Consider the following 54,734-nt stretch of genomic DNA (forward strand, 5'->3'; position numbering starts at 1 on the left):
TGAGCTTCTCGTTCCTTCTGGCTGGGTGCTTGTCCCTGGCAGAGCACATCCCCATGGGCTCCCACTGCTCATCCCACCTGTACCCGCAGTGCCAGAGGTGCCGGGGGTCTGTGCCCCGGGGACTGACTGGCTCTCTGATGTTCAGCCCTGCTCCTGTGATGGCACTCAGCCTCACATTTTCCACACCTTGCCCACCCCACGCTGAAGGGGTCCCTGCCCTAGAGGTTACATGCTGCCAGCCCTGTTTCCTGGCTGGGGATGGCTCCTTGTCCCTCTGTGCATGACCTTCATCCTGCCCCCCCCCCCCGGCCCACAGGCACAAGGAGCGTGGAGAAGAGGTTACCCTTCAGCCTGCGAAAGAGACACAGCTTCCTGAAAGCCCCCCCACCCCCACCCCCTGCCCCCATGGCCCAGGTGGTCCATCTGAAGGACATCGTCTGCTACCTGTCCCTGCTGGAGAGGGGACAGGCAGAGGACAAGCTGGAGTGTAAGTAGGGCCCTGGGGTCCTGGGCTGCTGGTCACACTGTGTAGAGCGCGGACCAGTGGTGGGAGGCATCATCTGGGGGGTACACCCAGGAGGGGTGCTGGGCTGGGTGCTTCTGCTCACTTTTTAATACTGAAATGTTAAAACCACTTGGGAAACCTGGCTCCAGCTCCTGGGTGGGTTATTGCTAGAAAAGGACCCATTCATCATCACCCCTCTGCTCCTGCCTGCTGGCACCCGTGTCTGGCAGAGGGGCAGCCAGGGGGGTCGCGGCTTCCCTCCAATACCCTTCAGCCTAGTACAGGCTCAGGCCACATCTTGCCCGGGCTGAGCTGGCGCAGCGCTGCTCCCATCCTACAGCTGGCCGGGGTGCCCCAGGGCTGGGCTCTAACCGGCAGCCGGCTCTCTTCTCCCTCCAGTTATGTTTCGCCTCTATGATACTGATGGAAATGGCCTCCTGGACAGCTCGGTAAGCCTTCCCTTGGGAGAGAAAGCTGGGGCCGCTCGGGGGGCCAGAGACATGCAGGGCCCTATCAGGGTGCCTGCTCCCTCAGCGAGGCACTCTATAAGCTAAACAGGGATATGGGAAAGGAGGAGGAAGGCAGGAGCATTTGCTGGGAGGCTGGACCACGGGGCTGGGGGATGCACACCAGCTCTGCAGCATCCAGCAGCAGCTCTAGAATATCCACCTGCCAGTAATTGTAGCTCTACATGAGGTCATGGTGTTTCAGAAAAGTAAAAATCATGCACAATGCTCCCCCAGGATGTTTTCTCTTTGTGTATCTCCCATGAAATCCATTGCAAATAAAAATCTGTTTTATCAGAGCAGTTTTACTGAGGGAAAACCTGCAGATTTTCTGGCAGATTTTTCAGAGGAGAAAGCAGCACCCAGCACCCACTTAGAAGTGGGGTGTCACTAGCACCCTGTGCAGGTGGGGGCCCGGGGCAGCCTTGGGCATATCGGGACATAGACCTGGTATGTCCTCAGTTTGGGTGCTTGAGGCTGGACACATCACTTGTGCCCGAAGCCGTCCCTAAGTGCTGGGCGCCATCGTCTTTCTGTGCTCAGGAGCTGGATCGTATCATCAACCAGATGGTGCACGTGGCCGAGTACCTGGAGTGGGATTCCACCGAGCTGAAGCCTGTGAGTGCCAGGGCTTGGGTGGGGCACGGGGGCTGTTGGCTGGAGCTGGCAGCCAGGGTTCATGGGCGGCATTGCTCTGTCACCACATCTCCTCCCTCCTCCAGATCTTGAAGGCGATGATGGAGGAGATCGACTATGACCATGATGGAACTGTGACACTGGAGGAGTGGATCCGAGGCGGCATGACCACCATCCCCTTGCTGGTGCTCCTGGGAATGGAGACGGTGAGTGCCCATGCGGGGACCTGCGTCGGCCGTATCCAGCCACCTTGCCCGCTCCTGGAGGAAAGCCCGGGAGAGGCAGGCAGCGATGGAGGGCGCGCAGGGGCCACGGGAGGGCACCCTACTCCCGGCAACACACCGCATGCCCGTCCGGCACCGCACAGCCCTGCACCGGTCCCCGGCCCCTGCAGACACCCCTGCCCTGCCTCTGCTGACCGGCCTTCACCCCCCAAATCTTCACAAGCTCAGTTTTGAGCTGTGGTCGTTGCCAGCTGCCGTGGCCAAGCAGGCTGGGCTCACTCCCTGCTATTGTAGCACACTCCGGTTCAATGAATATTTAATCAAAACATAAGATAAGCACCTAAAATGCCAGCTCCTCTCCAGAGGTGAGCTTCAAAGAGCAGAGGTGGGGTGGGGTGGGGCCACCCTTTATTTTCCTGTGTTGTTTTTTCATGCTTTTGGACTTCATTTCATTGAGGTGCATCCCTGTCCATCAGGTAGGAGTTTGCAGGCAAAATGTGGGTTTTTGCTCCCCAGTGCCCATTCTGGTGTTTGCTTCCCACGGGGCAGGTTTTCTGGCAGGAAGATTCAAGAAAACAGGGAATTTTAAGTGGCTTTTGCAAAGTGCTTGTGCCTAGACCCGGATGTAAGCAGCTTGCTTTGGTCACCCCGTGGTGGCGGTGGCCTGGTCCCAGATGTGGAGTCACCTCCTTCCCGTCAGCCACCAGCAGAGCATCCCTGCAGCTGGGCTGTGCCGAGGGGCCACAAGGAGTCGGAGCTCAGTGCCAGGACTGCCAGGAGCTGGATGTGCCCGGGGAGCAGGGGCACATGGCAGCTGGGATGCTTGAGGGACACCGGGGAGAAGGGGAGCAGGGGGAGCCTGTGGTCCTGCTGGGAGCAAACTCCTGCAGACACACTGGAGGCTATTACAGGACAAAAAGCTGATAAAAATGGTGGGCTGGGACCCCCAGTGGGGGAGTAACCCCCCTCGCCCTCTGCTCTCCTGCCCTGCAGAACGTGAAGGATGACGGGCAGCATGCCTGGAGGCTGAAGCACTTCAAGAAACCCGCCTACTGCAACTTCTGCCGCACCATGCTGCTGGGGGTCCGCAAGCAGGGCCTCTGCTGCTCCTGTGAGTCCCGGTCCCCCATGGCCCCCCACACCCCCAGGCCGGTGGCTCCTGCCCCATCGCAGCACCCTGGGGAGGGCAGACAGGCCCCCACCAGTGCTGAGCCCTGTGGGTGGTGCAGGGTGAGCGGGGAGGGGGCAGCGCCTGTGCCAGGGGGTGATGCTCACTACCACCTTCTCTCCCACCAGTCTGCAAGTACACTGTCCATGAGAGGTGTGTGTCCAAAGACATTGCCTCCTGCATCAGCACCTACGTGAAATCCAAGAGAAACACAAGTGTGAGTAGGCAGGCAGCGTGATTCTGAGCTGGCACATCTCCCATGGAGCCCTCCTGGAGGCAGCACTGCTGGCAGCAGCTGGCCCCTCAGTCTCCTGCCCTGGTCCCCCATGGCTTTTTCCCCTGGGATTTGCCCTTCAGGTCCTGGGCAGCAGCTCATGGGCATTCCCAGCATCCAGAGCCTGGCAGGGCAGGCCCAGTCCCCAGCCCCTGGAGACCCACAGGACCCCCAGCCCCGAGGTTTGCCACAGCTCTGGGTGGGGGACAGGTGTCCCCGATGTGCTGCAGGGAGGGAAGACAGCCATGTGAGGGGCTGGTCTGGATCAGTCAGCATCCCTGCATGATGAGCCACCCTCTGAAATCATGGCACCAGCCCTTAGCGGAGAGGAGGTGCCTGTGGGTTGGTGGGTGCTGCGCCCACAGTGGCCCCCCCGCCATGCCTTGCAGGTGATGCAGCACACCTGGATCGAGGGCAATTCCCCCATCAAATGTGACAGATGCCACAAGAGCATCAAGTGCTACCAGGGCATCACCGGCCTGCACTGCGTCTGGTGCCAAGTCACTGTGAGTACACGGGCGTGGGGGGCCTGGGGTGCACCCTGCAGCACACCCCACACGGCCAGCCCTGGGCGAGGAGAGGCTCACGAATAGGAGATGGCTGGGTGTCCCCTGCCCAAGGTCCCTTCCTCCTGCCCCTTCCAGCTCCACAACAAATGTGCCTCCTACGTGAAGCCAGAGTGTGATGGGGGCCCGCTGCGGGACCATATCTTGCTGCCTTCCTACATCTGCCCCGTTGTCCTGGTAAGTGCCCCCCTCCTTGCTGCCGGGTGGCAGGGACCTGGCAGGGCATTGCCATGGCTGACCTGCCTTCCCCGGCTGCCGGCACTGCCTTCTTGGGACGGCGTGCGCATCCACGCCTCTGTTCCCCAAAGGACAGGCAATCCCACTGCCGGAGATCGGAGGGCGACTCCCCTGCCAGCACCAGCCCTGAGGACAACCAGGGCTTCAAGTTCAATTCCACCACCGTGGATGGTCAAGGACTGCAGGTAGGTTCCTGTGCCAGGCTGCCAGCAAGGTCTGCTGTGGGTGCACACCAGGCCCTGCAGTGGGCAGGCATTCGCAGCCACGCTTTCTGCCCTCCAGATCAGCCCCCGGCCTGGGACACACCCCCTCCTGGTGTTTGTGAACCCCAAGAGCGGAGGAAGGCAGGGGGAGCGGTAGGTGGGATCCTGCCCGGGGAGAGCATCACCCCTGGGGTCGGGGGCTGCTGGTCCCTTGGGCTGCCCCAGCACCTCTCCTGGAGGGGGACTTGCCTCTGTGGCATCCCTCATGCCTCTCTTTACCTAGGGTCCTTCGGAAATTTCACTACCTGCTCAATCCACGCCAAGTGTACAACCTGGACCGCGGCGGGCCCGCACCGGGGTACGGAGATGCTGTGGCCGATCCTCTGCTCCCTCTTACCAGCCCCTGCTCCCCCACGTCACCCCTTGTCTCTCCTGGCTTTCTCCAGGCTGAGCTTCTTTCGGGACACTCCAGATTTCCGTGTCCTGGCCTGTGGAGGGGATGGCACGGTGGGCTGGATCCTGGACTGCATAGGTGAGTGAGTAGCGGCCATGCTCCCATAGACCATTGTCCACCCATGTCCTTGACGATCTGCCGTGAGTTCCCAGTATTCCCCTGGCAACAACATTGTGCCTGGGCTCCCCCAACCTGAGGTGCCAGCCAAGGAGGGACATGGGAGATGAACAAGGAGTGAGCCCTTTCAGCCCCAAACCTCTCTTTCCCCTTGAACTGCAGACAAGGCGAACTTGGTGAAGCACCCGCCAGTGGCTGTCCTGCCCCTGGGAACGGGCAATGACCTGGCCCGGTGCCTGCGCTGGGGTGGAGGTGAGGCCGGGCAAGCATCGCCTTGCGGGGGCTGGCCCACGGGGACCATTCAGTATGGCTGGGTGGGTGCTGTCCTGGGGCGGGGAGGGCTCCCGGGCTCTCGGGGTGAGGCTCAGGGCTGCATCTCAGCCCTAGCACCTCCTGATGGTGCTTCTAACCCCTTCCAAAAAAAGGAGCCACTGCTTTCTGAACCCAGATCAGCCAGGTCCTGCCCAACAACTTTTTTCATCTGGGAGACCTGTACCATTAGCTGAAATCTCTGCCACTGCTGCAAGGATGAGCTAGGCATCTTGCTGGTACCATAGCAGCAGGGCCCCGGGTGCTCAGCACCCGACTACCTCCAGTCCTACATGATATGGCCACACGCCTCTTCATCCTCCTTCATTCTGCTCCGATGACTACCTTCTTTCCTTTACAGGCTATGAAGGGGGCAACCTGATGAAGGTCCTGAAAGACATCGAGCACAGCACAGAGGTGATGCTGGACCGCTGGCAGATGGACATCATTCCCAGTGACAGAGAGACCAACGGAGACCCTGTCCCATCCACCATCATCAACAACTACTTCTCCATTGGGGTGGTGAGTGCTGCAGGGCAGCACAGTGCAGGGCTAGTTGTCAGGGCCCAGACTGTGCCATGCCCACCGGAGCCACCTGGCCACAGCAAAGCAAAGGGAAGAGCTCCGGAGGCCAGTGGAGCAGGGGAACTGTCACCTGGGTCATCAGCACAGCTGCAGCCTCAAACCCAGCTGGATCAGGGGATTTCCAGGGTCATTTCCCACTCAGCTGGTGCAAAATGACTCCGCTGTTACAAAGTCACTGGAGGGATCCAGCCTGGCAGGTGCACTCAAGGGATGCTACCCCTCCATGCTTCCCTCCCTGTCTCCTAGACTCATCCCTAGCTCTTTTCCAAGCCAGCCCTGAGTTAATTCCAAGGAGCATCTGCCTCCTGACATTGTTTTTCTGGTTTTATTCTCATTTTGTAATGGCAGCACTTAAATGCATAAACAGGCATGGAATGTCTCTCTTCCCAGCTGGGAATGTTGCAAGAGCAAGTGTGCAAGGAGCTTAAATGCGGTTCAGGGAAGTTTGGGGTCTCAGGGATGGGTTGAGATCTGCTGGACACCCCACCTGAAGCTTTTGTCGAGATGACACCCATGGGCAAAGCCCTGCTTTGGTGCTTGGACCTGCAGTCCCCCATGTTTTCCTAACCCAGGGAGGGTTAGGGAGCCCTGTGCCATGGGGGCTTTCCCAGCCCCAGGGGTTGATCCTAGGAGCAGCAGGGCTTTGGGGGAACAGCAAAGTGGAAAGCGCTTCTTTTCCCAGTGACTTGGAGCATTTCTGTCCTGGGCCATGGGTGCCCGAGCAGTACCACCACAGCGTGGGTCACCCACCTGGCAGCACTGTGAGATGTTTCTAGTTTCACATCAGCTCCTGCTAACGCCAGGTGATGTCACTGCAGGTGGCATTTGGTGACAGCTTCTGAGTCTGGCTTAAATGCCTCCCAGTCCACATAGAAGAGGTTGTGATAAGTTTCAGGAAGAGCTGCCACCCTGCCAGGGGAGCTGTCAGGGTGCAGGGTCCTGGCGTGTCCCCGGAGCCCCACTGCCTCACCGGTAGCCCTTCCTCCATCCCTCGGCATCACCTCCGTGCAGGGCCCCTGGGACGGGGAAGGAGGCCAAGCACACTAATTATGTCTCGCTTAATGAGCCCATTCAACGCTTTGTAAGCAGCCTGGCTGAGGATGCCCCCATCGCCTTGGCATGGCCCCCGTGCTGTGCTCCTGTGCCACGGGGGCTGGTGGCAAGGGTGAATGGCTGAACCCCCTTATCCTGGCACGTGCTGGTGGGGTGCAGAGGGGGGTTTCTATTTCCCTGCTGCGCCACCGATGTCTCTGTGCTCCCTTTCCCCACAGGACGCCTCTATTGCCCATCGCTTCCATGTCATGCGAGAAAAGCACCCTGAGAAATTCAACAGCAGGTAAGGGCTGCCCCTGGTCCCCTCTGAAAGCTGGGTGCGGGGGGACACCCCGCTGCTGCTGTGGACTGTGCCAAAAAGACGTGCTGGAGCCTGCTCCACTCCCGCTGGGCTCCTCTTGCCCCTCTCCCCACAGGACTGGCAGCAGCCCCGAGGAGGCAGCGTGGTGTTCGGCCAACCTTAGGGGACAGGCAGGGGACACACCAGGCATGGCCAGGAGGCAGGGGCTGGGCACGGTGGGGGTCCAGGGTGCTCCTTCAGGCCCCGTGCAGTGTGGCAGGCTGCTTGAACTTGGCCGCACACCCAATTACGTTCATTCATGCTTTACAATTAGCACCGAATTCCAGGACCAGCAGGAGCAGGCCAGACAGCAAGGGCAGGGCAGGCAGCAGGTCACAGCTTGTTCCCACTGTGCTCGGGGTGCATGGAAATGGTGTGATGGCAGCAGGAGCCATGGCTTGTGACCCCCATCCCCATGTTCAGAAATACCTGCTAGAAGAAACCCAAATGGACCAAAGTGTCTGGCTCTGGTCTGAAATTCAGCTCCCCTTGGCTTACAGTTCCCCCTCAAAGCCTGGCACAGCAATTGATGCAGGGGATGAGCAGTGGTCAGGGGCTGCCTGGCAGGATGCCGGGAGGGTGCGAGACAGGGTGCTGAGGTGGGGGACATCCCCTCCGTGTGGTACCCCATCCCCAGCAGCCCTGTCGAGAGACAGCAGCCCATGCTCAGCTCTGCTGAGAACCGGTGGAGGCACCCCATCCCATGCTGAGGGACCACCCAGCACCCGCATCATTTCCCTCCGCAGGGTGTCAGAGCCAGGTCCACCTGAGCCACCCACTGTCCCTGGGGTCGTGATGCCGGTGGTCCCTCCCCACAATGGCTCGTGTCCCCGTCGCAACGCCTCCAGAAGGCCTCTGGCAGCCCATCCTGCCACTGGCTGGGCTGGGGCGAGGCACCACTCCCGAGCGGGATGCTGATGCATCTCTGTCCCCCAGGATGAAGAACAAGCTGTGGTACTTTGAATTCGGGACATCAGAGACCTTTGCAGCCACCTGCAAGAAGCTCCATGACTACATCGAGGTGGAGGTGGGTTTCCCAGGATGGTCCCTGGCTCTAGCTGTGGCACAAAGGGCTTTTGGGAGATGTCACCTGTCGGTCCCTCGAGCAGGGCTTTTGGCTGTTTGGGGAGAGGGTGCATGGCAGCTTTGACCCCTTAAGGCGGCAGGAGGATGCAGTGGCTGGCAGGACCCGCTCTTCCACCATGCGGCGCTTGCTGCAAAGCTGGCCAGCTGCAGGCAGAAGAATAGCCCTGTATTTTTCCCCTGCTTCCAGCTGTATTCGAGAGCGTGCCTGGAATATTCTCTCTGTAAACTCCACGTCTGCTCCCAGCCCTTGTTGGATGACATGGAAACAGCCTTTAATTAGAACGGGGAGGAGGGCCTGCGGTTGCTAAGAGTGCTGTCATTTCTCCGCTCATGCTGGGGGCTTTGGGCCGTGCTTTGCTGTAAACTTCCACCTCTCTTTATCTCTGGATAAACGACCCTTTTATAACTCAAGCTTGAAGGCGAGGGGAAAAAACTGTCGCTTGCTGCAAAGGGCCAACATGGGTCTGAACAGGCGGTGGGCACAGGGTCGCTGGCAGAGGGTAGCACCTGCCTGAGCAGGCAGAGAGCAGGTAGAGCCTGGGGAGCTGGTGGTGCGTCGCGTGCGGCTGTGGGCAGAGGGACTTTGAAGCCTGTTTCTACACAGGGAGTTTCAGCCCTTCCCAAAGCCCGAAGCGGGTAGCTGTGCCCTCAGCAGCTGGTGGAAAGGGGCAGGAGCAGGGGCACAGCCATCTCTTCCCCTTCACCAGCCATGCGCCAGCGTCCCAGGGCAGATAAAGTCCGTGTCCTGCACTGCACCAGCAGGAAAGCGTTAATCCCACTGTATTTGAAGTTGAAAGCGGCAGCCTGTCCTCCCTCCAGCTCCCAGGCAACTGTCAGACTTGCAGAGAAATGGCAGTTTTGTTTTGGAAATTGGCACTCATTCCCCTACAGCTCCTGGAAATGAATTTGCTTTTTCCCCAGCTGCAAATTTCTACTTCCAGCATCGCTGCCAGCGCACCGTCAGCTGCCTCTGCTCAAAGAGCCCATTGTAGCTCGCTGGCGTGCTAACAGGGGAGGGCTACACAGGGAGAGGTCGCTCCCTGCATGCATGTGTGTGGGCAGGCATGGGCAGCCATGGTCCTGCCCACCCTACATGCCCCCAGGCAGGAACAAACTCCTGCAGCACCCCTGGAAGTCCCACAGCTGACTCGCTCCTATCCCACTGCAGCGAGGTCCCTACCCGTCGCCTCGCAGGCAGGCAGGAAAGGTGCCTGCAGTCAGGAGTGGTGCTGGGCTCAGCCAGGTATGGGATGTGTTGTCCATCCCGTGAGGACTCAGAGCCCTCTTGCTTGGTATCCGCTGCTCAGAGCGTTAGGGTCTTTTCTGTTCCTACAAATCATAATATCATTAAGATGTATTGAGAACAAAAGGATTTACATCCTTTGCCAGCCTTGGAGAGACAGTTCTTCACTCCCAAACCCAGAAGATTCCTGCCTTTCGCTTTCAATGCAAGGCTAAAAATAAGATCTTGGATCCTCAGGGGAGGCAGAGCAGATCTGAACATACAGAGATGCTTGCTCGTGTCCATGCCCAGCTCCGCATATGTGTGGCTGGCGTGCTCAGCGCTTACCGACAAGGTATTAAAAATAAGCTCAGGACCTTCACTCTTTGCTAGAGGAAAACAACTGGAGTCAAAGCAGCAGCAGGGGTTCATCAGCCCATTCGCATTCCTCTCAGCAAAGCAAGAGAGGGCAGAAATGCCATTGCATCTCCAAAATGCAAGGAAATAATGTGCTGGTGTTTGCTGAAGCATAGCATGGCAGGTAGAGGACAGATGTGTAAAGGAAAATACAAATGCTCTAGCAAAAATACAGTTGAATGGGAAAGTGGCTGCTTCCTCCAGAGGTATCTAGAAAAGGGATCAAGTGTCGTCTGGGTAGCATGAGAATGAGAAGACCTGAAGTTAAGAAATGCATTTCCATGGCTACTGCTTCCAGTCCTGTGGAAAAGCCACAAGCAACAGATATTTTACCTTTTACAGGGAATTTTCAGCTGGGGCAGTCCTGCTGTATGACAGCAAAGCCCGGGATACCAGTTCTGTGCGCTGCCTTGCAGTTTTCTCTCCAAAAACGGACATTTTTTCCTCTGACACCTTTCCTATCATTTCCTTCCAGCCTCATTTCTAGTTTCCAAATTGCACTTGAAGACAAACTGGTTTGAGTTAGTTTTTGGGAAGCCAAACTTTCTGATTCTTTGGGGTCAATTTGAACAAGGGGAGGTGGGGAAGCGTGTAGTGGAGATGCTTGGATCGAGGTCACTCCAGAGCTGAGGTGGTATTGCATCCTATTTTGGGTTGCAGAACCGAGCCCAGCTGAAGTTTTATGAGCTCCCGTAGGAAATTCACTTTTCAAAACTGCTGTCTTGGACATGTAGTAAAATTCATATTGAAATAAAGGGGAAAGCAGCACAAGGAAGGGGAAGTGGTGGTTAGCCCTAGAAAAGCAAAGCCAGGGAGTATTTGTTCGCACCTCCAGCCCCAGCCACGCCGGGGGCAGGTTTGCTCTGGGCACCACCCAGTGGCATGCCACGCTTGGGGAGCCCTGCTCCTTCGGCATGCAGGCAGGGAGAGGAGGCGAGGCTCTGCAGTGCCAGGCACCAGCTTCCCCCAACCCCATGGCCTGATGCTGCCCCTGTGCCCGGCAGTGCGACGGGACCCTGCTAGACCTGAGCAACACGTCCCTGGAGGGCATCGCCGTCCTCAACATCCCCAGCATGTATGGCGGCTCCAATCTCTGGGGCGAGACCAAGAAGCAGCGCAGTTACAACCGGCTGGGCAAGAAAGCGCCAGAGAAGCTGCACGCCACGGTGGTCACTGACACCAAGGAGCTCAAGTTCTGTGTGCAGGGTGAGCGGTGGGGCCTGGTGGTGATCAGCGTTGGTGGGGTGCATGGGGTCAGCGGGGTTAGCACAGGGGAGCTGGGCAGCCACCAGTTCTGGCCACAGCTTAGTACACGTGGCGCTGGAGCAACAGCGCTGGAGGGGTTGCTATTGGCTCACTGTCTTTTGGGGTGCTGGGGTGACCCCAAGAGCGATCTGTCCAAGCTGGTGAAGGGGGGTGGCTATGCCCGCCTGGGTATGGCCCAGCACCACATTTCTCAGGGCTGGTTAGGCCATGCCATGGTGGCCAGAGGACGTGGCTCCCATGCCGTGCTCAGCCACCTCTGCTCCCACCCTCCGGGGGTCACAGCTCAGAGGGGTGCCTGGATGGGAGCCATCACCTGTGGGCATGTGGCTGCGCAGCCTCCTGTGTCCTGCGGGGCTGGCAGGCAAGCCGCTGCAGTGCCAGGCGCCGTTGCTGCAGAGGAGGAGTAGGAAGTGGAGCTGCAGATCTGGCACCAATGGCTTTTGTAAGCATCTTCCCAGGCTCTGCCACAGTGCTGCCAGCCTGGCTGGGGGGTGTTGGGAACAGCACGGTACCCGTGCTGTGCCCTGGCCAGCACCTCACACCCGCTGCTGCGGCCACCAGAGCCATCCCCATGGGCACGGGCAGGGTGCAGGCAGCCCAAAGAGCCAGCAGGGTTCCCCAGCAGAGAGCAGTGGGTTAGAAAGCAGCCAGCAAAATAGGCAAAGTACCCCTATTTTCCACCTGGCACCTCCCGCAGCCTGGGACTGGGGTGGGAAACAGCACCCCTGCCACATGGCTGCCAGGATGGCGGTGTCACCAACTTTCCCAGGCTGTAACCGGCTGTCCCTCGCCGGGCAAGCTCATGGGAACAGGCAGCAGAGAGTGGGGCAGAGCAAAGGCCTGTTCCAAAAGTGGCGAGAGGCAGTGGGGTCGGTCCCCTGGGCACATCCCCACTTGCAGGTGGGCAGGAGGGCATCAGGGGGCATGGGGGACTTCTCCTGGGGGGGGTCCACCAGGGGTGAAAGAGGACCCTGAATGGAATGAGAGACGGAGTGAGTTGGCCAGTGTCGGGCACCAGAAGAGCAGCCCAGAAGAGCCCAGAAGAGCAGGAGGAGCTGGAAAAAAGGGCAATGTCCTGGGATTTGAGTAAAACCTTCCTGGGGAGGATTTCCCCATGTATTCCAGCTCCCAAGGGGCCACAGCACCCCAGGGCACCCAGGGGAGGTGGGGTTCTTCCACGATTTCATAGAACACTGCAAACAAGCAGTCAAAGAGCTGGTGGGGATCTGGGCTGCCACCCTGCAGCCACGCAGGACCTGTTACTGTTTCAGATAAGGAGTATTTTTGCTCCAGGGATTTTGGACAGCAGCATTGCCCAATGCTGCAAACACCCAGCTCGCTGATCTCGGGGCATGGAGGACATCATGATGCATCCCCATTATGCCACCAGCCACACTGTGCTGGCCCTGATGTTTTGGATGATGGCACCAGGCAGGGGATCGCTGGGGACAGGGTGACTGACTTGGATCCCTCTCTCTTGCAGACCTCAGCGATCACCTCCTGGAGGTGGTGGGGCTGGAGGGCGCGATGGAGATGGGGCAGATCTACACGGGGCTGAAGAGCGCTGGGAAGAGACTGGCCCAGTGTTCGTCTGTTACCATCAGGTATGTGGCCCCGTCCCAGCTGAGCGCCTGTGATGGTGAAAGCTGGTGCCTCTGTCACCCTGTGTTCCCTCTTTTTGCACCTTGCAGGACGTCCAAGCTGCTGCCCATGCAGGTGGACGGGGAGCCCTGGATGCAGCCGTCCTGCACTGTGAGTCCCCGGGGAGGGAGCAGCTCTGCCACAGGCAGCCGGGGTGGGCAGGGTCTGGCAGCATGGCAAGACAGGGCAGGCAGGGGCTGGCAGCAGGGTGGGCAGCCTCGGCTCCCTGTGCAGCTTGGCAAAGCCTCTGGAGTTCGGGGGAGGCTCCTGCACTTGCTGGTGGGTGGCCGCAGAACCTGGCCACCTGCAACTTCTGTCTGTGCCCATGCCAGCCCTGAGCTCATGGAAAACCGTCGTGGGAGCTGTGGGAACAGGGACATGCTTGTCCCCTGCCAGGCAAGTGGGTGTGGCAGCATCCCTTCCTGGGGGGGCTGCAGTGGGGTCCCCCACCATCTGGCAGGCAGCTTGCCTGGAGGAGAAATCCTCTGCCATCCCAGCACTGCCTGGATGTAATTCTGGAGCTGTTATTCCCTTGGAGCAAAGCATTTAACAACCTAGCTGGGGGGTAGCAGCGGCTCCTCATCCCAGTGCTGGGTGTTGAGCTGTTCTGGCTTGCTTGGGTCACTCCCCAGGGTCCCCAGGCTGGGGGATGCCCAGGGGGGGCTCAGAGCCTGGGAGCCCCTTACTGACCTGGGTTCTTCACTTCTTTTAAGGTAAAAATTACACATAAAAGCCAAGTGCCGATGCTGCTGGGCCCCCCCCAGAAGAGCAGCTTCTTTTTCCTGAAGAGGAGAAACAAAACTCGAGATTAAGCAGCATGCAAGGAGCCATGGGCCAGAGGCTCCCGGCATCCCGGACACCCACCTGCTCTGGGGGGTCCCCGAATCCCCACTCTGCAGTGGGGAGAGAAAACAACCCCCCCAAGCCCAGTGGGGATGATTTGTCCTGGGAAGGTGTTAGAGGCTCCTTCCCAACCACCACAAGCATCTTCTCCAGCCAGGATGGAAGCAGTGGGTGAAGGCAGGCCAACACACAGGGAGTGCATTCACTGGAGCAGCGCTAGGACTGGGGTTTTTTTTTTTGCCTTTATTTAAATATCACCCCCTGCCTGCCTTGGCAGAGCTGCAGATGAACGTGCTCCCAAGAAAACGCCAGGCTTCACTTATTTATTTTTAATCCTCTTGAAGGACACTCGATGTTTTGCTGCACCGGCTTTCTGTCCACCAACCCTTGCACATTGGAAAAGTTATTTATTTTCTTAGTCTAGAGGAGACGGTCTTTGCCATGCCTTTAGCTAGCACTTCTGGGACAGGTTTTAATCCTTTGCTGCTGGCACTGGGAGCCATGAGGCATGGGACGGGTTGGGGACAGATAGTGCATGGACCGCAGGGACAAGCATGGGATGGATGGGAGACCATGTTTTGATGTGGAAATAGCAAAAAAGGGATTTTGGGAGGAGCTGCCAACCCTGGGAAACCCCCACACCCTGGCTCTGGGTTTCGTGTTCATATTTATGTATTTATTTAGCAAACTTTGGGGGGCTTTGGAAGTCACCTTCTTTTTATGAGTCTGGGTTGGACATGAACACCACCTCCCTTCTCTGCTGGCTGTCCCCGCAGCTGTGCCCATGGCACCTCCTTCCACATGGACTTTCCTCTCTCCTAAAGCCTGCCAGCCTCTGCCAGTGGCTGGGGACCCTGGGGACAGACATCCAGAAGCTCTTCTCACTTGAAATTGTCTGCCCCCACCTTTTTACACGTCTCCCCGTGTGCTTTGCCAGGCCTGTGCTCTCCCAGTGGCATCCGGTGCTGCCTCCAATGCTCCTGGACGGCTGCAGGGAGCGGGGGGAGCTGCTGCACCTCGGTTTCCACATGGCCAGGTCTCCCCCCGACCCACCCCAAAGCCAAGGAGCTTTGCAGATGCCGCTGCCAGCCCCCTGCCTGCACCGGTGCCCGCTGCTTGCTGCCCAGCCACTCCTTTTCTCCTCACCGAGCCAGCTGCCAGAGCCTGGCTGGGATGCGCTGGCAGGTTTCGGTGGCATCACCCATGTGTCCCCCACCAGGCACGTGGGGACAGACTGTAGGATGCAGCTTCTCTCCAGGATGGGACAGGGACCAGAAAATGGATGAATGCACGGAGGAGGCAGTGGTCTGGATGTGTGCCCCACTACATGGCTCTCCCAGGAGCCAGGAGTTGGCAGGACCAGCCCATGGAAAGGGCTGCTGGTTGCTTCTGCAGGCACCCGCTGCCTCCTGCGGTGGCCCTGCATGGGGGGACACCCGGCTCCCAAATCAGCCCCCACTCCCAGCTCCCTCGGGTCTGGCGGAGGCCCCTGTGCCTCTGTGAGCAAGCTGGGAGCAGTGTGTGCCCCATGGATGTTGCTGCAGGCAGGAAAACTGCTGCTTGTCCGTGCTATGCCCCTGTTGCAGGGCAGGGAGCCCTGGCTGGGACAAGCCACTCTGTCCTCCCTGGTGACCCAGCACCTGGTCCCTCCTCATGCTGCAGGTATACCATCACCCTGGCAGTGCAGAGGGTGCTGCCGTCATTATGTTTCAGAGTGACAGTGAGCTGAAAGGGAGCTGTTCATCACCCTCTCCGGCAGGGACAGTGCTACTGTGCGCTTGTTCAAGCTTTAGCTTGGGGCCATTTCTGACAGTGGCTGTAGGGCCCTGCTGATGTGGGAGGAGGCAGTGGCACCCCAGGGGAGCCCCAGCCAGCTTCCAGCCCACGAGTACACCTCAGCCAGGGCAGAAGGCTCCAGTGGGCTGCCACAGCTCACTCTCCTCCTGCCCCTGGCACTGGGCAGGGCGAGGGTGGGCTAGGGGGCAATGCAATGCCCAGGGACACACTCACAGGAGAGTGCCAGCAGCAGCCAAGAAGCCATGAGGAGGGGGCCCTGGGCCACGGAGCGAGCGGGAGTGAGCACAGGCCCAGCTGGCAGGTGCAGAGGTCACCACAGCTCGCCGGAGCTGTGACTTGCGTACATGGGCATGCTCCACCCGCAGTGCATAAATCCATCATCCTCCTCCTCGTCACCCAGGTGGCCGTTAATGAGTAGCCAGGTGAAAACATATGGAAGCTAGGCCAAGTAACCCCTGGGTCCCATGAACCAGCAGCCTTCATTTCCCCAGCCCTTCCCCAACAGCAGCTGTGCCTTGCAGCCCCTGTGCTTGGGGAGGGTGAAAGAAAAAAACTTCAGCCATCTCCAGAGCTTTGCCGGCAGGTGGGGTGATGGGTTTGATCCATGGGATGACAACACATGAGGTCAGCAGCATTTATAGGAGCAGGTTTGGCTCCATTTCCCTGCCTGCTCGGCCTCGACCTGGGGTTTTATCCTGGGGCTCCGATTAGAAAGTGCCTGTATGGAATCAGCAAGTTTTCACTGCAGACCTGCTCCTTGCACCCAGTCATGGTTTGCTGGGCTCTGGGCAAAGAGGAGCACTCGTGTCTCTCTGCTGTGGTTTGCCATCGGTGGCGGCAGAGCTGGGGAAAGCAAGTGGGCGCTGTGCCCATGCCCACACCTATGGGTCTGGCAGTGCGCCAGAGGCAAGGAGTGCTTGTTTGAGCTCAAAGCCAGGGGGAGCACTCAGACACATGTCCTGCAGGGCATGGGGAGCCCAGGGCCACCGCCCTGGGCCAGTAGGATGATGACATACCAGCACTGGTCTGCCAAGAGTGATGGGCTCTGATAGAGACATCCCCTTCTGATGATCAGTGAGACGGTCGCTGCCACCTCTCCTGGGGTATGCTGCTTTTATCTGCTCCTGCCATGCCAAAGCCATGGTTCAACGGCCCTGGCAGCTAACGACCTCCTTAGTCCAATGGTGCAAAGGTCTCCAGCCCAGGAGGGGACCCACAGGGGCTGGAACACCAGCCCAGCTGTCTCCATCTCCGGGGAGGAATACGCCATGCAGCCAAGGGGCACTTAAGGCTCTGAACCCCACCCCATCCCCCTTGGTGTCTCCCGGTTCAGCCCTTCATCCCCCAAAGGTCACAGGATGGAGTGGGAGCCCCCAAACACCACCACCCCCCCAGGCACCACTGCCAGCGTGCGAGCACCCCGCCAAGCCAACGCTGTGCTGGGGGACCCCAAGAGCTGGGGAACCCCATTCCCGTGGGAGCCCCAGTCCAGCACCAGCCCCGTCCTCCTGCTGTGTGCATAGCTGTGGTTGCCTGCATGGAAATGGTGTCTGTAGTGTAGCGCATGTTGCCATGTACACCTGGACTGCCGTGGGCTTGCCTCAAATAAAGATGGTGATGAAATACTTGGCTGATCCTGGGACGCACTGAGGTTCCCCGATTCCTGGCCAGGCACAGGGTCCCCACCTTCAGGGACTCCAGTGAGAGGTGCCTGATTTGGGGCACCAGGGCTGAAGGAGTGTTGTCAGTGGCAGCACAATGGAGCAGCACTCAGTGGGAGCTGCAACTGGCTAAATTTGGAGCCTGCAATTTTTTTAATTTTTTTTTTTCCTGAGCAGGCTCTAAATTTAGCAGGTGCTGGTTGCCATCCCCCCCTCCCAGCCCTGGCTGTCCAGGGTCTTTGGCTCTTCCCAGGACACCCCTGCAGACACCCCTGCAGCCACCCACCTGCCTGCCCCACAGCTGCACTAGGCCCCCATCGCTTCTCCCTGCACTGGGTGGCAGCAAGAGGCCCCAGGGGTGCCAAGCAGCCCCCAGCTGGTGCAGGGCCACAGCTGCCTTGGGTCACTGGTTGTGCCCAGCTCTGCAATGACCCAGCTCATCTCCAGCAGCCTGCCTTGCTCCCCAGCCCAGGTTTTGCCACCTGCCCACCCATGTGTCATCTGCTAATTTTACCAGTGGTGATTTAATCCTGGTTGCCTTTGTGCAGAGGGGAAGTGAGAGTGTCAGCACCTGCAGAGCCCCAGAGCCCCCCGGGAGTGTTCCCTGGGCGGCAAGGACACCCCGTGCCCTCTGTGTGCCCCCCCCCCAGCACACAGGTTCTCTGTGGGCAACGTATCGTGGCAGCTCCCCGTCCATTTCACCCAGGATACGATGAGAGACAAGCTACCTGATATTACCAGCGTCATTCCTGGGGGATTGTGGTAGCCCTAGAGGACTCTGGAAGCTCATCAGTACCCCAGCATCGACAGAGAAATTCCCACCAGCAGCCCAGAGACATGCTGGGCAGCTCTCCCAGGACACCTGCAAGTGCATGACCTGAGGCTGAGGATTTCAAAATGGGCAAGACAACTCCGTACCAACATGCTTCCTAATCCCTGGGCATCTTCCCAGGATCCAAGCAGAAGGCTCCTCTCCTTCCCAAGCTGAGAAGAGCAATATTTAACTGAGCGATCTCCCTTGGGTTTCCCTTCTCCAGCAATAATTTCCCAGTCTCACTCCACAACAATGTGAGGCCAGTTCATTTATCCTGTGCAACCTGTTGTGTCCTCCATGAGCAGCCACTGGCAAGTCTCCATGGTGGGTCTCACAACCTTCAGTTACAGATAGGGAAACTGAGGCACTTGGCAGAGCAATGCTGGAGTGGGGGACCTAGCAGGCCCCCAGCAGCATGGCTCTGTCCTAAAGTCATTCCCAATCCTCTGAGCCATTTGCAGTTCTGCAAGGGCTTGTGTCCATGAACCCACTCAGGGGGATCTGTGGCCAGGGCAGCCCCAAAGCCCCTGCAGTTTTCCCTATGGCCTCCTCCAAAGAGCCCTTCTCAAAGGCAAACCTGCCTCCAGGGTGCCTGCAGGGGAAAGGCTGCTAAAACCGGCCCTCAGGCGTGGGTTAGCCCCGGGCTCGAAGGGGGACCTGTGTGACACCACCCTGCTGGTGCGACACCACTTCCCGAGAAAGCAGAGGGGGCCCCATGGCGTGCAAGGCCCGAGGTCCATCCCATCTGCTGAGCTTGCTGTGTGGTAGGTTCTTGGGCATAGCGTGGTCGTCTCTCCCCCCGTATCCAGCCTCCTGGGCTGCCCCACCAACCCCCAAGGCTGCCCGTAAGTCCCCCCCGCGTCCCCTTCTGGAGCAGGCCGCGGCCCCTTTAAATCCTGAGCTGCCCCCGCCCCACCCGCCAGCCTCTTCCCCCTTCTATTTTTTTATGAATGAAAAACGTTCTCGGCGGAGCCATGCAAATCAATCTGCGCCCATTGGCTGCCGCCGCCCCCTCCCACCCAGCCGGCCTCAATGGTGCTCGGCGGGGCGGTGTGTGGGCGGGCGCTCAGCTGTGCTGCAGCCAATCAGATGGCACGGGCAGCCGAGCAGTGGCGCTCCATTGGGCGGCGCGGAGGGTAAACAAGCGGGGCGGGGCGGGGCGGAGGCCGCTGTCTCGGGGGCTGTGGGCCGGCGCAGAGCGGCAGCGCGGTGCCCGGGCGCGGAGCGGCGCCTTCCCTGGTGTCCCCCCCACGGCTCCGCTCCGCTCCGCTGCGGCCGAGCCCGAGCCCGCGGCGCCCCGGCCGGGTACGCGGGGCCTGGCGGTGCGGTGCAGCGCGGCCCAGGGCGGGGGCGGTGTTTATGAATGGCGCGGGCCGCGCGGTGTGAATGGCGGGGGGCGCGCGCGAGCGCGCGCGGGGGAGGGGGGGGGCGGAGTTTATGAATGGGGCGCGCGGGGCGGCGTGGGAACGGGCCCGGTTGCGGCGCGGCCCTGCAGCGCCGAGCACCGGCAGGGGCGGCGGGACGCGGCCGCGGGGCGAGGCGAGGCGAGGCGAGGCGGCCCTGCCCTGCCCTGCCTGCCGGTCCCCTCCTCCCGCTCCCACGGCGCATGATGTCACGGCCGTTCCTATAGAAATCGCGTGACATCACGAGCTGGGGGGCTGCGACCCACCACGGCAGGAGCGGGCCGGCTCCCCGGGGAGGCGCGGCGGCCCCGCACCGAGCCATCCCCGGGGGCGGCAGGGGCAGGGGCCGGGGCCTGATCCTGACCCCCCTTCCCCTCCAACCCCCAGCCGCGCACCTACTGGAGCCCGGGTGGGACTCCCGGGGCCGGCGTCGATGCTGAGCGGGCCGGGGGCACTGCCTGCTTCCCCCACACCATGGACGGCTTCTACGACCAGCAGGTTCCCTTCATGGGCCCTGGGGTAAGTTTGCCCTGTGCCTCCTCACTGCTCTCCGTTGGGCCATCCTATCCTTGGGGATGCCCTGTCCCTGGGGGCTGCCACCCTCCTGAACTGCTGTCGCCCTGGTCGTTGCAGAAGTCCTGCACAGAGGAGGGCAGAGGCCGGCTGGGGTCTGATAGGAAAAGGAAATTTTTGGAGACAGACCTGGCCCACGACTCGGAAGGTAGGCAGAGCCGGTCCAGGCAGCCGTGGCCTTGCTGTGGCCCTGCAAGACCGCTCTCCTCACGTTTGTCCGTTTAGAAATAATCCTGTGAATAATGGCAGTTTTATTTATTCTTCTGTGGAACGCCTAAGTCTTTCACTCTGTTCCAGAGCTCTTCCAGGATCTCAGCCAGCTCCAAGAGGCCTGGCTAGCTGAAGGCAAGTCTTCACCTCCGCCTTTTGCTGTGTAAAATCTTTCCACGAACATTTTTTTGAGAACTGAAAACACTATAAAACCACTTCTTTTTTCTTTTTTTTTTTTTTTGTTTTTTTAGCTCAGGTCCCCGATGACGAACAATTTGTCCCAGATTTCCAGTCTGACAACTGTAAGTGATTGTTCTCTGTTTTTGTTCTCCAGTGGAGGGGGAAATGTTTGGGTGCCTGTGCAAAACCTCGTGCTGGGTTTGGAGCTGCTTCCTTGGGAAAGTGGTTGTTGCTGGGGCTGAAACTGTGAAATCACAGACTTTTGGGAGAAAGCACGTGCGGTTTGGGTTCGTGGAGATGAAACTTGCAGTGTCCTGTCTCTTGTAAACAGGGAAAATTATAGCCAAACACATGGAAATATCTCTAACTGATCTGTGGACTCCCCTGAGACTCGCTGCTTGTTTGTAGTAATGTTCATTTGCTTATAAATGCTCCTTTTCCTTTTCAAGTGGATGTGAGAGCCTGTGATGGGCTTCTTGGTTAGCCACAATCTCTGCAGTTTCTGGAGCTTTTTACAGTCCTGGCCCAGCACTGTTGGCAAGAGAGGACCTGAGCGGTGAAACTTGAGCTGCTTTAAGCAGCATTAATCACTGGCAAGCAAGCGTGTTTAAAAGGAGGCCAGTGAAAACGCAGTCCCTCTTGAATTGCATAAGAGCGAGAGTTGTTTCTGAGCTGTGGTTCATTGCCGGAATGGGTTAGCGGTGAGGGCAGGGGCTGGTTAATGGCGTGTGGTGCTTACATGGCTCTCGTGGCTCGGTTGGAGGGGAAGGGGGGATCAGGATGTTTTGAGTTGTTACCTGGCAAACAGAAGTAGTAGCTTGGTGTTGGTGACTGGGTTTTGCTGCTGAGCCAGGCAGCTACAGAACTTAAAGGAAATCAAATTTAGCCTGCAGTCGAACAGATTTTTCATTCCAGCTTTGTCACAGCATGCAGCAAGGGTATCTTCTCCTACAGTAAATGCATGTTAATTATTGTTCTTTGATTACTTCTGAGTGGGAAGCTTGCCATTAAACTGTTCCAGACAGCCCAAGTTTCAGATGCGCTTTTTTCCTTGTCTCCCTTGAGATAAAAGGCGAGCCCAGAGTCAGAAATGCAACTGGCTGTTGACATCCTAGCGCAGCCCGGCAGCTCTTGCTTGGAGCGGTAGAAACTGCAGTGTGCGTGGGAGGGTGGCTCTTAGGGCTGAAGCTGTTTCCAGTGCCTTTTGGCAGTTTCTTGTTTCCTTGTAGCCTGAAGAGCTCAGAGAGAAGAGACAAACTTTTCTGGGACATGCAGGGAAAGGAGAAAAAAAAAAGGGGGGGGTGGGGGGAGAAGAAGCATTTGTTTGAGACTCTTAAAATGTTCTTCTGACCTGCTCAGCCTCTGCGGACCTGGTGTTGAAATGACTTTGTCACTTGAAAGAAGATTTCCCTGCATGATTCCCTGCTATAATAACCTTCCTTAACTTTCCTGGGGAGAGAAAGCAAAGGTTTCCCTTGCTGTCATGCAGAGGGCTGTACCAGCTGGGGGGGCTTGGACAGGGAGCCTGGCTCTTCCATACCAGCACTGGAGAGCATTTAAGGAGGAGAAACTCTCTAGCTTATAGCTTTCTGTCCCCATCTTTGCATTTTACTCCGGTTTTGAACCATGTGCGGTGTAGGAAGAAAGAGAGGAACAAATCTGGTGCAGCTTCCCCACTGCACCTGGGTTTTGCTAGCAGGTATGTGCTCCTTTCCTGGGCTTGGGGTCACATTGGGGTTCAGTGCCTATTAGCTCCTGGGGAAAGGTAAATCCTTCCCTAGCCCATATGGATGTTTATGGGTGTGCGTTGGACTCGGATCCTGCAGTTGTATAGCTCCATGCCTTTTCCCTGAGGAAGTTGCTGCTCTCTTTTACCTTGAGCAAACCGTCTCCGTCTCCTGCTCGGTGGCCCTGGCATTCCCAGGGCCAAGCTTCCTCTGCCCAGCAGTAGAAAGGGACAAACGAGGCTCAGTTTTGACCCCGTTGCCATGGGGAATGCCACCACATGTGCCATGTTGAGTCTCAGAGATGCTCCAAACTGCAGCATCGTTCTTGCATTGCTAAAAAACCCTCATTGCATGGTGGCTGTCTGCAGCTTGGCTGATGCCTGCTCGCTGTTCCCAATTCTGTAGCCAAGGTCCCTGGCAGACACGGGCTTAAAATTGGGGTTTGGCAGCAAAGTGCCGTAACACACTGGAGGGTGGCAGGTCGCTGTGCTGGGGAGGAAATCCTGCCGTAAGGATGCAGAAAGCAGGGCTCCCCCATATAAGGGATGTGTTGTTCTTGGCACCCTCGACCAAGCAGCAAGAGGCTGGATTCAGTGCTTATATGCTACCTGGAGAAGCGGCAAATCCTCCCAGAAAGGCAAGGAGGCTGTGGGTGACTCCTGCAGAGTTCACTGCACTGGCCATTGTGCCACATCCCTAGCCGGGCATAAGTGTGGGCTCACTGGTGGCATGGTCCCAGAGAGAAGGGTATACGTACAATGTTACATCTTAAATCAGTTGTTTAAATAACTGGGGAGTGATGGGGTCGTGCTGGGGAGATCAAGCACCACAAGAAGCTTTGCCTTTTGCAGGGGTTTGCTCCCAGGGGATTTGTGGTCCCCTGTACAGGTGGTGCATGGCTAAAGCCACAGGCAGGGCACAGAGTGGGGTTTCTTACACGCCAAAATGAAAGCAGGAGGTTTGTTTCTGAGGAAGGATTGTTTAAACAAAGGAAAGCAGGAGCCTGGCTTCTATTTCTGGCTCCTCTCCTGGTGTGACCTTGGGTGCGTCCTGTAACGCTGGGGGATGGACGAGCAGGCATGGAGCTCGGCTCCCAGGTGACAGCTTGAGCAGGTGCCAAGGTCCCCAGCTGGTGGCTGGGCTGGAAATGGTGGTTTGATTGCTTTTGCCGTGGTTTGGGCAGTGGGTGCCACCGGCAAAGCCAGCATCCTCCAGGCTTGGCCTCTTAGAGGTCCCATCACACTGGTGGTTGGGAACAACCTGCCCTGTCCCCCACCAAGAGGTTTCACTACCAGTTCCAGGCCCCAGATGGCTTTGGGGTGTCACCTTTCCCATGGGAGACCTCTTGACTGAAGGTTGATGTTTGGGGCATCTCCAGCTTGGCTGGTGGTACAGCACTGGGGGGGGGTACACCGCCATCTTCCCCTCCCTGCCTTACTGGCCGGGCACAGCAGCAGCATGCGTGGCCGGTCCCCTTGCCCAGCCTCCCCAGGGTCTGCCCATCCCTAGGGGCTAAAGCAGTCCTGAGAGGGGCCGTCAGGCACCCACTGGTGCTCTCACCACTCTGTGGCTCAGTCCTGGCGCAGGTGTGCCGAGGCATGTTCTCTGGCCCCGTCTGTAGTTAAGCTGCTCCCTCTGCCTATTTTTATATTTTTTTTTAGCTTTTAATTATAGTGACGAGTGCAGGACCGGAAAGGTTAAAAGCACTCGCGCACCCAACATGCCTTTAGGGCATTGGATGCTGGGGCCAGGGCATCCCTTTCCCTGGGAACCTTCCTGCTGCCTTCCCTGCTCCCTGCCTGGCCGCTTGCCACCAGGGACCCAAAGCCAGCTCCTTTCCCCCGAGAGTTGCACCGCCAGCCTTGGTACCCCACTTGGCTCCTGCCACCGGGCACTCCAGCCTTGCTGCCCCAGCTGGCCGTGAGCTTGGCGGCAAGAGCACATCTTGCTGAGCAGCGCCGGCTGGCCCCACCGTGTTTGTGTAAGGAATCCAAACGTTGCACAAAGTCTGGGCTTGGCCAGCTGGTGTCTGTTAGGATCTTAAGGCTCGTTTCCCTTTTCTTGAATGGCAGTGCTAAGCTCTGGGGAAATTTTTCTTTTTTTTTCTTTTTTTTTCTCTCCCCTGGCCACATGAATGGAGCGCTCCAAATTGTGAATGGAGGGTGGTGCCCGCTCAGAGACTTTTTTTTTTTTCAATGAATAACCAGACCCCATTGTACGGCTGGCGGAAAAACAACCCGCTCCAACAACACAGAGCCTGTTAGGGAGAAACATGCCCATGATAGGCAGCTGGAGCCCTTCCAAACCCAGTTCTCCTTTGCTTTCTCACAGGGTGCCCGGGCTTTGCTGCTGCTGTGCTGGCCCCCCATTAAGGCTAGAAATGCTGAGAGCGGCAAAACCTCACTGCGGGGGGAAGGAGGAGGGGGATAAATCCGGCTTGGGAGCGGGTGGAGGGCGTGCAGGGGGCTGTGCTGGCTCAGCACTGGGCTTCGTGTTTCAAATCCTCCTGGGGCGGGGGGGGGTTATGCCCTTGGTACCAGCTGTGCAGTCAGTTGCGGGGGGTGGGTAGAGAGGGGACTCAGCAGCTCTTTAAAGATTTTGACAAATTAGGGGAGCAGCTAATTACCTGGCAAGCTGTGAACAGTTGTCCTGGAGCTATTCGCTCCTCTCTGCTGTAGCTGGACTGTGTTTAGACTTTGCATGAAGTTAATACTCCACTTCCGATTAGTCTTGGCTCTCCTCTGCAGGCAGGCACTATTTAGGTAAAGATCTCTGAGGTGCTTTCCCTTTCCTAGAGTGCCTGCTTTTAGAAATTAATTAGGTTAAGCGTATATTACTCAGTTTAAAATTATATATAGCGAGTGGGCTCGGGGTCCTGAGAAGGATTTGGGTTTAACGGGATGTTTGCCACTTGAATTCATACAAATGTATGGACTGGGTCCCCTTGGAGCACCTTGGCTGGGGATAGGTGGATGCATTTAGCCACTTGCCAACTCTCTGGCCACCTAACTGGGACCTGGGTATGCCCCTGCATGGGTGCGTGGGCTGCTGTGTCCTGCTTACAAGCTCTTGGAGCTCCAGGCTGTCAAGCCCCCTTGTTCCTTGCCCCTGGCTCAGGAAGGCAACCGCTGCCTGCGGTGCCCAGGCTGATCTCCCCTCCTTGAGGGGCTTTTGGACTGGCCTGGGCACATGTCTCATCATGGCTGTTGTCGAGCTGCTTGTTCACCTCTCACAGGCCTTGCTCTGCCCTCTCTTGCCCTGTGCCATTTCCCTCTCAGATCACAGTAGGCAACTATTCCCCTCCTCTGTGAGTGATGTCCTGGGCTGGAGGGACTGTCCCAGCCCCTGGGAGCTCTGCCCTCCCTTGCAGAAGTCAGCTCTGCCACCCTGACTTGGTCCACTGGCACATCAGGGTCTGCTGGGGCATCATCCTGCCATAGTTTGGTTGCCTCATGCTGCCAGGGGGGTAATTCGGCACCTGATTCCTGAGCAAAGAGCACCCAAGGGTGAGCCTGTACTCTCCTCTTGTTGCAGTGGTCCTGCATGCTCCACCTCCAGCAAAGATCAAGAGGGAGCTGCACAGCCCTTCCTCAGAGCTGTCGTCCTGCAGCCACGAGCAGGCTCTCTGTGCTGGCTACGGGGACAAGTGCCTCTACAACTGCTGGTAGGTAGCGGAGGGGGGTGGCCCCTGAGATGCCTCTGGTCACGGTGCGGGGACTCGTCTCACTTGTCAGCCTCCACTGGGTGGAGGTGTCCTCATTAGCATCGCTGTCACCCCCCCCCCCCCCCGCCCCTCTCCCCTCCACAGTGCCTATGACAGGAAGCCCCCCACCGGGTTCAAGCCATTAACGCCGCCCACCACGCCGGTGTCTCCTGCACACCAGGGATCGGCCCTGCCACCGCCGGCACCGGCTGCGCAGGCAGCTGCCCATGGGGCAGCCCCAGCCCCGCACCCGCTGCAGGAGCAGAGGCAGCAGACTTTCGCCGTGCCACGGCCACCTCACCCGCCCATGCACATGCCAAAGATGATGTCTGAGAACCAATACCCCACGGAGCACAGGTAAGGCTTCCCCTGCCCAAGTGAATGCTGGTGTCTTGCAGGTGTTTATGGGGACTGTGGTCCTCATGGGATGGGTTGGTGGACTCAAAGTGTGGGCAGGGAAGGGGGATGCCCATCCCCTCATCCCCTTGCTGTGGCTGTGGACTGTGAGCCAGACATTGCTGCCTGGAGGCCCGTGGAAGCCAGTGTGGCAAAACTTGCTGCTTCCCACTGGGATCTTGCAGCTGTTTCTTCCCACAAGGCAGCTCCTTGCAAACGGGGACCTGCTCCTCCCAGCCCCGGGGACACCAGGCAAACCCTTCACCTCCCCCTCAGGAAAGGTGAAGGAGGCAGAAGCTGCTGCCTACATCCATCCCTGCGGTGGCAGGTGATGGTGCTGTGTCAGGGCTCTTGCTCTCCTCTCTCTCACCCGCTGCAGCTTTCTGCCATCCAAGCTGAGCCCTGCTGGTCTGGGGAGCTGCAGGCATCCCCATCCTGCCCCCAGGCACCCCTGGGCTGAGGGTCAGTCCTCAACTCCCCCGTGGATTGCATGGCATGTCCATGATTTTGGGGCTGTGGAGGGAGAGAGCCTGCTCCCCACTTTCTCTTTAAGCTGTGGCTTTGTCCCCCATCACCCCCGTGTCCCCAAAGGCTTTGTTGGTCCCCTCCCTCACCTCAGCTTTGCCTGTGCTATTGGTAGGTGGCATGGTGGAGGCCACAGTTGACCTCTGGCTTTGCTTGTGCCCTCCTGGATGCCCTTTGCTGGTGTAACGGCTGCTGTGTCACCAGCAGCGGGGTGTCCCCTTTGGGCATGGGGCTGGACATAGCAGCACAGCAAAGGCCATGCAGCGGGGCCATGGAAACCCTTGGGACACGCCTGCAACAGGCGATCATCCCTCCCCAGCAAAGCGGGGCTCTGCTCTGGGCAACCTTTGAGCTATGTGGGGGGTTGGCTGTGATGCCTGGGGAAGCGCTGTGCCAGAGTGAGGCTTGGGTTTCACTCAGGAAGGGCAGAGGGACGCAGCTCGGAAATGGAGTAATCCCAGCCCGGCAGCTGGGAGAGCTCCGATTACAAAGCCAAATGGCACAGGGCTGGTGAGAGGAGCCGGGTGTGGGGATCGCCTTTCAAGGTGCTGGAGGGCAAGGGGATGCGGCAGCACTCCCTCGAGATGGTCCCTAATCCACCACAGCCAGGAGAGACTGTGCTGGGGCTCGAGCTTGCGGTGGCAGCACCCCAGAGCTGAAAATAGTGCTCCCTGCCACCAAGTTCAAGGTTTAATCCCAGCCATGCAGGCAGATTAGTGGCCAGCTGGGGCTGCAGGGCAGTGAAGTGTATTTAGCTTTGCATAAACGCGTGCCTAGGTGCAGAATCCCCTGGGGCTTGGAGCTCTGCCCCCCACCCTGGGGGCAGATTTTAGTGGTTTACAGAGATTTTACTGTTGTGGGATGGGTTTTTTTTGTTTCCCAGATATCCCTGCTGCAGCTCAGGGCTGCCATCATCATGCAGTGCTTTGCAATGATGGCCCATGGGCTGTCCTGCTCCCCTGGCAGGGTGTCCCCAGCACTTGGAGAGGGACAGGGGTCACCAGCACCCTGCCAGGTCCCCATGGGACGAATCCTCATGGTGGCCGTGCTCCTGAGGAACTGTCCCAGCCCACTGCGGGTGGGACACAATGCCACCCGAACCACCCCAGCAGCACCCCAGGCTGAGGGCACCAAGCCAGCCTGGGGTCCCGGTCTGGGGCAGGAGCCGGCAGTGTGCCAGCAGGGCTGACCCTGCCACCCCTCGCTAATGTTGCATCCCTCTCCTCCCAGGTTTCAGAGGCAGCTGTCGGAGCCCTGCCACCCCTTCCTGCCACAGCCCGGGGTCCCGGGGGACAGCCGCCCCATCTACCACCGGCAGCTGTCGGAGCCCCTTGGCCCTGCTGCCCCCCGCCCCACTCAGGGATTCAAGCAGGAGTACCACGACCCACTCTATGAGCATGGTGGCCCTGGCCTGCCTGGCCCCCCTGGCCACAGCTTCCAGCCCCCTATCGGCATCAAGCAGGAGCCCCGGGACTACTGCATCGACTCAGGTGGGTGCAAGTTCGGGGGGGGCAGCTGGGTGCTGGCACCTGGGGGACTGTGGGTTACAGCAGTGGCACCCAGGGGAGTGGAGTCATCTCTGCTGTCTATGGGTCGTGGGCAACAGCATGGCGGGTGCAGGGTTGAGCCTCGGGCAGCAGGTGCCATGTCACCCTGGGATTACCGCAGAGCCAGGCTGCTGCTTTGCCTGGTAGATGATCTTTTTTGTTTTTCTCTCTTTTTCCTCCCCCCTCTTTCACCCCCCCCCCCCTTTCCTTTCCAAAGCTGGGGGGATAGAGCAGGCATTCACCAGATGCTGTGTAGCATGGTCTGTGCCATAGCTGTGTGCTGGGGCACCCTGTGGCAGCTGGTGGGTCCCCCTGCAGCTCTGGCCTGGGGCCAGCTGTGATTTCTGGCTTCTGGACCCTACCAGCATCATGGAAAAATCCTCTAATCGCCTTAGGACCTAAAAATACCCCGACCTCGGGATGGAGGGTGGCATAGCCGAGCAGATGGCAGGGGAGGTGTGACGATGCCTCCCTTCCTGTGGGGCCCAAATAACATGGTGAAAACCCAAACTGACTTAGACCTTGCTGCCGGTCCTCATTGCAGCGCCACCCCTCCCCATAAATTGTACTGGTTTTCCCCCAAAGCTGGGTGTGGGGGCTGGGGGTGGGTGCAGTGGCCCAGGGTTCATGAGGGGGAAAGACGCTTGGGCTTGGCTGCAGGATGTGCTTGGGCAGGCAGATGCTGCTGAGCACCTGTGGGACCCATGGGGCATATGTCCTTAACGCCACCTTCATCTCCCTCGCAGAAGTGCCTAACTGCCAGTCCTCGTACCTGCGGGGGGGCGTCTTCCCCAGCAGCCATGATGGTGAGTGTGCCCCTGGCCACCTCCTGTTCACAGGCATCCCTGGCATGTCCTGTCCCATTCCTCCCTTGGGGCAGGCAGACCCCTCCTCTCAGCTGCTGTGCACCCTGAAAATGCCTGCAAGAGCACTGTGGTGCCTGTAAGAGCCTGCATGCGAGCAGCACCGGCACCGCTGCTAAAAACAGGACCTGTGCCATGCAGCCACTGGCTCCTGAGAGCATGCTGCAAGGGCCCAGCAGTGCTGCACCACATAATGCAGGGTAACACGCCCAGTGTAGCTGCTAAGAGGGTTTTGGTTCCTCCAGCTCCCCAGGGTGGGGGGGACACAGAGCTGTGTGGCATTCAGCTGGTGAGCCAGTGCAACGCCACTGAAATAATTGGGGTTGCTCCTGGTGCTGGGGGACAGGGTCTTGGTGCTGGATTGGGCCAAACCACGGGTTTTTTTGGGGTCCAGCTGGGGTGGTGGAGGGGCCCTGTGCTTACCCAAGGGTCTTTTTGCCCTAGGATTTTCATATGAAAAGGACACACGACTGTATTTTGATGACACGTGCGTGGTACCAGAGAGGCTGGAGGGTAAGAATCTGGCCCCAGATTTACCCCAGGGCTGGGGGTGACCAGGGCTCATGGAGGGATCCAGGGGGCCAGGCTCCACAGGGGACAGCTTTTAAGGCCAAGCTGTGCCAGTGCAGTGCTCTTGAGAGCTGCCGAGCATTGTCCGTGGCTGCTCGGCATCGCCGCCATGCCCCATCCCCGTCCCTGCCACTCACCCCAAGCCTTGCCTGTCTGCAGCACCATCCCCAGCACCTCTCCCCTCTCCAACCCTGTGGTCTGATCCTGCACAGGGGGTCCTGGCACAGTGGAAAGCCAGTGTTGCTGTACGTGTCCCCTGCCGGGTGGTACAGCCCAGGAGAGGGGCAGAGCCGGGGTGTTTAACCAGCCATGTCTTGGTGCGGGTAGGTAAAGTGAAGCAGGAGCCCACCCTGTACCGTGAGGGCCCTCCCTACCAGCGGCGTGGATCCCTGCAGCTCTGGCAGTTTCTGGTCACTCTCCTGGATGACCCCGCCAATGCCCACTTCATTGCCTGGACCGGCCGGGGCATGGAGTTCAAGCTGATCGAACCTGAGGAGGTATGGGCAGTCCTGCCCCAGCGCGTGGCGTGCTGGAGCCAGGGCTACAGCCCAGGAATGGCCATGGGGAGAGCCTGAGGGTGTGGGGTCGGGGGCTGGATCCTTCCCATGCAACACAGCAGTTCACACTTGCATCTGAAGCGAGGCACGTATCTTACTCTACAGGCAGCTTTTGAGGGCAAGAGGGAAAAGCCAACCACCTGTCTGCACTAAGCAGCCATAGAAATTTGCCTTTCATCTCCTCCACTGCCTCTCTGCACAGCACACACTCTGCTCCTGGAGCTGCTGGTGGTCACCAGCTCATGGTAGCTTTGTCTCTGCTGTGCCTTGGGTGTCTTGCTGAGTCTCATTGCTCAGACACAGCTCCCTCCCTCCCTCCCAAACTGATCTGCTGCTTCGCCCTGAGTACCCAGCGGCATCTCTGTGCCGGCATGGTGCTGTGCTGGAGCTGTGCAGCTCTGCAGGAGGGTGACGCAGAGGAAGAAGCTGTTTGGGCAGTAATTGAAAGCAGCTGTAGTGCTGAGCTGCGCATTGTGGGTAGTTACCCATAATATCTCTTACGCCGTGCATGGAAATTGTGGGTTTTTGAAGCGGCTTTTTTGGCAGGCTCCCCTAATCAAATGTCTTTTGATTTGGCCCCGGTTTGGCGGTGGCGGCATTGTGGCAGCTGGCGCTTGGAGCTGGAGCATTTATTGCATCAGGCGGGGAAATTCTGCAGGACCACAGTGATGCTTTTGCCCCTGGCTGCTGCAGCCCCCAGAAACAAGCCCCTACCCTGCATTTTGGTTGTGATTTCCTTTTGAGGACCAATGTCCGAGCCCTGGCTGGAGCCTTGACGGCTGCTGCCTTTCTCCCTGCAGGTAGCACGGCGCTGGGGCATCCAGAAGAACCGGCCAGCCATGAACTACGACAAGCTCAGCCGCTCCCTGCGCTACTACTATGAGAAGGGCATCATGCAGAAGGCGAGTGACCCTACTGCCACGGGAGGGGTGGGTGGAAGGTGTGACCATCCCCCACTGTCACCCTGGTGTCCCGGGGCACAGCAGGAGGGGGGCTAAGTCCAATGTCGGTCATGCCATGCTTGTTACTCCATGGGGTTGAAGGTGCAGGGCACCTCTTATGCCCTCCTCCTCCTTGCAGGTGGCTGGTGAGAGGTATGTCTATAAGTTCGTCTGCGACCCCGATGCCCTCTTTTCCATGGCCTACCCTGACAACCAGCGGCCCTTCCTGAAGATGGAGCCTGACTGCCCAGTGCCCGAGGAGGAGACAGTGCCGCTGACGCACTTCGAGGACAGCCCAGCATACCTCCTGGAAATGGATCCCTGCAGCAGCCTTCCTTACGCGGAGGGCTTTGCTTACTGACTCAGCCAGCCTGCAGAACCACAAGCACTAGCACATCCACTTGGGGCAAATACGGTTTTCTAAAGAATATTTTTTGCTGTTCATAAGGAGAGGAAAAAAAAAAAAACACCAAACCAACACAGCGCATGTGCGCACACACAAATTAGAGGAATGTAAAATGCCCCCTGTGTGTCACCACTGAATTCCCACCCTTAATGTCCAAGGGCTAGTGCATAGGACTGCCCGTGGCTGGGACCTCCCACCAACCATCGGGTGATGGGAGCTAAAGATGCAGTCTCTGACCCAGGCCCTGTTCCTCTCCAGCACCGTGAGGGCTGATGGCTCCAGCAGTGTCCCAGGACTGGGCTGAGCCAGTGTGGCCGCCTGGCGAATTTTCACGACAATCTGCTTTGCATCGAGCGCGATCTGTGTAGCTGCCTTCTGTGGTGGAAAGGGCTTTGATTTGCACAGAGGAGGGATGCAGGGGGGCCCCCTGGGCCTGCACCCCAGGGCTGACATGCGCAGCATCCTACCCCAACCCTGAGGAGCCTTCTGCCTTCTTCCTGAACTGACCCTCCCCACCCTGCCCTCATGATATAACCTGATATAACAGTTTCCTGGCCCCCCAGGTCCTCTCTATGTCCCTCTCACTCCTCCTCCCCAGCTCTGGCTGTGTGCCATGGGTTGCATTTCAGAGGAGGAGACCGTGACACTATCTCCCCCCCCCCCCCCCCCCCCCGCCTTTTTTTTTTTTTAATGTTTTAGGGGGGAAAAAAAAGGTTTCTAAACTGATTTTTGTAGATTTTTTGTATTTTAAGGCAAAGCTATTTTTTGCAACCTGGCTGCTGTTCCTGCAGATGCCCTCCCTGGCTTTCCTGGTGGCATGGTTGCCAGGGGAGCCCTTGGTGCCTGCGGCTTGCTGGGATGGCTGCCGAAGTATCTGGTCCACTCCATTTCACCACTCGAGTCCTCTTTCTTGGGGGAACCAAGGCTGAACCCTGGTGCTGGCTCAGCTGTGCTCCCTGCCCTGCTCAGCATGGCCTCGGAGCTGGGCTGTAAGGCTGCAGTGGGCAGGACGGTGGGGTCCCCCATGCTGCTTCCCAGGTACCCTGCGTCCCTCTAGCTTCCCCCCTTGCCGCTGCGCCTCCTAACACTCCACCACTCGTATATCCATACCTGCCTATCCCCCCCACCCCCACCAGCTACATGGTTTTGTTGTAAATGCTGTATAGGAAATTTTTTCTCTTCCTTTGTTAGCTTTGTTTGGATTTTTTTTTTTTTGACTGATTCATTCTTTCTTGGGGAAGTATGAAGATTAACTCTGGGTAGACTCAGTTGCTCTCCCCACAGTGGCTGCAGTGCCCTGTACCTGTGGGGAGCATTCAGTTGCAGGAACCCCACCTTGGGGACAGAGTTTTAACCATTTGCTCAGTGTGGCAGGTCTACAGTGCAGAAGGGGTTAATCTGAGGACTGATTTGAAATAATCTTTACTAGAGCAGGGCTGTGTATCTCCTGCAAAGGTGCATTACATTCTGTACTGTGTACAATAAAGGATCTTGCTTTCTGTTCCTCCCTGGCTGCTTGGGCCCCTACTTTGTCTGCACTGTGGGATGCTGCCTGGGCTGGGAGGGAGCCTCTGGATGTGCTTGTGGGGATAGAATTTGTCCAGGGTACAGCCCATTGTTCAGGGCACGCAGGGCCATGTGTCCTTTGTAGAAGCTGGGTCCAGGTGGGGGTCCAGGTCACCAGGACAAGGCTGCCCTCTCCCCAGCTCCCACACCCTCTCCCCAGCCCTGGGGCTGTTGCTCCTGGGTCTGGATGCTGCTGTGGCTTTCACAAAGCCACGTCCAGCAAGAGGATCCATTTGAAACAGGGGTGTCTTCACCCCTGTGAAGTGCAACTTAATATTGCCTCTTCCCAAGGGTTTTTCAGCTAGTGGGTCCAGATGCCTCTGTCCCCTTCACTCTCCCCTGGAAACCCAGGCCCCCTGCCATCAAGCAGGGCTAAAGCTGGTGGGGACCTCTCAGCATTGGCACTCAGAGAAGAAAGGCCCTCCAGGAGCTCCTGGCAGTGGTCTTCCAGCACTTACTGGCCCTGTTTCTAGGTTGGGAAAAAGAGCAGCAGGGCCTGCAAAAGGCTGCAGGAGGTGGGTGGAGGGCAAGGGCTGCTCCACAAGGACTTGACTCAGTTGAAAGGTCTGTGTTTCCCCTGATGGGCTGGAGAAAAGCTCAAACACCCTAGAACTGCCCAGTCATGTTGGCCTCTATTTTAGTTGGTCAAAGCAGGCTGAGCTGGGATCTACTGGCTCCCAGCCCCATCCCTGTGCAGGGCGGGGGGACGATGCTGCTGGAGACACTGATGGCTCTTCTCTTGGAGGCTGTTTTCACAGCCCAGCCAAACTCCATCCCTAGACGTGGCAGTGGAGAGATACAAGGTCGTTACATGCCATGATGCTCTTATATACTGCACCTCAAGTCAGTCCACACTTGGAAGCTAATAGGTCCTTGAGCTGCTCTTCTTCCATTGTGCCTGAAGCGTGGCTGTCTCCTAGCCCAGGCAGGGTGAAGCAGTGTCCCAAACACCTAGCAAAAACAATTCACCTGCCATGAAGCCTTTCAGGAGTTATATCAGCTGCTCAGCCCCTGAAGACATCTCCTCGCACTCCCTAGGGAGCTCCATGGTACCAAGCCTTGGTGTTTTGGCAAGCAAACCTCTAACTGATGCTCAGGTAGACTCACTTGTGTGGGCAACCTGCAGCCATCTAGCAGCAGGGAGACATTTAGGTGGGAAGGAGATGTGGGGCATGTCCTTCTCACTGTGCCAAGGCTGGGGCTGTGGCAGAACTGCTGGGCACCCACAGGCAGCAGTGCTGCCCATACCCAGCACCCAAACAGGGCTTTTGGTACAGTGAACCCTGCCCCAACCTGGGTACACACCCATAGCTTGTGCCAGCCTCCCAACCGTGTTGTGTTTTTATTTTCTATGAAGCTTTGTCCTCTGCCTAGGACTGCAAAACGTTAAAGAAGAAGGGATGTGAAAAACCTTGCTGGCAATTTGAGGTCCAGATGACAGTGCCCAGTAATTCCACCTCGATAGGGATTTCAGCAGACTGAGTCCTGGTGCTCAGGATGGAGCAAGGGGAAAACAGGGCTGCTGGCAGTGTTGTCGGCAGGCAGATGGCCTGGAGCAGTGGGACCTCAACCCAGTGGCACAGCGAGTGTGTGGGACCAGTTGTGGATGCCGAGGAGGAGCAGGTAAGTCAAAGTTTTTCATTGAGCCAACCGGCCCTGCAAATCCTGCTGCAGGCAGGGCTGGGGGACCCCAAGATCATCCCATGTGCTGCTCTTGCTGAAGGGTGAAGATAGGAAAAGAGGCGGGTTTTTGGTTTTGGGTTGGTTTTTTTTTTTTTTTTTCCCTATTTCAGCCTGTCAGTGTGGGACAAAAGGGTTCAGACCCCAGAGGGTTTGATACCACACTGGCTTTTAAGCACTCAGGGCAGCAAGAATTTTCTCCTCTTGATCCTGCTACACATTGCACCTCCCTCTGCTGCACACAAGAGGCTTTTGCTCTGTGAAGATGGAATAGAGCTACCTTGGGTGCATGGTCCCATGCATTCACACACACACACACACCCCCGAGGGCAAGGGACAAGCCACAGCTGCTCAAGGTCCTGCCTGCAGCTCCTGGGGAAGGTGACAAGGGCTCCCAGGCAGCCCTGGAGGCTTGGCTAGGATTTGACAGGGAAAACGGCTGGAAAAACTCCTGCACACCTCCTGCCTCATCAACTGCCACTCCAGGGCACAGGGACAAGCCCTCCTTGGCCACACTCTGGTGTGCAGTGGGATGGGGAGCCAGGCCAGGGAGCACCGCTGTGACCACCACTGCTTCCCTCCAGGACCAGGAATGGTCGGGGCCACCACAGCTCCATCCCCAGGACCAGCCACCTTGGTTCCCTCCTCACACACCTCAGCACCGTCTGCCTCCTGCCTTCCTCCTGCTCCCCCCCCGCTGCTGGGGAGGATGAAGAGGAGTGAGCAGAGAGGATGGGGAGGACAAAGCAGCATTTTGGGAGTATTCAGGCATCCAGGCTGGGCAAAACCCTGGTGCTGGCATCAGCCTCTCCAACCCTCCACATCACTGCTTCCACCTTCCACTTAGGTTGTGGTGTAACAAGACCATCCATGATTCAGGGTGAGCAACAATTTGTGATATTGTGTGAACAGATAATAAAATGGCAGCTGATACTGAATGGGGATAAATGTGGTTTTCCTATTCTCTTCTCTTTACAATCTTATAATGCACACCAAGTTATTCCCTCTGTGGAATAAGAGCTCAGCTTTACCAGATAGTCCAAAAGCTGTTCAAATGAGAAGTGCATGTTAAAAAGTATTTGGAAAAGAGGAGCCTGTAAAAGGGAGAACATCATTACAGCCCTCTACACATCCATAATTCACCGAGTGCTTTTCTGCTCTCCCCGTCTCAGAAGGATATAGCTGGACTGGAAAACATTCAAAAAGCAATAGAGATAGCCAAAGGTCTGCAGTGGCTCTTATACAGGAGTGTATAAATAGTCTAGCACTTCTGTCTGGGGCAGGATTTGTGGCTCAGGGACTTCATATTTTAATAGCCCATGATGATGGAGTTTTCCATCTCTGACTGGAAGAGCATTTGTGGGAAGAATTACTGCCCACATGGCTTGTTCTTACAGCAGCCGGCAGGACCAGCAAGCCCGGTGCAGGCGCCAAGACCAGAGGTGCTGCATGGTCAGCAGCGGCTCTGCATGAGCAGCAAGACACAGCTCCCACCTGGCCAACTGCCATTTACCCCTCATAGTGGCCTCATGCCTGGGCTTTGCAGCTTGTCCATGCGGCTGCTGGCTGCCCTGGCCAGGGAGGTAGATCACATCACAGCAACTCTTCTCTTCCCTAGCTCTTCAAACACTTGATTTTTTTTCAATAAGTGGGTGAATTTGGCCTTTAAATACCTGGAATGACATGAATGGCTGCATGTGTGAAGCCAACTTCAATGGTGAGCTCCAGCAAAAAAGAAAAGCAAAAATTTGGTCTGGCAAATAATTAAAAGGTAAGGACTGTCCACCCACCAGGTGCCGTGCTATCACCCAGGGGTGTGCAGGGCACACAGCTCCCTTCACATCAGTCTGGCACCACCTCGTGGGTATCCATCTTCTGCTCCTGGCCATAATGGTGTCTTGTGGCCCTGTAGCTCGACGTAGTAGCACAGCTGGAATGCAAAATGCAATTGCATTTGCGTGGCAGGGAGGACTTCAGCTCCAGCCTTTGTCCTGGGGCTTTATTCTGCTTTAGGCTACAGGAGGGGAGACTTTCATGGGAGATGTGGGTCTGGGTCACTGACTCCAAGTCTCCCACACCTGGGCAGGCTGTAGGTAGAGAGAGACCACTGAAACCACCTTCTTCTGTGCAGCCATCAAAAAGAATGGAGGGGCTGCAAAAATACCTCGGAGTGTCTGAGCCCTCCAGTGCTGAGTTTGCAGCCATGTACAAGGCAATCATACCACAATAAGCCACTAAATGGCTTTTGAAACCATTAGCCAATAGCTGCATTAAATGGTCTCAGTGCCACAGGGGAGGCTCCACCATTCCTCCGCCCCTTTTCAGAGAGTCATCGACAAGAAGCTTTCCAGAGACTCAGGTGGGGAGGGCAGGTGCCCCCGCCTTGTTGCAGCAGGAGCAAGCTGCTCTGTGAAGGTGAGGTCTGTCTTGCACGGGGAGCAGGCAGTGGCCGCCGCCTTACCTGGGTGGGTGCACAGCCCTCCATCCAGGATGGGGTCCTGTGTTGGGAAGACCCACAGTGTGGGCAAGCCAGAGCAAAAGGTGCAAGTGGGAGTTTTTTTTTTCAGCTGGCAATGAAGTAGGGCGAGGGACCGGAGGAGGGAGCCAGGGACTTGTCTGGTGTACAAGTAATCAGCTATAGCATCTTATTTTGAAGGCCTTTTAGTTTAATATAAATAAAACCACCCTGGAGAGAACAGGTAGCAATTGAGGCCAGAAACCATGAGCTTCCACAATATTGGGTAGCATAGCTGTTATCCTTGCAAGAGCTAGCTAAGCTGATCATTCATCTTCCTGCCATAAACTTTGCTAGGAGTCATGAGGGGATACAGTGAAAGAAGGTCTTCAAATGGTGCAGCCAGGCCAACCCTGGTACCAGCCTCGGCAGCATCCCTAGGCTTGGCACCCTCCGAGGGCTGTTCCTCACTTGCTGCCCCAACTCTTTCCCCTGCAAGGCTGCAAGAGGATGCACCGAGGGTGACCTGCACCCAGGCTTGCAGGAAGCTCTTAAAAAAAATCAGCTCTTGGCTTCTTGGCTGCCTCGGACCCAGAAGAGGGCAGCAGCAGCCCAGGCTGCAGCCTCAGCTACCAAAGCTTGCCTTCATCTCCTAAGCTGCTCAGAGAAAGCTGCAAAAGAAAAGCAATGTATAGAGGAAGCAAGCAAAAAGCAAAAACCCAGTGGGCAGGCTAGCAGTACTCTTTTGGGCCTCAAAATTGTTTGCTTTCAAGATGGAAGTGGAAAGAAAATGGTCTGTCTTTGACAACAAACTGGAGTGCCAGGGCTTTCCATGGCAGTCTTTCATTCTTTTGACATCAGTGATCACTGTATGGATGGTTTTTACAGCACCAGAACATAAGTGGCGATGCTGGGGGTGTTCCCAATAGAGGTGGAAGGTAAGCACAGGCAATGACATGCAGTGCGTGCACTTCATGCTGTTGCAGAGATGCTAAAAGCCCATGAGATCCTGCTCTGGAGCTCTTGTGGCTTCATTCAGAGCACTTCAGGATACTGAAACGTGATTACCAGCACTTCATGGGCACACTGGCTGCCTTTCCCTCGCTGAGCTGGCTTGCCCCTGAAAGGGAAGGTTGGAAACAGGGGAAGTTTCTACTTCTCTACCTTGGCACCCCAAACACGGGCTCCCTCCCAGCCCAGTCTGAGGTACTCAGCTGAACACTGTGAAACTTGTACTGCACACTTTCACTCACAGCATCACCTTTTTAGGTCAGCATCTCCCCATGCAGCTGTGGCTCTGCCTTTCAGCCCAGCCAGACTGGTAGCACCCTCCTGGTTTTACTGGATGAGATCACCAGGATGAGTCACGTAGCAGGTGAGTGGGAGGAGGACATCCTTACAGCCACACTGAAATCCTAATCACCACTTTGACAACACATTACGGAGCCAACCTGTAGGCTCACTGCAGGTTCTTCCATTTCTGCATGTGCTGGCCTTCACCGACGACACATGAGCGGCAGCGTGTCCCTCTCCTGGCTTGCAGCATAAGGCTGAGCCTGCAGCTATGTGGTCTCCATTCTGAGTTGGGCTCAATTGATTCCTTTCATTCTTTTGGGTTTTTTTTTTTTTTAGTTCACACCCTCTGAAATCACAGCAAAGTGCAAAACTGTTGCTTACCAAGGCTGTTCTTCTGAAATGAGTCATTAAAGAAGGAGCCTTGTCACTCTGCCAGACACAGCCTGGCTGTTTTTCTAAATGTAACAACACGAGAAAACAGCTTGCTGCTCCGTTTGGGCTTCAACCAGCCCATTTCACCCCATTTTTGGGTGAAGGCCCCACACGACTATAAGCTGGCTCTGATTCTGTTCCTTCAGTTGTACACACAACCAGGAGCTCTTGCATGTCTTTATGGCTTGGAGCACAGAGGGTGTTCATCGGGGGGGCGGGGGGGTGTCTGCTAAGGAGAGCCACATGTCCTACTGTGTGTGCTGGGAAAGCCTCTGTGAGCTACTGAACTTGAAGCTGTTGGGTTGCTGAATGAAATTGTCCTCAATGCTTGTATGTGCGTGATTTTGGTGATGCCGTGCTTTGTACCATGCTTGCAGCTTGTTTGGGGAGCTACCACCGTGTCCAGAACTTCTGCAAAATAGATATTTTATTCTTTTATTCAGAATACCATTCAGCCAAACTCAGTCTTGCCTCTTCCATCCACCACTTCCTCCCCGGTGGCACCAGGTCAAAGAGGCTGTGGAAGGAAGGAGCAGCAATAACGTCTTCACATCTGATATTGTGTCAACACCAGCTATTGGGAGACATTACAAAAGTCACAGCCAAACTTTTGAACCTATGAGGGCCACCAGACTTATACACCAGATCAGCAGCAGAGACAGGAATCAGATACAGGTCTTTTGGAAGCTTGTCTCCTGTTTAGTGTAAGACCAAGAGCACATGTGAACCTAGACCTACTTCCCATGACTGCTCTTAGTTCCCTATGTCCCTTTGTAGTCTGGAGTTAACCTAGCCCCAAAAAAGCATTGCTTAGGTGCCTCTTGTTCACTTTCACCCAGCTGTAGGCAGCTCACAGCAAGCCGCAGAGCACAGAGCCCCAGATTTTCTTTCTTTGTTCTTTCCTCTCCTCCACAGAGACTCCCCAGCTGAATCCTGTAATGCAGCCCCTGGCCTGGATGCTGGGCACCTGGCTCTCAGACCTTCCCTACAATGAAGCCCTTCCAGGACCTGGAAGAAGGGCACATCTCTTACGTGGGGCAGCCCATGCTCAACTTCTTGTAAGTCCAGAGGTGTGTTGGCAGCAGCTTTTGGATCAGAGCAGGTATGGTTCCAGTGAGATTTGTTGGCTTCACTTTTTTTTCTTTTAAAGCAATAAAGTAAACAGAGTTCATCCACCAAGTGAGAGGATTTGACAAGATCTGGCTGGATGGCCTGATAATTTAATTTTTCTTTAAAACTGCTGATTGTTTGCAGCAGTGTTGAAACATGTCCTAGGCTGCACACCTGCAGGCAGCAAAGGCTCACTAGCCTAAAAGCATGCCCACATACCTGAGGATTTCAAAATTAATTCATACCTTTGTCGTGGAAGAGACATAAATGGACAGGATCAGCAAGGTGATCATAATTTGAAGCATGCAAAGCAGCCTGGGATGTTAGATCGTGAAAAGTAGTACAGGGACAAACAACAGAGGTGTTGGAAGGGGGCTGAGAAATGGAACTCTGTGGGCACCACACATATCTTCCAGCAGCCCCAAAGCTGCCAGAATAGCATCGCCACCAAGGTGGTATCACCTGGACTTTCTTAGTGCAAAAATCAGGAGCCAAGTATCAGAACATGGCTTTGGCTATTTCTTGAACAAATACAGTCAGTAACAGTCTTTGAAACATGAGCAATTCTTCAGCTGAAATCTGGTGTGCACTGTTGCATGGATTAGCTACAAGACAGGATGCAGAGGAGATGCCCTGCATTCCCACTGCGTGCTGCTTGTTGTGACAGAGCTGTCAGCCAGGAATGGGATATTTTTAGCTTGGTTTCCAAAGGAAACAAAGCTCCACCAACCATGCTCTGTCTGTCAATTCCCTCCTACAACTTTTGAATGGTGGCTACTTTTAAAGACCTTCTTTTTTTTTTTTTTTTTTTTTTTTTTTTTTTTTTTTTTTTTGCCAGGGAGATACAGCTCCAAAATATCAAACACCAGTAAGCATCAGGAAAACAGGTGACTGGGTAGAGGTAGAAACCCCTTTCCTCCCAAAATCACGGAGATGCTGCCACCTGACCGCCTGACACCACCACCCTCAAATACCCCACGTGCTGAAGAAGCCTTATTGATGTTCACGCCATGTTGGACTCAGGACCATGATGCAGGACACCTGGCTTCACCAGCTGCAGAGCTCACAGGAGCGGATGGATGCTCCCCAACACGGCTGCAGTCCTACAGCTCCTTCCCCTCCCTTGGTACAAATGGGTGGCCATGGTTAGGAGGAGACATCCTTTGTGTATGGGCAAAGCCAAACAGGAGGATTAACTTGTGTATTTGGCCCCAGGGGAGCCTGTGGAGCCTGCAGCAGCTGCAGGCACCCAAATTCCTCCTTAACAACATGTCTTCGCTGTACTCCCCCACCTTGCTTCCAGTTTCCCAAGCGCACAAATTACTTGCACAGGTGCTCTCTGCCAGACCTGAGCTGTCAGCCTTTAGGAGACATTGATTTGGTAGGATTATTATACCTTAGTTCACACAGGAAACAAATGCTTTCCACTTCTCTGCTCTGAACGTTTCAGTAATGATAATTTCTTGGGTGTGTTGCACATCTACCCTGTTACTGTTGGGGTGGTGGCTGACGATACAGTGTATCCCCAGTCCCTGGGCAGGTCACAGCGGCCAAGGGGATTGGTGTCGGCCGTTTCCAGCAGGCACATCCCAGTTGCATGACAGAGGCACATATAGAAACTGCTGTTGTATGAAGGGAGTCCTGGGCACAGATTTAGCAGCAGCAGCTCTGAGGTTGCCTCTGTATCCTTTCCTGAAGAAGGATGCAGAGATGGAAATGCTAAGAAGAATGAGATGAAAAGCAAAAATATTATTGAATAAGCAAATAATAATGATATAGTAGTAGACTAAGCCCAGGCCAATAGGGTATGGAGGCATCTAGCCTCCATTAGTGCATCTAAGCCTTGGCCTCGTTAGCGGAGACCTGGGCAGACTCAGCAGTGCTGTAGCACTATAATGTCATTTTTACTCATATACAACATTTATCAGCCATGGTATGGGTGACCAAACACCCAGCCATAAGGGCTGGTGGCGGATGGTCAAGTATTTGAGCCAAAAGCCTTTGTTTTGAGGGGAAAGAAAGAAATCTGTTCTGCTATTGCCTCCAGCAAGCGACAGATGAAAAAGGCCAGCCCAGCTGCTAAAAAAAAAAAAAAATAAGGAATTGAGAAAATGGAGTATTTGGGACAGAGTGCAGCCTCAGTGCCAGTGAAAGGTCACGCTGCCCAAGGGAGCTCCCCAGCCAGCTGCTCAAAAGACTCAGGAGCTATGGAGTATCTTGAGCCTGAACATAAATAACTAAGGCTGGCTACAAGCACTAGCTGTGAAAAAAAAGGGGACTACTTTTTCGCACGTTTATGTCTTCCAACCTTAAGATATTATTCTCCTGTTGCCTAAAGCATTGGTGTATCCAGACATGGAGATTTTTCTTTTAATCCTGCATTCATTATCTAAGTACTCTGAATGATCATGTGTTTAAATAAAACAGCATTTCCTCTGAGTCAAGACCAGGCTAAGCACTGGGTTTTTTTTCAGAACCACCGCATTTTTTTATAACCTGATTCCATGCATCCAGCCAGACACCACCAAAGCAATGCACCAAAAGTATAGATTCATCCACCTCAAACCTGACCCAAGTAAGGTGGCCACAATCAGTGCCCAGAGCCCATGCAGCAGCCTGGCATCCTCCTGACCCATTGGTGCAGCAGTAAAAGCAGTGCCACAGGAGGAGCAGTGTGATCATTGTTCTCTAGTGCTGTTTTCAACATGATATGGAAAATTACTGGGCTGCTCAAAAGGGTTCATCCTTGTATCTCATCAGTGAGTTCAGCATGCCCTTTCTGGCACTAACAACCTCATGTCCAAAGCCCCACATTTCCAGGACTGGCTGCATGCCTTTGTCCAGAGCATGTCACTCGGTAGCTCTCTGGTCACAATAAATCAGAATACCCCTCACGGGAGACATGAGGGGGGGGTCTCCTCTCCTGAAATGATAGCCTGGTATTTCCAGAAATAGTTTGTAAACCAAAAAAATACTTAGTGCATAGCAGAAATTGCAATCAAATAGAGGCTGGAGTCTTCGAGACAGCAGATAGTTGGTGACATGCACATCACCTTCATTGTGCTCTGCTCTGCTTTCCTGGGAGGGACACACACAGAGAGAGCACTGCATCTTCCCACTGCTCCTGTGAGTTGGCCACAGTTGACCCTGTGGTAGAAATAGAGAGGTGCATACCTTGGTTCATGAGCTCCTCTGTCTGGTGTCCTTCTCCTATTGCTTGGGTCATATTTGGCCAGCTGCTCCTTCTAAGGAGGGTCAGATTTAACATCCCACTAAACTGTTGTCAACACTTGCTGTATTTGATTCTGCAGTGCAAGGTACAGCTTGTGGCCCTGGCAAGGTGGGGCTGTGGTGGTTTTAACCCCCACTTGCAGCCTCTCCACCTGGGGAGTGTTTGGTGTGACCCATATAGCAGGTTCCCTATTAGAGACCCTGCCCGGGCTGTGGCACTACCAAGAGCCACCACACTGCTGTGATGGGTGGTTTCTTCTGCTGCAGCCTTGGCAAGACCGAAGAGTAACTTAACCTCAGTGCAGTCCTCTTTTTTGACCCCTAAATTAGGAGAATCTCCCACTGTCTGGAAGTAGTGCTTTGAATGAGGGTAAGCATTTCATCTGAGTTACTGCAAGTGAAAGAACTTTCAGACCCAGCTGACACCCAAGTTTGGATATAATTACATGTTACCTTCAGGAGCTCTTGGATATATTGCATAGCGTCCTTGCTTATGTTCTCTGCAACAGTCTTCAGAAGCTATTTCATGGATTACAAGATGAGGAGGGATCATTAAAGCAAGAGTTGTCATGCTGAGCCAGGCCAAAGGGCTGTCCAGCCCAGAACCCATTTCCAGCAGCGCACAGTGGCAGGTCCTTAGGGAAGAGAGTAGGAAAGTCTTGCCTCAATACCCTTGTTTGGCAGCTGAGTGCATTTGTTAATGCTGGTCTTCTGGACGGACTCAAAGTTGAGGGAGGGTGGGGGTGGCCAGCAGCAGCTCTCCCTGGGACACACTCGTGCTCACCTGTCCATGTGCTGGGAGTTTTAGCTACTTTGTGGGCAGGAGACCCAGACTTCCCTGTGTTGGGTGTTGCTGTCTTCCATTGGAGCTCCAGCTGTCTCCAGGCCCTTCCGCTTCTGCTCTGCAAACAAGTCCTTCCACTTAATAAACAACTCCTTGGGGTTATTGTTGGGGTTTTTTTTGAATAAATTATGCCTCTGGAAAAATGGAAACAGCAAAATTCCCTGTAGATTGCTTTCCTGTAGGACATATGGGAACCACAGAAGTCCAAGAACAAGCTCTGACTCCTGGTCTGATCTCACAGCTATAGGAATGTAGTCACACTTTTATGGGCATGTATTTTATTTTTTGTTGTTTGGTATAGATTTTTAAATTTTGTTTAGCTTTTTACTGGACTTTTGATCTAGCCTTCAAAGGCAATCACAGCCATTACTGAAAAACTCTGGCACACCTTAAAAAAAATTCCTGAATTTCAGAGATTCTCAAACTTTTCTTGCAGTTACCCATGGCTGATCAGCAGGATTACCTTGTGCTTCCCTCCTGCTTGCTCCCATCACACAGAGGTCCCTGAGCCTTTGAAAGCTTTGGCAGCTGGTTGACTTTCCAGGGCATTCACATGTTTCTCCTGGCCCTAGTCCCACCGGTGGCAGCTGGTCTGGGCTGGCAGCTCTGATCTTGCTACCAGCTGACCTTGCTGACCATCCCTGTTATTTCTTCTTATGCAATAGCAGCTCAGAGTGACACAGTAAAGCCAGTTTTGAAGCACTGCAGACACTTCTTTGCCTCAAATCATCTGTGTGTCTGAAGAAAGGTCTAAGGAAGAAGGGGTGGCAGAGCCAGCCTGGTAAGATCAGCAGCTCCTTGAGGCTCAAAGCTCTGCTAACTTTGAATTGAGGGTCCTAAATTCCCTTTGCATCATGTGGGTTGAGAAATGTTCTAACCCGGTCAGGGCCAAAGACAATAAAATAAGTTATGTCTTTTAATTATGGGGTTTTGGTTGTTTACAAATGAAGCGGATTTTAAAAACTATGCTGATTGTGTCTTGTTTATGAACAAAACTGCTGTGGAGAAGGTTTCTCTGGATTTCCACTGTTGGTTTTAAATGAATCACACTACAGAGCTTCACCAAGGGCCTTCAAGGCAGCTGGACTCTGCTCGCGCTGACAGGTGCCCATCTCCTCAGGGAAGGCTGCCCCAGGTCTTGCCAATCGTGGCTTCTCTTGAAACGCACCCGCAGAGGGGTCTGTTGGAAAGGCAGAAGGATCAGCCCTCCGACAGCTTGCATAACCCCATACAGCAGGAGCAAATCTGCCCTTAGGATTCCTCTTCCTTGCTTGTCTAATCAGCGGGATGAGTCATATCAAGCTTCTTTGGAGCAAGAGTTGCATGTATTTGTAGCCTGCCTGAGTGTCTGACAGCAAGGATCATGGATGGAGAGTCCCAATAGCTCTGCTCTTCCCTCCTGCAGACTGGCCATGCTGTCCCACCACAGGGATTAAGGCAAACTTAAGGGAGAGTAAGGAAGGGTAAGCAGCAAGCAGGCAAACAGTTCTGGACACATTTCTTCAGGACAGCATGGAGTCACACCTACTGAAGGCATACTGTATCTGGATACTAACTGTAATGCTTTTATTCACTTTTCCAAACCATAATGGTGCCTATGCACACAGCAAGCAAAGAGGTCTGTTGCCAGGCTGGAGATGGGAGAGCCGGCTGCCACCACAACACCACTGCCAGTATCCACGTGGCGAGCAGAGGGGACAGCTGGAGGGCACAGCTGGAGCATCAGCAGCCAGGCATGAGGTTGTGCTGGCCAAGTGGTGGCAGAGAAAAGCAGCAAGAAAAGCTAGAGGGGCATTATCAAAAGCAGACACGAGTCTGTTCTTGCATCTGCTTTGCTTTCTGTCATGGTTTAGCCCCAGCCAGCAGCTAAGCACCACGCAGCCGCTCGCTCACTCCCCTTGCCCCGGTGGGATGGGGGAGAGAATCAGAGGGGTAAGAGTGAGAAAACTCCTGGGTTGAGATAAGAACAATTTAATAATTGAAATAAAGTAAAATAGTAATGATAATAATAACAATATAATAATAATATACAAAGCAAGTGATGCACAATGCAATTGCTCACCACCTGCCGACTGATACCCAGACAGTTCCCGAGTTCCCCCCTGGCCAACTCCCCCCAGTTTCTATACTGAGCATGACGTCATATGGTATGGAATAGCCCTTTGGTCAGTTTGGATCAACTATTCTGGCTGTGCCCCCTCCCAGTTTTCTTGTTTACCTGGCAGAGCATGGGAAGCTGAAAAGTCCTTGACTAGCATAAGCAGTACTTAGCAACAACTAAAACATCAGTGTGTTATCAACATTGTTCTCATACTAAATCCAAAACACAGCATCATGCCCGCTACTAAGAAGAAAATTAACTCTATCCCAGCCGAAACCAGGACACTTTCTCAAGCATGTGTTGGCTGGGAAAGTGGGGTGGCTGCCATCTGAAGGGCACAAACCCCAGATTTAACAGAGGGTTCAAGTTTGTGTGGATAATGTCAGGGTGGTAACTCCACTCCACAGCTTCAACTGCGTTCACAAATGCATGCCCATAGATGTTTGTATCTGCAGAAGCAGCATCCTGAGCCTGGAAAGGCAGCCCAAACTCTGCTTCCTTCTGGTGCACACTTGTTTTGCTGGTTTGTCTTCTTTTTCAAGAGTGGTGATGGTGCCTCCTTTATTTAGTGGCTTTTTTTTAATGCTTTATAGGATACATCATCAGGGAACCAGAGCTCTTAATTACAAACATTTTAAAAGAAAATGGACCATCTCGCTGTGGGTGGGTCTATTCAGCATCACTGCTGCTGCCTGGGAGGCAAAGACAACTGCCTGCCTGTGGGCTTTAGGACTGGCTTGGAGAGACCGGAGCTGCACAGATGAGGTCAATGTTTACTTTCCCAGACTGTTTTTTAAATCAAATAACGTATTTTCAGCAGGTTGAACTGTTACTAATGGAGGAGAGGAAGGTGTTGGGGTTTTTTCCAAACACTCTGTTTATGTTGTCCCAGGAGTGCCTGGAGAACAGTCATGTTTTCAAATGGTTTTACTCTTTTGAGATGTTTTTCTGTCTTCTGTGCACTGTTGACGCTCCTGCTTCTGGAAGGTAAAGCCAGGAAGCCTGTGGCTGTAAATCCCATTTGTCTCTGCCGTGTATATACACCTCTGTCAGGGACCGAGCGCTCCCCCAACATGCGCTGCCTTCCCCAGTGCAACAGTGGCAAGTTGGCGGCGTGCATGAGAGGTCTGTAAGGGACACGGTGCTGTGCCTTTCCCCAGCTCCTCTGGCTCTGGCTGTGGGAAGCAGCATTGGATGCTGCCCACAGTCTCTCTGGGAGAGGCTGCTGCTCTTTATCACACCAGGCTTTTAGGGCAGGGGCAGGGGCAGGCATGTAGCATTGCCCCCTTAAACCTGCCCATTTTAAGGGGGCAAGTTAAACCCTGCTCTGCTTTCTCAGCCTCTTGTGCTCCAGTGAAGTCCATGCTCAGGAGCTGTCAGCCAGGTAAAACGTGATTAACGACCCCTCCTGTTGTGGGAGAGGCTGCTTGATCTTATCCCATCCAAAAACCAATACCAATTTGGTTCTTTTAATAGCACAGGTGATTATACCCAAAGTACTCTCTCCTTGTCAGAAAGCCCTTTGATTGTCTTCGAGTTCAAGGCACTCAGCAAACCCAGTGTATGGCACTGGGCAGAAGGAAGACAGAAGAGCTGGTTTTTCAGCATCACCCAGAAGCTTAACACAGCTGTGTCCCCACAGCATATCCCACCGTCTCGTGAGCTTGTGTCTCCTCTGCATGCCAAAACATGGTGGAGCAAGCAGCTCCCTCAAAGCACCCAGGGGAGATGGTTTTCTGTAGAGGGCAGGGACAGTAAATGGGCATGGAAGAGCCAACACAGATTTATACACGGGATTAATCTGAGAGACTGTTTCATGCTATCATTGTTGCATGAGATTGCTGCACCGGTGTCTTGTGTGATGCTCCCCTGCATTCTAAGGCTTGAGTGCCACAGCCTTGCTGAACTGACTCCTCCACACAGCTCTGTGCCTGCCACTGACTCACTGTAGCTGCAGCTTCATCACATAGCATAACTGTAGGGTTAGGACAGTTTTTCTGCTAGAAATTGTTCCCTGGTTGCTGTGAAATTCCTGAAGGTTTGTTTTTTTTTTTTTTTGCCAGCTTTGGCCTGGCTGTCTTTCTGTTGTATCCCAGTGCCATCAGTGAGTAACAGCATCTGACAGCATTCTCCCCTGAGCAGCTTTGCGATGTGCCTGGTCTGACCCCTTGGTCTGAAGCTCCCAGCTGCCCAAGGGACATGCAAAGACAGACGGACCCATGCAGCCTGGCACTGAGAGCCTGGGGTGGATTTTCATAATTTTTTCCCAAGCGCTTAAAGACAGTGTTGTGTTCCATAAGTTAAAGTTTAAGTCTGCTAAGGCGGGGGAGACGGAAAGCAACCGGCTCATGCTTAGAGGCTGTTGTCCCCACTTGGCACCCGTGTGGCAGTCAGCCACTGCAGCAGCTTAGGCATGCTGCCTGCCCATAGTGCTGGCACTGCCTGGGAGCCCCTACCCGGCCAAAAGCCAGCACCCTGAGCACTGAGACCATGGGGAAGAGCCTTCCTCTACAAACAGGGTCAGCCTGGGAACAATGCATCCTGCAAAGGCAGAGGCCAGCTATGCTGTCCTGTTTGGTCCCTTTGAGGAGTCAGGTCTTTTGTACAGTGTCGGTTGCAGGACATTAATCATCCTGTTTGCTCCCTTAGTGCTCCTTTCTTCCTTCACTGTTTGTTTTTTGTTCATGGGATGGGAGCAGCTCAGCACTACCAGTGGTAATGGGTCAGGGCGGGCCATGCAGAAACCATGGCACCATAAAATAATTTCAGCATGAGAGTTTAAGGTAAGTGCATTTTGTGTTCTTTTTAATGTGCCTTTTCCTGCATAGCTAGTTCATCATTAGTCACTGAAAAAGCCAGGAAATGCTGCAGAAAACAGAATTTGCATGCAGTCCTGCTCCTCCTGCTGCTGCCCCCACAGCCCTCCGCATGCCCACACAGCCTCAGCTGCTCCAGCACAGGCTGGCACATTGGCAGTCCTACAGCTACTGGCAACATGCACTGTGCTGCCTTGCAGCTCGTGAGACACGAGCCAGAGGCCAGCCGCAGCCAGGGAAGACTGGGGAAAAGATTGCAAGCATGGGAAGAATCATCCTGTTCTCCAGCTGACCACAGCTACCTCTCAAAATATTTCCTCAAGACAAGCCACCCAGTACTTCACTCCTTCAAAGCCTGAAGACATTGCTGTCCTTGGAGAAGTTGCTGAAGTAAATTAGAGGCACTTTGCTAAATATTTTAAGTGAAAGATAGCAGGATTAAATTCCACTTTTGATATAATCCTCAACCCCAGCTTCAAGGGAAGTGCAGTGTTGCATCCAGGCCCAGCTGGTGCCTCCATGCTGAATCACTCTGATCCCAAAGTAAATAAAGCTTTTTGAAAAAAGGGCAAATGTTTTCTCAGCTGCTCTTCTTCCCTTCAAAAGAGGGGCTGACTGAAATTTGTATGTCTGCAGACATAAATATATGCAGTCAACAAATGCTTCTTAGTAAGAAGCTATCTTCACAAGATAACTGTTTTTTGGAAAGTACATTGTGAATCCACGGGACACTCCTGGACCACACTGCGCTCCTTACAGCTTTTCTTTCTCCTTTCCTTCAGTGCTTTACATTTTATGAACTCCTAAACAGGCTCATTTAAGTCACTGCAAATTAACCTTAGCACATTGTCAGTTCAGGTTCCTGGTGTCCCCAAGACTTTGTTTCTGCTCAGCCCTGGAGCTGTGTTTACGCCGGGAGGCAGCAAATATAAACAGCCTCATGGCATGACACACAGCAATGATCCAAAGGGCCAAAGTGCTGAGGTGGGTGCCAAGGTACCTTCTCACTGCAGCAGCTGCTCGGGGAGCTGCTGTGTCCTTATCCATCACCCAATGGTTACATGCCCCTTCTCCTCCAGTTCCAGTTCGGAAACTAGAGCTGAAGCCTAAAACCAATGGGGCGACCTTTCTGCCAGCTCTGATGGCAGACTAAAGGCAGACTTAGTACGTGTGCTAAGCTCAGGACTGAACACTATTAACCCCAGCCCAGCTCTCCTCCACTTTGGGAATTGTTAGAAACTAGACTTGAGCATTCATTCACACAAGTTTAACATTTTCCAACCTAAGAGGGCAAGTTCACGCCACCCTGAGTTCTTGTACAGCACAGACAGACTCGCAGTCTGCCCACATGGAGGGATGGGGGCAATGTCACCTCTCAATGGACAGCAGTGCTCTTCCCTCCTGCCTTGGGGCTGAATTCCTGCCTGGCTCCAGGCACAACCTCAGGTTCAAGCCCACTCTTGCCAGATGTTCTTACCATAATGCCTTACGCCAGTGCAGCTTGTGCAGAGCCTGGCTGGTTTTGAAGGCTGCCTTGAAAATCTCACCTAGTACAAAGCATCTCCCTGAGCCTCCAGCCAGACCTGAACCAGTCCCTTTGGAGGCCAGGCTGTCCTGTGCAGCTTGGACACTGGCCCACCAACTGCAGCAGCAATATTACTGTGACTTTTACTTCCTCTTATGCAGCCTTCATAGCATCAGACATAACTATTTCACAGCAGTTCACTGTAGCAGAAATTAATGTACTTAACAGAGATGTCCCCTGCAGTTTCCTCACTCCAACCAGTCATCACCCCTACAGAAAACCTCCAGTTTGTGAATGCAATGTCAAAATAACAAATAAAACTACTAACTTTTTATTAAACTGCTTTAATTTAAGCAAAGCTGCTGTGCAATATTTCCAGTCTTCCCACTGATGTGCTGCAGGGTTTGGGAAGGATGTCTCATAATTTAGATCTAGCTAGTTACAGACTCCAGTAGGTTTATTGCTTGCAATAATATACAGCCTTGGCTTCACTTTGTGAATCCATTGCTCCCCCTCAGTGACAAAATGTTAGATTGAATGTGTAAGTATTTTTAGTAGTGCTGTTCTCCTGTTAAGCCATGAAAACCAAAGGCACAGACATTCAAAGCATCTTTTCCCAGCTTCAAGTAATTTACCATTAGCCACAAATTACAGGCTTGCAGCAATGCATCAGCCCAGTGAGTACCAATGGGAAAAAACAGCATGTACCCAGATCCTTTCAGTAGGCAGGAGAGGCTCTGAACACAATGCAACACTTTTGGGGTTGTTTGCTCCCTTTCAAATGCCTGCTGTGCTTTCTCCTTTTCCACCCTGCAGAAATGCATGCTGTCAGCCCTAGAAAAACATGCCAGGCAATGGGGGCATTGCTGCAGGTATGATGCTGTTCACGATGGCACCCAATTCTGCTGCAGCACCAAACATTTTGGAAACGGTTGCCTTCTCCGGGAGAAAAAACAACCTGCTGGGTCAGATGGCCATGAGGGTCAGACACCTTTCCCCAGGAGCTCTGGCAGCAAACCTACACTTAAAGCATTGAGAAAGAAAGTCTGACAGCATAGGCAATGGATTTTTGATGGCAGAAGCTTGCCAGGCTTAAATGAGGGCAGTCTGGCATTCTGGCTGAGGAACGGAGAGCAAAGTATGTCCTAGCAGCTTACTGGTGATTTAATTTTTCTTTTGAAGTGCCAAGGAGATCAAAATAAAAGGTGCTTTTTTTCTCTTTTTTAAATCCCTTTCTTAGATTACCAGAAAATCCATGCTCAGTTCTGGTGGGAAACAGGAACAAACTGTCCCCATGGCAGCCACTGTGCAGCTCCTGCCTCAACATTAGGAGCAAAAAGGTGACACCTTGATGCTGAGAGGGTTTCAAGTTCAACCTTTGGGTCGCTTTATGTTACCTGGACAGTGTCACAGAGCATCAGAATGGATCTGCATTGCAGGGACCAGCTGTGGGAACTCCAGGTGCTGCTTAATAAAAGTCAGGTGAGATACTGTGAGGGAGTACCTCGTGCTGCGGGACAGAGAGAGCTATTGCAGGGCCTGATCCTGCCATGGGGCCAGTCCTCTCAGCTCCCATCAGATTAGTGACGATGAAGGTGGTTGGTACTGCCCACAGACCTCCAAAGTCCAAATCAGCTGCCCTTCAGTTGACTGAAGCCCAGTGCAAGTCACATTCCAGCAGGGGATGGGGGTGTTCTGGAGGTAGAAAACACACCTTATCTTGCTTAAATGCAGAGCTTAACGTAAGTATGATTGAAGGTCATGAGATAGGGCCAGAAGTGGAAATTTTAAACAACAGGGGATTGATCTCTTCAGTGTTTTTTCTCTGAGCTTACCTTCACAATTCAGTATTTGACATAAGCAGAGATGTACCATCAAGTCCTCCTGCAGTGATAGAGAAGACAAGCTCTAGTGCTGTCTGCTGGTCTATGGGCAGAGAAAAGAGATGATATTTCTTCGGAACTAAAGCTCTGAAATATGCCTGGAAAGAAGGTGGAAATTCCTTCCCAATACTTTTTTTTTTTTTTTCCTGTGAGAGGGGAAGCTTTTTTTTCCATCTGACCTTGCCTGGACATGGACTGCATGTCGTGTGATTGACCCAGGAGCACTCTATTTCCCACAGACTCTGCTTGAACATGCAATGTACTTCCAGGTGCTGGGTGACAGCGTACAGTTCAACCAAGGATCACTCTGTTAGCTGTGCTACAGGCTCATAATCCCAGTGGGTCAAAATGTTTAGAGTTAAAGAGGTTACAGGCTTTTCCAAGGGAGTATTTAAACTCCATCTGTCAAACCACTTGCACAGAAGAAATTTATAGACTCTGCCAGCAGTACATTAAATTGCTGTTTTCTTGTCTTTAATTTAGTAGCATGCATTGTTTTCACATTGCCCTAAGAGAATAATTAATCTGTGGCAAATTTATGCCTATAAAAATTATAAATACTAGATTTAAAAAAACCAACAGTAAAGAAATTCAAGGAGCCACACGTTGATGAGAGGCACATCAAGAAGGCTCTTGGCAAAGCTGTCGGAATGCCTTTGGGGCCTGACCTTTTCAGAAAGCTGTCTAAGGGACCTGAAACCTGCTTCATATTCAGTTTAACTCTGCACAGAAAAATCACTTGCAGCCTTTGCACATTAAAAGGAGAAAAAAAAAATAGGCAGAGCTTTTTCTCAGGGTCTAAACAACAAGTTTGAAAATGAGGAAGTTTGGTATTGCAGTTTTCCAGGAAACCTCAATGTTGGTCCCTGACGATATTGTTCTGTACTTCACTATATAATACAGATGCAAGTCTGATAAATTAAGGGCTTCACAGATTGTTTTCTTTCCATTTACAGGAGAAAAGGCAGTGCAGGAACACAAATGACATCTGCTGCGGTACTGAGACCACTTAGTTTCTCTAGTTGCTTTGAAGGAGGTGAACCTACTGCCAATGTTTGACAAGGGAGTGGTATAAGTAAGGCTGTGGTTAAAGCAATGTCAGGTCTAGGACACGATAAGCATTGCTCAAATGGCTGTCATTGAAATACCCAAGCTGAGACGGCTTTTCTGCTCCCTACCTTTTTGATAAAGCAAATACTTCCATTGACTGAATGTCGGTCTATTACAAAGAAACCGAGAATGAAGACAGCGCCGGGGGAGGGTGGGTGGATAATCCTTACCCAAGCAAGTTCTTCTGTGAACAAAGGAGTGCTGAAGCCCAGGTTCCTGAAGGCTCAACTCTCTGACCTTGACATTCCCCACTGTAATAATGCCCAGGCCACTCTCATCTGCAAAATACTTCACATCCACTAAAATATTTAAGATGCCATTTCCAACCCTTTCTCCCTCCTCCCGCTACTCCCTAGACACCTCCCATACCTCCACCTGGCCCCCAGTGCAACAGCCTCACCTTCCCCCTATACCCACAAGCCTGTTCTGGTGTGACAGCATGGCAGGAGGCAGCAAAAGCTTGGATGGATTATATGTGTGCCAAGTGACTGCTGCCTAACGGGATGAACAGCAGCCATGTTTCCCAGTGCTAAAAGGTCTGTCCCCTGCCCCTGTGGTGACTGCTGCCCTTTAGCAAAAGGGGATGAAATTGGGCAGTGGACTGAAAGGTGACTGGGGACAGTTTGTGCACAGGTAAGTCTCACTTAGAACATTCAATGCAAGCAAAACAGCTTAAAAAAAAATGAAGGCAACTTTCATTACAAGCAATTTTCTCAAGCAGATAATTGGAAACACTGGGGAGAAAAAAATGTGAGATGGCTAGTTTGGGGATTTTCATTTTTTGATGCTGGAAGAGGAACAACAGTCAGGCTTTCAATATGAAGGACCATAATAGTACTAACCTTGGTACTTACATTCTTGGTTTTCTTTAACGGCTAAATAAATTAGACATGCTCCTAGGACCATCACCAATCATATAAAAGGAAAATGTTTATTGGGGTGATAAACAGCCAACCCTGATGTCTCCCATCAGGTAGAACTGGCCAAAAGAGAAAAGTCACAGAGCCACAGAACTGTTGAGATTGTAAAGGACCTCTGGAAGCACTCCGAAATGCCTAAATATTACAACTAAAACTGAACGCAACATAAATACTTGGCTGAATCAGGCTCGAGACTGTTGCTTGCCAAATGCACAGCGGTGTGCACAATGCTGTTTGCTG

The 54,734-nt window shown here is 54.5% G+C and overlaps 2 protein-coding genes across 3 annotated transcripts; both read left to right on the forward strand.

Moving 5' to 3' along the window:
- Positions 1 to 420: 420 nt before the first annotated feature.
- On the forward strand, positions 421 to 13,621 carry LOC104027136 (diacylglycerol kinase beta-like). Its single transcript, XM_075715975.1, has 18 exons — positions 421 to 487; positions 905 to 954; positions 1,555 to 1,629; positions 1,734 to 1,853; positions 2,865 to 2,982; positions 3,168 to 3,256; positions 3,958 to 4,085; positions 4,362 to 4,472; positions 4,603 to 4,677; positions 4,766 to 4,851; positions 5,053 to 5,142; positions 5,561 to 5,721; positions 7,056 to 7,120; positions 8,114 to 8,204; positions 10,907 to 11,108; positions 12,652 to 12,772; positions 12,860 to 12,920; positions 13,523 to 13,621. The coding sequence occupies exons 2-18, from the start codon at positions 907 to 909 to the stop codon at positions 13,619 to 13,621; spliced, it is 1,740 nt and encodes a 579-aa protein (XP_075572090.1). The 5' UTR covers positions 421 to 487; positions 905 to 906.
- A 6,180-nt stretch (positions 13,622 to 19,801) lies between these two features.
- Positions 19,802 to 31,480, forward strand: ETV5 (ETS variant transcription factor 5). Of its 2 annotated transcripts, none has more exons than XM_075716428.1 (12): positions 19,802 to 19,846; positions 19,961 to 20,048; positions 20,198 to 20,245; positions 20,362 to 20,412; positions 25,552 to 25,681; positions 25,826 to 26,077; positions 27,872 to 28,131; positions 28,935 to 28,994; positions 29,496 to 29,564; positions 29,910 to 30,118; positions 30,979 to 31,080; positions 31,259 to 31,480. In XM_075716428.1, the coding sequence occupies exons 1-12, from the start codon at positions 19,802 to 19,804 to the stop codon at positions 31,478 to 31,480; spliced, it is 1,536 nt and encodes a 511-aa protein (XP_075572543.1). The 2 variants fall into 2 exon arrangements, with proteins under 2 accessions (XP_075572543.1, XP_075572544.1); XM_075716429.1 differs by having other exon boundaries at positions 29,949 to 30,118.
- The last annotated feature ends 23,254 nt before the right edge of the window (positions 31,481 to 54,734 follow it).

The sequence above is a fragment of the Pelecanus crispus genome, chromosome 9 (genome assembly GCF_030463565.1).
Source record: "Pelecanus crispus isolate bPelCri1 chromosome 9, bPelCri1.pri, whole genome shotgun sequence".
In the NCBI taxonomy this organism is placed as follows: Eukaryota; Metazoa; Chordata; class Aves; order Pelecaniformes; family Pelecanidae; genus Pelecanus; species Pelecanus crispus.

Bases quoted from the DNA above. Each gene is read 5' to 3' on its own strand.
- LOC104027136 (XM_075715975.1), top strand. From the start codon at position 907: ATGTTTCGCCTCTATGATACTGATGGAAATGGCCTCCTGGACAGCTCG. The intron at 955-1,554 runs GTAAGCCTTCCC...TTCTGTGCTCAG, and splicing joins ATGGCCTCCTGGACAGCTCG to GAGCTGGATCGTATCATCAA. The intron at 4,473-4,602 runs GTAGGTGGGATC...CTCTTTACCTAG, and splicing joins GGAGGAAGGCAGGGGGAGCG to GGTCCTTCGGAAATTTCACT.
- ETV5 (XM_075716428.1), top strand. From the start codon at position 19,802: ATGGACGGCTTCTACGACCAGCAGGTTCCCTTCATGGGCCCTGGG. The intron at 26,078-27,871 runs GTAAGGCTTCCC...CTCTCCTCCCAG, and splicing joins CAATACCCCACGGAGCACAG to GTTTCAGAGGCAGCTGTCGG. The intron at 28,132-28,934 runs GTGGGTGCAAGT...TCTCCCTCGCAG, and splicing joins GGACTACTGCATCGACTCAG to AAGTGCCTAACTGCCAGTCC.